This window comes from Coregonus lavaretus, assembly GCF_964263955.1.
Source record: "Coregonus lavaretus genome assembly, chromosome: 22".
Classification (NCBI taxonomy): domain Eukaryota; kingdom Metazoa; phylum Chordata; class Actinopteri; order Salmoniformes; family Salmonidae; genus Coregonus; species Coregonus lavaretus.
Genome location: NC_140009.1, coordinates 26,283,155 through 26,355,243, shown reverse-complemented (window position 1 = coordinate 26,355,243; position 72,089 = coordinate 26,283,155). Strand labels below are relative to the sequence as shown.

The 72,089-nt window shown below is 42.6% G+C and overlaps 3 protein-coding genes across 7 annotated transcripts in view; 1 reads left to right on the top strand and 2 right to left on the bottom strand.

Annotated features, from left to right (window-relative positions):
- Positions 1-9,873, top strand: part of LOC311150034 (synaptotagmin-1-like) — a 23,912-nt gene extending 14,039 nt beyond the window's left edge. The window contains exons 4-9 of the mRNA XM_084187278.1: positions 2,143-2,274; positions 2,955-3,122; positions 6,961-7,128; positions 7,336-7,453; positions 8,751-8,884; positions 9,502-9,873. Coding sequence (XP_084043404.1) covers positions 2,143-2,274; positions 2,955-3,122; positions 6,961-7,128; positions 7,336-7,453; positions 8,751-8,884; positions 9,502-9,717 — 936 coding nt within the window. The 3' untranslated portion in view covers positions 9,718-9,873. The remainder of the gene's footprint in view (positions 1-2,142; positions 2,275-2,954; positions 3,123-6,960; positions 7,129-7,335; positions 7,454-8,750; positions 8,885-9,501) is intronic.
- Positions 9,874-17,729: 7,856 nt separating this feature from the next.
- On the bottom strand, positions 17,730-39,240 carry LOC311149711 (protein phosphatase 1 regulatory subunit 12B-like). 2 transcript variants are annotated; one of them, XR_014615045.1, is made up of 8 exons: positions 38,582-39,023; positions 25,768-25,784; positions 23,873-23,984; positions 23,454-23,558; positions 23,073-23,123; positions 22,704-22,754; positions 22,159-22,254; positions 18,967-19,040 (listed from the first exon to the last, which is right to left on the bottom strand). XR_014615045.1 is itself a non-coding variant. In XM_084186920.1 (7 exons), the coding sequence occupies exons 1-7, from the start codon at positions 38,681-38,683 to the stop codon at positions 18,954-18,956; spliced, it is 525 nt and encodes a 174-aa protein (XP_084043046.1). In that variant the 5' UTR covers positions 38,684-39,240; the 3' UTR covers positions 17,730-18,953. The 2 variants fall into 2 exon arrangements, 1 of the variants encoding a protein (XP_084043046.1); XM_084186920.1 differs by lacking the exon at positions 22,159-22,254 and having other exon boundaries at positions 17,730-19,040; positions 38,582-39,240.
- Positions 39,241-50,580: 11,340 nt separating this feature from the next.
- On the bottom strand, positions 50,581-62,565 carry LOC311150033 (uncharacterized protein). 4 transcript variants are annotated; one of them, XR_014615067.1, is made up of 8 exons: positions 62,115-62,439; positions 58,173-58,660; positions 57,809-57,971; positions 57,604-57,624; positions 56,878-57,274; positions 56,209-56,317; positions 52,061-52,134; positions 50,581-50,597 (listed from the first exon to the last, which is right to left on the bottom strand). XR_014615067.1 is itself a non-coding variant. In XM_084187275.1 (6 exons), exons 1-6 carry the CDS (start codon positions 62,391-62,393, stop codon positions 56,313-56,315), a joined length of 1,353 nt encoding a protein of 450 aa, XP_084043401.1. In that variant the 5' UTR covers positions 62,394-62,439; the 3' UTR covers positions 55,444-56,312. The 4 variants fall into 4 exon arrangements, 3 of the variants coding, with proteins under 3 accessions (XP_084043401.1, XP_084043402.1, XP_084043403.1); XM_084187275.1 differs by lacking the exons at positions 50,581-50,597; positions 52,061-52,134 and having other exon boundaries at positions 55,444-56,317; XM_084187276.1 differs by lacking the exons at positions 50,581-50,597; positions 52,061-52,134 and having other exon boundaries at positions 55,444-56,317; positions 58,173-58,657.
- Positions 62,566-72,089: the final 9,524 nt, after the last annotated feature.

Genomic DNA, 72,089 nt, shown 5'->3' with positions numbered 1-72,089 from the left:
TCATTGAGATCTTTGAACATGTTTCCACAATCGTGTTAACTAATCAAGCACATTATTGTGCATAGTAATTATCACTACAAGTCACTTACAGTAACTATAATACAAGTATTTTCCATGCTCTGCTTTGAGTGTGAAATTCATGTCATTTCTACATCCTAAATTCAGCTGTGCAAACATGCTCAGAGATCAAGGTGAGATAAAGAGGTTTGTATCTCTTGACAAAGATCAACACAAGCCCTTTCAGTAGGTACCATTGAATGGCCACAACTTGACTTGAGAGTAACTATCCTGGATGACCCATGATGCTGCTGACCAATTAGGTTTTAGTCAACGTTTCCCTTCCTCCCTGGAGCAGTGGTGTTAGTGGAAAAGAATGGTGGGCCAGAAAGTTTGATCAATGGTTAAAATGTGAGCCACATTTGACTTCTCTTTAGACAGCATGATTAAAATGTAAACCCCAGAGGTAAGTACACCAATTGACCGCATAGATTTGGATTTCATAATTCCATGAATGAGCTCACAAACGAAAGTCCTGACAATGGGGGCATACTTTCGGACATACCATTCGGTAATCCTTGAATCCCACTGCATGTTTGGTATGATTTAGACTGGAACTCTCCAAAATAGCATGACTTCACATGGCTGTGAAATTTTCACGTACACAGTTTTTCAGGATTGCAAAGCATGCAATCTTGACTACCAAGATTATTACTGACATTGATACATTACTTACATGTATATCAGAAGACTATAAGAGACTGAAAACAACTGAGTCATTTCATCTACATTTTGCTCTCTATAAAGACTACTATATTCTCCTGCATTGTGTGGCCTGGCATGCTCGAATGCAAAGCATTTACCACAACAAATTTACAGAATGCCACTATAAGGAGATGGAGTGTGTGTGTGTGTGTGTGTGTGTGCGTGCGTGCGCGTGTGTTTGAATAGTAGGTGAGTTTTTATACGAGCGCTTTTGTGAGTGAGTGTGTGTGGGCTTGTGTGCTTACGTATGCTTGTTGCTGGTTAAAAGTATGCTCAGTTAATGTGAGGTATATACAGTATGTAAGGCTGTGTATGCAAGGGTGAATATAGTATGTAGAATACAGTGTCTGTGTGAATGTGTTAGTAATTGGGTGGGTGTTTGTGTCTGTGAATGTGTGTTGTGTATGGATGGGTGTCTGTGTTTTAGAATACAACGTAGAATGAGCTGCAGACTGCCCCGGTTCCTCTTCCAGGGTAAGCTCTGCGGTGAATAGCATGGCCCTACTAATTTACATATTGTGCAGTTTGTGTGTCATGGACAATATTTAAAAATGAATATTCAAACAAATCCCTTAAAAGAGTCAGTAATTCTACCATGGTGTCATGGTTAGCTATTTTATTAATTGTATGATCATATGAACTGACAATGGGATTTGTAAATGTTCCCAATAACTATAGATACTGTACAATACATCTGTAACAAGTATTGTGTATTAGCAGAAGTTATTAGCTCATATCTGCTGTAGATAAGTGTTGCTTTTTCAGTAATTACGATGATTATGTCAGTGGAGGTGTACTCACTGAAGGACATTTTGTGGTATATTTGACTCTTATCACTCTATTGTTAGAGTGTTGTAATGGGCTAGATTTTCAACGTTTCAGAAGCAAGAGTAGTTACAGGGATCACTATCTCAGATCTGATCCAATCTATAGTACATGTATGCCTAAAGGATGCTTTTATCTGATCTATAGGGTGCCCAGCATTTGTCCTGCCTGGGGCTACCCCTGTAGCAAACTGACTATATATTGACTGTTTTACTTCACATGTTCTTATTTTTACATTCAGTATATCCCTCTATTTCTCTCTCTGTCAATGACTATACAGTAAATAATGAATGATGAACATAGAGTGCAAAAGCAAATGGTGTCACCCAAGGAATAGTGAAATCAAGTCATGTTGCAACTAAGGTCATCGATAAAAAGATGTGCACACTGCACTGGTAACATCTGGGTAAGCAAGCAGGGGGTAAGTGGCAGGTAGATGGCTGCTGTGACTAACCAGACTACTGAAGAATAACCTATAGATGTTTTTTACTCTCTCTGTTCAAATGTCTGATGCCCCCTCTGCCCCCTCCTGCCCCCTTGTCATTTCAGAAACAGGACGATGATGATTATGATGAAGATGATGCTGAGACTGGTATGACTGGAGACGAGAAAGAGGAAGAGGTGAAGGAGAAAGAAAAGCTCGGGAAGCTTCAGTACTCCATAGATTACGACTTCCAGGACAACAAGGTGGGTGTTTTGACTTGAGCAGATGGCTTTCTTACGACCCAGGAGCTTAAATATACTATTTTACTGTGTTGGGAAAAAGTAAAAAAAATAAGCTTTAGTGTGCAAACTGCCTTTAGTCCAGTTAGTTTTCCACATCACTGCTTTCAAAGCAATGGATTTTTGCCATTTGCCGAGTGTTTTTTAGCCTCCAAAAAATGCAGCTTTGAGTGAATATGTCTTGGTTGGGCAAAAGCCAAGGACAGCTGTAAATGTGAACTTGCTGACACTAAAGGATTGATTCAACCCATCATTCTACAGTTATGCTTTCAAGATCAAATCAGTCAAACTTTTACCAAGACTCCATTCCTTGTTTGTGTTATATAAGCAACGTATGAATGGATTTCCTTGACCTGATACGCAGCATTTGCTCCATCCTCGTACTCTTCTGTGGAGAATCTTCTTTGTTCACTGAGACCTTGAGGACCTCACAACAGACCAAAGCATCGTTATCATGTTCATCGTAATGTGTTATACAAGCATAAAGCAAAGGCTTTCTTTGATCTGTTCAAATAAATATCTGTTCCGATAACAGTGGGTTAAACTGTGGGTTGTCTCTGGAACTGTGAAAGGACACTGTCTGGGTACATAGTGCATTGAGGCAGATTGACTGATCTCTTTGACCCTTGACCTCTGACCCCTAGCTCACAGTGGGCCTCCTCCAAGCAGCTGATCTCCTCTCCATGGACAGCGGTGGCACCTCTGACCCCTATGTCAAGGTCTACGTCCTCCCAGACAAGAAGAAGCATTTTACCACCAAGGTGCACAAGAAGACGCTGAACCCTACCTTCAATGAGACCTTCATCTTCAAGGTAGGCTACTGTACTTTGATCTCTCTCTCTCTCTCTCTCTCTCTCTCTCTCTCTCTCTCTCTCTCTCTCTCTCTCACTCTCGCTCTCTCTCTCTCTTTCTTCTATACCGTATATCAGAATTATAAAGATAAATCTAATAGACCTAAGCTGTGGTAGATGACCAGACCATAACTCCTGCCATATAGCCAGTTACCCAAAGTCTGATGCATCAGCTATGCTCTCTCTCTCATCCGATTAATCTGCTGGACTGATGTTTCAGATAACACCTCATAATGGATATTCCCCAATCCACTGCAGACTCCCGGCATCTGATACCAGCTAGCCTCCACAAGCAAATTGCCTTGGAGGATAATAGAGTCAGCGCCTTGCATTTATAGATGCTCAGATGCATTTACACACATATATCTATCCTTTATAAGATTAGTTCTCCTTTAAAACAATCTCCATTCATCCCTCGTATTTGTTTAATTAAATGTTAGACATGTACTGTTTATCATTAAGCTAGAAATAAATCCCTATCGTATAAAGCTATCGTATAAATTCCATATATCTGGTAATATCTGAAGTTCAAAGAAATTATTAGATGATTTATGAACTATGAATTACAAGCTATTCTTCAGGTATTGTGTAACTACTGTCTTATGTGTACGGTATATATACAGTGGGGGAAAAAAGTATTTAGTCAGCTACCAATTGTGCAAGTTCTCCCACTTAAAAAGATGAGAGAGGCCTGTAATTTTCATCATAGGTACACGTCAACTATGACAGACAAAATGAGAAACCAGAAAATCACATTGTAGGATTTTTAATGAATTTATTTGCAAATTATGGTGGAAAATAAGTATTTGGTCAATAACAAAAGTTTCTCAATAATTTGTTATATACCCTTTGTTGGCAATGACACAGGTCAAACGTTTTCTGTAAGTCTTCACAAGGTTTTCACACACTGTTGCTGGTATTTTGGCCCATTCCTCCATGCAGATCTCCTGTAGAGCAGTGATGTTTTGGGGCTGTCGCTGGGCAACACAGACTTTCAACTCCCTCCAAAGATTTTCTATGGGGTTGAGATCTGGAGACTGGCTAGGCCACTCCAGGACCTTGAAATGCTTCTTACGAAGCCACTCCTTCGTTGCCCGGGCGGTGTGTTTGGGATCATTGTCATGCTGAAAGACCCAGCCACGTTTCATCTTCAATGCCCTTGCTGATGAAAGGAGGTTTTCACTCAAAATCTCACGATACATGGCCCCATTCATTCTTTCCTTTACACGGATCAGTCGTCCTGGTCCCTTTGCAGAAAAACAGCCCCAAAGCATGATGTTTCCAACCCCATGCTTCACAGTAGGTATGGTGTTCTTTGGATGCAACTCAGCATTCTTTGTCCTCCAAACACGACGAGTTGAGTTTTTACCAAAAAAGTTATATTTTGGTTTCATCTGACCATATGACATTCTCCCAATCCTCTTCTGGATCATCCAAATGCACTCTAGCAAACTTCAGACGGGCCTGGACATGTACTGGCTTAAGCAGGGGGACACGTCTTGCACTGCAGGATTTGAGTCCCTGGCGGCGTAGTGTGTTACTGATGGTAGGCTTTGTTACTTTAGTCCCAGCTCTCTGCAGGTCATTCACTAGGTCCCCCCGTGTGGTTCTGGGATTTTTGCTCACCATTCTTGTGATCATTTTGACCCCACGGGGTGAGATCTTGCGTGGAGCCCCAGATCGAGGGAGATTATCAGTGGTCTTGTATGTCTTCCATTTCCTAATAATTGCTCCCACAGTTGATTTCTTCAAACCAAGCTGCTTACCTATTGCAGATTCAGTCTTCCCAGCCTGGTGCAGGTCTACAATTTTGTTTCTGGTGTCCTTTGACAGCTCTTTGGTCTTGGCCATAGTGAAGTTTGGAGTGTGACTGTTTGAGGTTGTGGACATGTGTCTTTTATACTGATAACAAGTTCAAACAGGTGCCATTAATACAGGTAACGAGTGGAGGACAGAGGAGCCTCTTAAAGAAGAAGTTACAGGTCTGTGAGAGCCAGAAATCTTGCTTGTTTGTAGGTGACCAAATACTTATTTTCCACCATAATTTGCAAATAAATTCATTAAAAATCCTACAATGTGATTTTCTGGAAAAAAATATTCTCAATTTGTCTGTCATAGTTGACATGTACCTATAATGAAAATTACAGGCCTCTCTCATCTTTTGAAGTGGGAGAACATGCACAATTGGTGGCTGACTAAATACTTTTTTCCCCCACTGTATGACTATAATTTCAGCAACCATGAATACCCTCAAGCGTCCCAATGTCAGAATCTAATTAAAGCTACAGTCTGTGTGTGTGTGTGTGTGTGCGCGCACATCTGTGCGCATATGAAGGAGATCAGATGTATAGACTATTCATTAAACTAGATTCTGGCTGGAGAATGTGATTGGAAATCAGAGCTTGGCCAGTGATAAAGCAGAACTTTTGAAGCCTATGAGCTGAGCTGATCTGAGCAGGGGATAGGATGGGATGGCAATCCAGTTAAAGGAGAACGCCACCTCCCTTCCTTCCGTCTGACTGCTGACAGGGCTGTACTGTTCGGTTCTGCTGAGTGTGCAGCGCACAACTTAGGCTGGCTCTGGCCCTCTGTTCCTGTTCTCCCACTAATCATCCCCACACGCCCATCATTTCTCTGGGGGCAGAGAGAGCATTAGCTCCCATTTGTATTTGTATTTATTATGGATCCCCATTAGCTGCTGCCAAGGCAGAAGCTACTCTTCCTGGGGTCCAGCAAAATTAAGTCAGTTATACATTTTAAAAAACATTACAATACATTCATAACAGATTTCACAACACACTAAGTGTGTGCCCTTAGGCCCCTACTCCACTACCACATATCTACAACACAAAATCCATGTGTACGTGTGTTTATAGAGCGTATGTTATCATGTGTGTGTATGCATGTGTCTGTGCCTATGTTTGTGTTGCTTCACAGTCCCCGCTGTTCCATAAAGTATATTTTTATCTTTTTTTTTTTTTATCTGATTCTACTGCTTGCATCAGTTACCTGATGTGGAATAGAGTTCCATGTAGTCATGGCTCTATGTAGTACTGTGCGCCTCCCATAGTCTGTTCTGGACTTGGGGACTGTAAAGAGACCTCTGGTGGCATGTCTTGTGGGGTATGCATGGGTGTCTGAGCTGTGTGCCAGTAGTTCAAACAGACAGCTCGGTGCTTTCAACATGTCAACACCTCTCACAAACACAAGCAGTGATGAAGTCAATCTCTCCTCCACTTTGAGCCAGGAGAGATTGACATGCATATTATGAATGTTTGCTCTCTGTGTACATCCAAGGGCCTCTTTGTGGCACCTGACCACACGACTGAACAGTAGTCCAGGTGCGATAAAACTAGAGCCTGTAGGACCTACCTTGTTGATAGTGCTGTTAAGGCAGAGCAGCGCTTTATTATGGACAGACTTCTCCCAATCTTAGCTACTGTTGTATCAATATGTTTTGACCATGACAGTTTACAATCCAGGGTTACTCCAAGCAGGGATATGTTGCCCAGAGATGACCAAAGAGGTCCAAGAAACTCTGCCCTCATTTATACACTTCCAAATTGTGAGATTCTTTGGATGCTACATACAGCTATTTGTGCATGTCTGGCTCTCATCATTCAAGGTCAAGGTATGTAGAAGAGGTTAAAAAAAATGCTATCTAAAATGGCATTAGCAAACCTGTTCTCAAAGACTTGTTAACACTCTCCTCATCTAAGCAAAGGTGTTATTGCTTCAGAGGGTAACATTTATAAAAGATGGTGCTATTAATATTGATGGTGTTGTTGATGTTTTTCAGATTCCATTCCAAGAGATGGGTGGCAAGACTTTGGTCATGCAGGTCTTTGACTTTGACCGCTTCTCTAAGCATGACGTCATCGGAGAGGTGAAACTACCCTTGCACAAACTGGACCTGGCCCAGCCGTTGGAGGAATGGAGGGACCTGGACAGTGCAGAGAAAGAAGAGGTAAATGTGGAGGACCATCTCCCCACTTTTATTCAGTCCTTTGAAATATCATGTTCTGAATGTCAGTTCAGAACGATGTTTATCCTCATTGTGTGAATGGTTCCCTATATGTAGGTGTTTCCTATGGGCAAGGACATGCATACATTGAGGATGAATGTTATTACATTGAACAAGTTTTGTTCTCCTCTTTACCCATCCCACACGCAGCAAGAGAAGCTGGGAGATATCTGCATATCTCTGCGCTATGTGCCCACTGCCGGGAAACTCACCATTTGCATCCTGGAGGCCAAGAACCTCAAGAAGATGGACGTGGGAGGACTGTCAGGTAAAATATGGAAAGATAATCACTGTGAACAAAACAATGGAAACAGATGCACTGTGGAGTTTAAGCCGTCCATATCTCCCATATCCTGGTTCAATGTGTTCCCCTTGGTCAAGGACAAGAAGATTGTACTGTAAGAACCAGTATTCTACCTCTATTCACACAGTACGAAACCCAAATCTGGATTCCCATTAGAGAGCTAATAAAAAAAGAATACAGCTATTTTCAGTGTTTATATGTGCATTATAATGTGATAAACGCTAAATACCAGTAAAACCTTGTGAATCAACCATGTGATTTGTATCTGTATGGAGAGCTGCTGTAGCCTACATTGCAAGCAGCCAATCTCCGGGGCGATTCAGTCTGTGCTCACGTGCTGACTCTGCAGTACCCACCACTGTCCTTTCAGTAGCTCCACTCCCTTCAGCTAAAATGCACTGCAACCATCTGCTGGCGGTTTACTGCATTGCAACCACTGCTGAGTTCCTTTGTATTGTTACTGGAGCCTTGATGGTAATGAAGTATTGTGTTTTTAAGATCGAACTCTGCTGAAACAGTGATACATGGGCAATAAGAATAAATCTATTAAGCTACAAAGAGCCATGTTCTTTTTTTTTTTTTGGTGGGGGTAGATCAGCTTTAATATTTCAGATAGATTGTAACTTCCATCAATGTAATTGTCTGCATCACTTCCAATCCACCATATGTTTTTTTCTCTCGCAAATATATATATATATATATATATATATATATATATATATATATATATATATATATATATATACATATATATATACATACATATATATATATATATATATATATATATATATATATATATACACATACATACATACATACATACATACATATACATATACACATACATATATATATAGACACATATATATATACATACATACATATATACATACATCCATACACACACACATATCCTTTTTTAAATTATATTTCCCTTCATTACTTTCCAACCCCACCACCACTTCCCCAATTGGAGTAAACTAGTGAACAACAACGCTTAGGCCTCTACTTCCAGCCCATACATACTATATACATTTTATGGACAAAGTCAAATTCTACAATAATTATATTTTGTTTGTTTTTACACCTGAACTTCCTCCGATCATTTTCATGATGTCCATCTGGTTTGCTTCTATATGCCATATTTTTCTAACTGTGCTCTTTCACAAAAGCCATGTTTGTTAATAATCCCAATAGCGAGTCTGTGACCAGGCTTGTTTTAATACATGGTTGTATGTATCACTCCCTCTGTGTGCAGATCCCTATGTGAAAATCAACTTGATGCAGAACGGCAAGCGTCTGAAGAAGAAGAAGACCACGGTGAAGAAGAACACTCTGAATCCATACTACAACGAGTCCTTCAGCTTTGAGATCCCTATTGAGCAGATGCAGGTAGAGTGTACAGCTGGGAACAAAGCACCCACAGACAGACAGAACGACAGACACACACACACACGGTTTAGGGAAACTCCCTCTGAACCCTTCAAAGATGCCCGTGGGCAAGGTGCTTAGCTAATTACCCTACCACAGTCAAGCAAGGTCATAGAACAAACCAAAACATACTGTATCACATAGCTACAGAGATCATACTTTACCGTCTGTGGATGATGACATACTTAAGACATACACCTGAGGAGGAAGTGGATGTGATTAACATACTACAGTACAGTACTGGCAGTGTGACAACATCATCCATGCTGAAGGGAGTTTCCTGCCTGGCCTGTTAGTAGCTCCATCTATATGCATCATAGCGTGTCTCTGTTTCTCAGAGGGCTGATTAGCACACCATGCTAAAACCAGAATTAAATCACACCCCCTTGTGTATCATTGCTTTAATACCCCGTGGAATTAGATGATACACCCTAAATGACAGTAATGCAAGAGTGTACAGCTGGGTGGGAACAAAGTGCCCAAAGACATACTACACCATGGAATTAGATGATGCAATTGTATTCTGTAAGTTCATTCTAAATGTCAATAATGTAACACTTTATTTTTCTAATTCCTAGAAAATCCAAGCTGTGGTCACAGTGCTGGATTATGACAAGATCGGTAAAAATGATGCCATCGGGAAGATCTGGGTGGGCAGCAAGGCGACGGGCACCCAGCTGAAGCACTGGTCTGACATGCTGGCCAACCCTCGCCGCCCCATCGCTCAGTGGCATCCACTGCAGCCCGAGGAGGAGATTGACGCTTCGCTGGCAGCCCTGAATGCCAAGAAGTAAACCTCCTCTACCCACAAACACCCACACCCAAACCTACCCATCCTCCTCACCCCTGGTCCTACACATCTCCCAATACTACATTCCAAACCAACACACCAACCAATTCTACACCCTTCACCACAAAATATATTTACTTATATCCTAATTGACATGATGAAAAAAGTATAGAAAAGAAAAACATTATATTCCCCCTCAGATGTGCCATTCCACAAGGAGACAGTGAGATGTTACAAGACAGATTACTCATTTGATTTAATTTTAAACATATATTTGTATTGGGGTTGCAGTTAGTAACATTTTATCATGAAGATAGGAGCCTAGCGTGTGAAAACAGGAGTCCAATGTGATGGAGGATTAGGAAAGTAAAACCATGTATTCACACATTCTGTACCTTTTCACCCCCTCCCCTTAGAGACTATGTTTGCTTCAATACTGCTTAATACTTAAAATGCTTTATACTGCCATGTAATAGAGGAAAAACACAAGCAGGTTCATTCCTTAGGTGTATTGTTGCACCATGCTCCACACCTGCCAGTTACTTACTTACTTACTACATACTAGATTATATTAGTTTGAACTACATTCCTAGAGTTGGGTAAAGAGTAGGGATAGACAATATCCAGTTACCCCACACTGTTAACACACTGCCTTTTTGATTATTAGCTCATCTGCTCACCCATATTCTCAGGTACACTGAGAGAAAACTGAAACTTCATGCCTTTCTTTCTAAACGGGTTGTTATTCAAAATGCTCCGCAACATGATTTGAAAACCTCTGTCTGGTGCTGGATTGGTTTCTTGTTCCATGATCTGAGACTAGTCTAAGTTAATCACTGAAATGAAACAGGAGATAGTCTCTCTAGAGTGTCTCTCAAAAACACAGTTTGTGGCTGTCAATCAACAGAGTTGAGATGTGAAACATGTTTAGGATAAAGGGACTATGAGCCACTGTAAGTGTCTAGCATGGCCTCTGCTGGGAAAGCATGCGAGAGAGAGAATATCTATGTGGAAACTCCAAGGACTGAATGGGACCCTGGTAGACACAATGTTGTTTGTCAGGTGTCTATTCTACTGCCTGCAATCTACCATCTTCCCCTCCAATGCCTCTACTATCTACGATCTATCTCCCTGTTCAGTGCTACTGCCATTAGTCATGGACTCACAACAAGGATTTCACTTCTTCAAAGGAATCCCTGTATCCGTCTTACAGTCATAAAGGAGACAAGCCTTCCAAGAAATGAAATAAGCAATTCTCAACTACCAGGGACGCCTTCCAAATAGCTGTGTTGTTTTTTACTTACCCTTTTCTTTTTAACTTCAAACACTTTTATTCCTCAAGCACTTTAAAATGTTCTGTTCTTATTATTCTACTCTGAAAACCAGAGTTTAACTATTTATTTTATGATGAATAATTCCTGGTTTAAAAAATAAGAGCAAGAGAGGGAATTTGAGTGAATCATTATTTTTGTTGTTTTGTTTGATCATTTGTAACTTTGCCTGTCTTGTGAATATACTTTGATTGTTCTGAGAACATTTTTCTTAAATTTGATTGAAAGGATAAGGTCTGGAAGGAGGTACTGTTATGTGTATGTTATACACAGATTACCAAACTGCTGAATCCACTTGCACTATACTGGATATCACTCTGTTACGTGGTTATAGACGTTGTTCTTCGATCTATGTCGTTTTTGTGATGAGATGTCGTGAGTTTGAGTTGGTTGTGGCATGTACAGCCACACAAGTCAGATCTCATATTAGAAAGTCTTCTGATTGGGAAAGAGACACATTTCAATCAAATGCTGCTCCTCAGATCCTTCACTGAATGAGTGATTTTTACATTTGGACTTTCTCTTGAGATACATTTGATTATAAAACTGGTCATATGACTGAATGAAATTTACAATTTGCTTACCCTCTTAAACATGTAAAAGTTAGCAAAATATAATTAGACAATAGAGCCACACTGGTAATTTGATGGAACATGAACTGTCCCTGTGCACCATCTTGTTCAAAACAACAAAATGGTACTAAGCAAAGCAATTATGTATTTTAATGATGATGAAAAACGACTTGATTGTGTTAAATAACAAGCAAAGGAATTTAATGTTTTAACAGTTTGAGAACATTTTATACTGTAAGTCTTTGGGAATTACAGTAGTGATTGTTGGTTCATTTATTACTTTTCTCTATTGGATGACCATATCTTTATTTATATGTCCAGTAGGGGTCAGATTAGTTATGTTTTACATTTAGTTTCTTCTGTATGTTCAAAAAGCAACACTAAAGAAAAGACAACATGCAAGCAATCAAACAACCCATCGGTGTGTAGTTTTGCTTATATACATAGTTCGTACATGTTGATTCTGCATGTTTCTACAAAATACTGTACATAAGAGCATGTTTTAGAGATAAAGCAATTATATCTTGTGTACGTATGTGGGTGTCATTTGTCATTTTAATACTGTAACACAATGGAGGAAAAAAGATGCACAGTATATTTTCTAAATGAAACAAATGTGTATTATTTTCCATGAATGGGTTATTGGAGAGAATGTCATAATATATTAGAAAGACGATCCTGTCCACGCCTGAACTTTTAAGCAAGTGTGTTGTCAAGTACTGTGTGTGAGTTCATGTAGGATGAAAACGTAGCAGCATGCTTGCTATCTAACTCCTTGTGATACTTTTAATTTGGATTAATCATAATTTATTTAAAATTGATTGATTTATGTATGTATTTATTTATTCATACAATGTTTTATTTTGTGATTATTTAAGCATATTCTTGTCTTGATGACAAATATCAAACATTTAGGGGGCTCACAGTTCAAGAATTACATCTATTCCAAAGTGGAACTCTCCAATTATAAGTGCCAATGCTGAAATGAGACAGAACTGAATCCACACACCTCCACACTGTGGACAAAAAGCCCCCTACTGTACATTCTTTTGCTTTTTTTTTTTATATTTCTTTCCTTTACATTGGTTTAATGACCTGACACCCTTTGCAATTATGGATATTTTACAGTGTTTATTAAACAAATATGTGTATGTGTATACAGATAGTTGAATTAGATAAAAACTAAAGCCATAAGACATAAGCACTAACTCTTTAGAGCTCTGCTGTGTAACTAGAGTTATTGATGTGTCAAAAAAACACTTCTCTATATTCCTAGGTCAGTGTTTCTCTTCTTCATTCTGTTCCGAACTCTGCACTCATCTAGATTCTAGAAGGCAAAACACTGAGCACTGAGAGCAGTTGTGAATTTAGTAGAGGGGATGTGATTTTGTTTTCTACTATGAAGTTGTTGAAGTTGTCTTTATTTTATAAATGTAGTAGCAGATTTTTTCCTGTGATGTAATTTGTATATGCCTTGTTTTGATAGTATGAATCATGGGTCATGGTCTTCTTATATCAAAAGATGTCATCAAAAATACTCAAAGAAGGCATGCAGAACATTTACATTATCGAACTGTGAGTGTCAGGCTGGCCTTTCGGTGATCCTTGGGCTGAGTGCAATTCATTTAGGACCCTGACTTCGGTGTATGGACCCCTCTATAGGAACTATGCTGTCACGAAATAGCTGTGTTTTCATCTGCAGTGGCTTTACAGACATGACTTATAAATATGAAATAATATTGTGATATGGCATACAATCTAGATCTAACTTGTAACAATGCCAAGCCTCAGCATTATTGTTTGATCAACATATGTTGCATTCATGGTAAACAGTAAAGTTAAGATAAATAATCTACAGCATAATCTTAGCCACTTTGATGGAAACTAGCTGTGTCATGTCGACATGTCCTCTAATGGCAACACTATTTAAATAATAATAGTGTTGTCTGATGTCACATTCAACATGTTTGCAACAATTTAATAGCGGGATCATTGATGTTGCTTCTTCACTCAATGTTACAATCAATCCTGTTGAACTGTGACCGAACCGATGCACATAGAACATGAATCCAGTTGAAGATTTCAGTGTCTTTCTAAAATACTGCCAGTATATCCATCTATATTTACAATTCCATGAAAATCATCATCAGTAATCTGTTTGAATCTATTTCAGAGACAAAATAATTCCACTGATGCGGATACAGATTAGATGATAAGATAACTTTCATTAAAGGTTAATATACAGCACATTTTTCTCAAAAAGATTGTTTAAACGCGTTTTACACTGCCACGGTCATTGCAATCAAGACCACCAGCTGGACAGTTACAGTGCCTTGCAAAAGTATTCACCCCCCTTGGCGTTTTTCCTATTTTGTTGGATTACAACCTGTAATTTAAATTGATTTTTATGTAATGGACATACACAAAATAGTCCAAATTGGTGAAGTGAAATGAAAAGCAAAAGTGGTGCGTGCATATGTATGAAGCCCCTAAACAAGATCTGGTGCAACCAATTACCTTCAGAAGTCACATAATTAGTTAAATAAGTCCACCTGTGTGCAATCTAAGTGTCACATGATCTGTCACATGATCTCAGTTTATATACACCTGTTCTGAAAGGCCCCAGAGTCTGCAACACCACTAATCAAGGAGCACCACCAAGCAAGCGGCACCATGAAGACCAAGGAGGTCTCCAAACAGGTCAGGGTTATAAGAAAATATCAGAAACTTTGAACATCCAATGGAGCACCATTAAATCCATTATAAAAATGGAAAGAATATGGCACCACAACAAACCTGCCAAGAGAGGGCCGCCCACCAAAACTTACGGACCAGGCAAGGAGGGCATTAATCAGAGAGGCAACAAAGAGACCAAAGATAACCCTAAAGGAGCTGCAAAGCTCCACAGCGGAGAATGGAGTATCTGTCCATAGGACCACTTTAAGCCATACACTCCACAGAGCTGAGCTTTATGGAAGAGTGGCCAGAAAAAATCCATTGCTTAAAGAAAAAAATAAGCAAACACATTTGGTGTTCGCCAAAAGGCATGTGGGAGACTCCCCAAACATATGGAAGAAGGTACTCTGGTCAGATGAGACTAAAATTGAGCTTTTTGGCCATCAAGGAAAACGCTATGTCTGGCGCAAACCCAACACCTCTCATCACCCCGAGAACACCATCCCCACAGTGAAGCCTGGTGGTGGCAGCATCATGCTGTGGGGATGTTTTTCATCGGCAGGGACTGGGAAACTGGTCAGAATTGAAGGAATGATGGATGCCGCTAAATACAGTGAAATTATTGAGGGAAACCTGTTTCAGCCGTCCAGAGATTTGAGACTGGGACGGAGGTTCACCTTCCAGCAGGACAATGACCCTAAGCATACTGCTAAAGCAACACTTGAGTGGTTTAAGGGGAAACATTTAAATGTCTTGGAATGGCCTAGTCAAAGCCCAGTCCTCAATCCAATTGAGAATCTATGGTATGACTTAAAGATTGCTGTACACCAGCGGAACCCATCCAACTTGAAGGAGCTGGAGCAGTTTTGCCTTGAAGAATGGGCAAAGATCCCAGTGGCTAGATGTGCCAAGCTTATAGAGACATACCCCAAGAGACTTGCAGCTGTAATTGCTGCAAAAGGTGGCTCTACAAAGTATTGACTTTTTTTTTTCTCAAGTTTTCTGTTTTTTTGTCTTCTTTCTTGTTTGTTTCACAATAAAAAAGATTTTGCATCTTCAAAGTGGTAGGCATGTAGTGTAAATCAAATGATACAAACCCCCAAAAAATCCATTTAAATTCCTGGTTGTAAGGCAACAAAATAGGAAAAATGCCAAGGGGGGTGAATACTTTCACAAGCCACTGTAGCTCTATGGGGAAAAGAGACTGAGAACTGTGTGTGTTATAGCAGGGGTTCTCAAACTGTTTGGGGCCGGGGACCCCTTTTGTGAGAGCAAATTCATCAGGGACCCCCTCATAACTTGAGTGAGATAAAGAAAATTGCATACAGGGAGTTTTACTATGACTTCAGCAGTGCATGGCCGGATGAACCAAGTCTCTGGTCAAGGAACATTTTAAAGGCCCACCTCTTGGCAATTTTGCAGGTTTCAAGCTAATATCCTGCAATTTTACACATTTTGCAATGAGGCAGAAAGAAAATGTTGCAGTTTTAAAGTTTGAAGCTAGTCCTTATAATTGAAACAATAACAAAGGCACACCCCGCATCACCCCACCTCTGTTTTGGTAAAAAGCTGAGAGATGGGCCTGGAGAAATGTATCAACTCTCAAATGCATAGACAGAGCTATGGATACAAGGACTGAAGAGCTATGGATACAAGGACTGACCATCCATGAAATCAAAATGATAGTTTTAACAATATTTTGAGGCTATACAGTGTTTGTTCACATTTACATTGTTTACAAACATTGGAGTAAAACAAGCTTATATTTTGGGTTCTGATGGGGTGCGGTACGACAGTTGAACTAATCTCATGAGGCATTTATAAGTTATATTCTTCAAGAATCAATGGGTATATTATGGTATTCCATAACAAAAATTGATGTAGCAACTAAGAATTCTAGCTTTATGAATTATTAAGTAGAAAAATGGATAATTGGTGGAGCATTTTGGATACCAATATCCTTGTGAGACTCCCAGGCCCATGTTGCCCAGGGTTAAGAACAAATTCTAGATTAATAATATTACATTGTATTATATTACACCCTCTAAACTTATGCCACAGATCCCTTTGCCAAAATGCATTTAATCTGAAATATTCATAAAACAAAATGAAATATGATTTGAGATCTGACCATGGACCCCACTTTGAGAACCCCTGTGTTACAGGAACAAAAAGCATAGGCCCTTTATAAAGTCAGCGGTTGCAGTGCAAAAACACAGTACTACTGCAACTTACTATACCTAGACATATATATCTGCATGCCCAGAATACATAAACCATTCTTAATTGTACATTTGTGGTGATGAAAATAATTAACAAACATGTTTTTATTTACAATGGTTAAAAGAGTTTAAAATGATTTCTATTATAGGAATACATATTTTTTGATAGCCTAAATTGATATACTACCTAAATATATATTCTACTTTATGCACAACTGCTTTAGAAACTAACTGTAGGCTATATCTCAGCAGGGGAAGAAACAATGGATTAAGAGCATGATGATTCACACACACTACATACTACACTTATTTTGTACTACTGGCTGCTTTGTTTCTATCAGGCATTTTAAATTAAGTATTCAAGTACATTATAAAAAGGGGTCAATGAGACTTAAAGGGAAACCCTCCAAACTAGAGTCCATCATATTATCCAACTTCCATGTCAGCAATGTGTTAGGGAGTGTCTCAGTGGGCCTAAGTCACTCACCACCTAACGATGTGTTCTCCTGTCTCTGTCTCTGTAGCTCGCTTTGTTTCCTCTTTGTACTGTAATAATCACTATGTTAGTGTTGTGTTTCTATTGTGTTATATTTAGAATGCGAAACTGCAGTAGGGCCAATGGAAGAGACAATTATTGAACTTTTCCACCATGAATTCACTGTTTTGTCTTACCATTAATGTGCTGTTGTTGTGGAACTGGGCTCGCTGAGGTCTTTGGATCCGGAATTATAATGACTGATTTCCAGAGGAACGTCGTCTTTCACGTTTACAACATGGATATATATACTGTACTGCCAAAACGCGCAGAATAGTACCAACCCTCTCGAACTTTTCCTTCACTCCTCATTCTCCATACTAGAATTGTATTCCAAAAGAATGTTTTCCTTTTTTCTCCTCGCTCTTCATCCTCTTTTTAAGCCTCAGAGGACCTTGTGTGTCCTCTGGCTGTATTTCTATGTGTCTTAGTGTTGTGGTGCGCGTGTTCATGTCAGTACTTGTGCCTACTGTGGATCGCATGCTTTAGCCCTTGACTGGACAAAAAAACGTTGCTCAAATACAAACTCCCTACAACCCGTCAGTGGATGAGCATCGGGGATCCTTGTAAAGTTATCGAGGGAACCAAATAACTCAATACAGATCTATCATAAGTGTTACCAGCTCTGTACAAAACAAACAGGAAATAAAGGCCTTTTAATTAGCTTGGATTCATGTGTTGTCTGTGCATCATGACTTTACTTTATTCTTTACAAGGGGATTTCAACTTCAGCATCAGAGGGTTGGATTAAGAGCTGCCCATTTCATTTCGCAAGATATCTGGAATTTAGGGCACATTGGTAGTGAGAACTCACTATGACTTATCATATATTTCACCTCTATAGTTTATTAAGCAAGTGATCAAACCACAGCCGTGTGTACAAGTAGCATGTCCGTATTCCGGTCTCGTACATCTCAATACATACATACATACATGGTAAAGTTGTTTCAACGTAAAATACTGTCTTTAAATATACGTACAGTACATGTGTAGACTGACAGCTGTATTGGTCTTTCAGGAAAGGCACGTAAAGAAGGCCCTTGTGTGTTGTTCCCTGTGCCATCTGCATTACAAATCATGTACAGGTTTCACTTGAAATAAAAAAGATGATGTCCATCTCATAACATGAAGCACTATGTGGACTCCAAACAGTATGGTTTCATAAAATGCTTTAAGAGGATACATATTAATAATATATTGGTAGAAATATAGTTGAGTATAAGTATAAAGATTCTAAACCAAAAACGCATAAATAAATTATTAAAATATTCAACAAATGTGACAAATATGACATCTCAGAGACTATGATAGACCACACTAATGAGCAGCTCAGAGAAAAGGGTCTGTGACGGAAATTGTGACTTCAATTGAACTACAAAGCATAAACATGAATCATAAACAAGTCACAACACCTGACATCAGAAACATTCATGGCAATGTGTAATGTTATTACTGTAATGAAAGATTATTGAAAGTAATTCCTATGAGTGCTTTTTCAGTAGTTTGAGAAAAAGAAAGAAGAATCTTTTGCAGTGCACAATGAAGCACAAAATAAATACATACATACAGTATGTTTGTGATGTACAGGTAAAATATGTGGATGTAATATTGTTTGGATTGCTGGTCTGGAGTTTCGGAGTTTACTATACCCCAGACCAACACTCTCTTTGTGCGGACGCTGTGTGCTCTTCTTCTCACCTTTGACCTCCTGGTATGAAGTGGGCCTAAGAGCATGGAGGTCAAGGGTCAGGGCAGGGGTCATCAGGAGTTGGAAGGTTCCTCACCATGCCTCTGAGAAGCACCATGGTTCAGTGTCAGGGTGGGAGGGTACCAAATGCCAATGATAGTGACACATTGCAAGCTTCAGGGAAGTGTCTGACTTTGGACAGGGGGCATCCACCCTCTTACTTGGACAACTTGCTGATGACACGGATCAGAGCACTGTTCTCGTCCTTCAGTCTCTGGTTGTCTGATTTGAGCTCTGTCAAGACCTACAGGAACAGAGAGAGCAGCATTAGATTGTCATGGTAGCTAGTTCACTACAAGGAACAGTGGTGACGCATACTGTGTACAGAAATACAATATGTGAAAGTGACACTGCCTTGTCTTTTGTCTATGTTCCTTCTGTTGAGGGACATTGACAGACATGATATAAACATTGTTTATCATTTTCAGGAAAATTAAGAATGATATTCAATATTTAATCACCAAGAACTCATTGCTAAATGATTGAACCTTACAATCTCTACAGTCATGACATGCAAAGGATGGACAAAAGACTGGCTTTCAGCCAAATATGATGTAAAGCAATGAGAGCATGCCAATACAGTATGATCGTGCAAAAAGTAGGGACATTATTTGGCGTATGGTTCTATTTGCAAACTGCGAACCGAAAGGGAGAGAGATGCAAGGCGGTCAACTTCCTCAATCTAGGTCATCTCCCACAGCATGAGTAATGATTAAAAATAACCACAATCTTTGTCAAAATCTCCCCCATCCCCCACAGACAGTGCACTGAACAATAACGTTTTTTGCTTGCATGAAAAAGCCAACACAGACGATGATGCACTCATCTCTTCTCTCCTGTCTAGTCCAGTTACCACAATTAAATAGCAGCATATTGTTATGCATTACATTTGACGGTGCATACTGCGAATGCCCCTGGAGAACAAGGACTGTTTGTCCTGTTCTGTCTCTGTCTCAGACATAGCTGTGTGTAGTACACACACACACTAATGTGCACATGTTTTTTGGGCCAGTGGAAAAGGGTTTAGTGAGTTAATGGATGCCAATGAGATTACACATTCCACTCCCACTACCACATGATTGAGACAAACGTAATAGTTTAAAATGTAAAATTCCCTGTCAGCCACTTTACATTGGACACTGGCAAAAAAAGAGGCAAACAATGAACATTTCAGATTTGTGAAATGGAAAATTGCAATCATGTTAATCCCTACAAGGTTCCATTGGTGACCTCGGCACTATGCCATGCAGCAGTCTCTCAAGCAGCGTTCAGACTGTTTCTGGGTTCGTTCAAGCTGATGATTAAGTGACTCGCTTGACTATACTGTAATAATAACCACTGGAGAAATGTCAGGCTGCAACCACTACTGTCCTGGTCTTTACGCCGCCTAGTAATTCACCTATGCAGCATGGATGTAGCTCAAAATAGATTTAAAGGCAGCGGTCACAATATCATTTAGGGGAAGGGGTTTTAGGGGGTTGCCCTTCATTGGTTTTATGGGAGAGTGAGTCAGAGAGAGGTATGCCACATGAGTGAGAGAGGCCAAAGGTGGAGGAGTGAGAGTGGGAGGTGGGCGGAACCTGCCTGAGAAGAGTACAGCAGCAGAGAGGGGAGGGGGAGCTGCAGCAGGAGGAGAACCAGAAGGAGGAAGGCAGTGGAGGAGGTGTGGCTGAGCGAGAGGAGGGATAGAGAGGTGGAGGCTTGGGGGACAGTGGGGTTAGAGGTCCTCTGTCTCAGGCAGGGAGGCCATCTCGGAGAGGCGGGCGAGGACACGCAGCATGGCCCTGTTCTCAGCCAGCAGACGCTCGTTGCCGCTCCGCAGTGCCAGAACAGAGAGGGCCTATACACACAGGAATTCAGAGAGAAGGAGAGATAGAAAGAGAGAGCAGGGGGGCAGGCCAGTGCAAGGGAGGAGGTAGAGATATAAACACACACACGCATTCACGCACAGAGGCAGACGTACACACTGAGGAGCTCCTCAATGACATTCACACACAAAGAGATACTGTAAAAGGAAACAAGAAATAAATCGTCAAAAGAGACATCTATGCAAAAGAAAAGCTAAGCACAGCAGGGAGCTATCATTAGGTTTGCTCTCCACAAACCTGGGCAGTTTTAAAAGGCAGTGGCTGGGGAGGTGCTATATGGATTACATAGCTTGTCAGTCATGCTGGGGTGAGAAGAGGGCAGGGGACTTTCAATATAACATTCAATTTGAGCCATAAGTAAGAGAGCCCAATAAGTTATAGGACAATGGAAATGATTAATTTCCCTGGGTTCCCTGGCAAGACTTTGAGGTAAACATCAGTGTGGATCAGTGGAGAGGTATGTGGTTTGATGCCGTTCCTAAGGAAAACCACAGGCAGGCAAGGAGGTAGCACACACAGAGACAGAGGAAAGTAGAGCCCCATGTGGCTCAGAGAGTGGCCTCAGAGGCTTCTCCCCAGAAACCCAGAGAGGAAAAGAAAGTCAGGTAGAAAGGGAAGAAGTTAAGATGAGCCTGAAGGGAGGAGAGAAGCTGGGGAGAAAGAGAAGAGAGAAGCCGAGTGAGGAGAAGAAGGCTAGGGAGAAAGAGAGAAGGCTAGGGAGAAAGAGATGGAGGAGATCCAGCTGCTAACACCCCAGGGCACTTTGGAGGAAACCATTTGAAGTCTGCCTTTACTCGGACTGAAAATTCCATGGATATGTCAGACTGTTTCTCTGTGCTGTCTCTGTAAGCCTTTCACAACACACTGTTCTGAAGGACCACTATTAAAAAGTGTATCTTGGAGTGGAGAGAGAGAGTAGAGAGAAGAGAGAGGAGGGAGCCAGAGGGGTGAGATTGAGAGAGAATGCATAATTATCCATCATGATGTTTTAATGCTCTTGAACTCTTTGATATCTACCAGAGCTGACTTCACTAAGCCCTGTAGATAAATTCACAAATTTTGCCAGTGCTGGAGTTTCAGAGGCTGACAGAAATAATCCTAGCCCTTCATCCAAAAGAAGAAAGAGCCATAGAGAGTAACCAGAATTTCCACACATTGGACAGACACTGTGGCACAGGGAAAAGTGTAGAAACACACCAGTATATGTGAATAGAGAAAAAGCATCTGTATAATGTTGTATGTGCATATCTCTATCCCAGTGAGCAAAACTTGTTGCAATGACGTCCAAACAACCTAGTTTCTGGTTGTAATGACATTACAGCCAGCCTGCGGGGATATGACTTTACATACGTATCTGGTGTATGTGCTCTAACGTATGCAATGTGTGTGTTTGTTTGTGTGCACAGACATGTGTTCATGCCCAGGTCTCTAAAGAGGTGAGGTGACAGGCAGGTGTCAATCACTCCTCCGTGGCGTACAGACCAGACCACTCACCGTCCCGTCCCCCCTCCCTGGCCCTGAGCCAGCCTGCCTCATGCTCGGGGCTCAGGGCTGGTACCCACAGCGGAAATTTCTCACTGGGGCAGCTTCCTGCTGAGGCAACATGGGGTCATAACATGGGGTCAAACATTCTGTTCCCGTCTTCCGTCTCACATCTCTGTGTCACATGCTGAGTTGTCATCCTAACCTTTGGATATTGCTAGAAGTGGTTCCGACTTACATCAGGTTCACATCTATTCAGTCCTGAATGATATTCTGCTGCTGTTTTGCTCTCCCCCTTGCTCTTTGAAATGCAGAATATGTGTAGCCTACGACAGACAGCAGGCTGTACTGCTGGGTGTGTCACTGTAGCAGCAGCTTGGAGTTTCTCACTCCTTTTCCTGAGCCCTGACCTTGGCAGGGGATACTCAGAATGATACTGGGTAATGAGCCTGAAGCTTTGACCTACTCCCTCAACCTCACCTTCACCTGTTTGCCTATGCTAACCAACCAGGGCCTTGTACTGACCTCCCCCCTTCCTGTTGCAGTGGAGACCTTACCTTTAGCTCCTCCTCCATGTCTGTTACCCTCTTCTCCAGAGCCTGTTTTTCCTGAGGAAGGGAAATGTTAGAACAGGTCGTTCAGGTCAGAATCATAATGGACGTTAAGATAAGAGTAATTTTTTGATTCCCACACATGATAATGAGCCCATAGTGGAATTAACATACAGAGACCAACACACTACAGTAAAATGACATGGACGACATCAGAAAAAAAGAGACTGAGATCAGAAAAAAAGAGGTGAGTGAAAGAAAATGTCGACATCAAGCTGTCAGGATTGAAAGAGAATTGGAGTGGTGAAATCAAGTAGATGAGGCAGATAAAAAAAGAAAAAGAAGCCCTCAAGATTTATAATAAGTGATAGATACCCTTTTTTCTGATTCAAGTACAGTGGACCTTTCAGATATTCTGTCCTGTTTCTGTAAGACAGAGTGGCACTGTTATCACAAAGTGAAAAAAAAGAATGCAGTGGGTTAAAACTGAATTTTAAATACAGTATGTTTGAAAACTTTGTAGGGGATACACTGGTTCGTTCTCTAATCAGCTTGCAGTTGCCTTGAACAATGTATTGCTAAAATGCAATATGCATGTTGTTGAGACGTGTGAACTAGACTGAACTTAATTAAGATGGTCTACAGATGGTTATACAGGACAGTCTCAGTGTTGTGCGCAGTATCGATTTTGGAGAGGGGCTCTATTGTATGACTGATAGTCATCAGCCAATCAGACCCACTCCTAGTATACTGTACCTGGGTGACTTTGTCCAGCTGGGTGCGTATCTTGGTCAGCTCCTGTTTGCTGTCATCCAGCCGGGACTTGAGCTTGTCATTCTCTGCCAAGGCGTCTTCATACATCTGAAAGAGGACAAACCAAAGGGTTAATGCTTATGCCACTTGGAGATACCTTATCATATGATAACATTTGTCCTATGATAGTCCAGCTCTGATAGCTCTACACCAGGTGAATCAACAAGAAGTGGGATTGTATTACATTACTCACTTCTTGCCCCATACACAACTTTCTCCTAAATAGGACATGAATGCCATTGTATGTGGGAGAAATAATATGTACATATGTTTTTTTTTATCAGTTAGTCTCATTGAGATAAAAAAATATATTTTTCAAGAGCAAACTTCTGCATCCCTTCTGGGTTCTACACTAGGCCTACCTTCTTGTAGTCCTCCTGCTTGTTCAGCGCTGCAAGTCTGGTCTCCCTCCGTGTGTAGGAGCTGGTTCTGCCCAGGGGTTCAGCCTTGCTGTCCCCACCACCAGAGTCCGACCTGGGAGGAAGACAGATGCACAGCTCCTTGAGTGGGTGGTTTACAACATCCAGCAACACAGCTGACATTGCAACAGTGACATACATTAAACAAACACTGTTGGAACATTGACATAGAACTATCAATTTGGAGTGCTGTATGTACAGTACCAGTCAAAAGTTTGGACACACCTACTCATTCAAGGGTTTCTCTTTCTTTTTACTATTTTCTACATTGTAGAATAATAGTGAAGACATCAAAACTTTGAAATAACACATATGGAATCATGTAGTAACCAAAAAAGTGTTAAACAAATCAAAATATATTTTATATTTGAGATTCTTCAAAGTAGCCACTCTTTGCCTTGATGACAGCTTTGCACACTCTTGGCATTCTCTCATCCAGCTTCATGAGGAATGCTTTCCAGCAGTCTTGAAGTAGTTCCCACATATGCTGAGCACTTGTTGGCTGCTTTTCCTTCACTCTGCAGTCCAACTCATCCCAAACCATCTCAATTGGGTAGAGGTCAGGTGATTGTGGAGACCAGGTCACATGATGCAGCACTCCATCACTCTTCTTGGTAAAATAGCCCTTACACAGCCTGGAGGTGTGTTTTGGGTCATTGTCCTGTTGAAAAACAAATGATAGTCCCACTAAGCGCAAACCAGATGGGATGGCGTATCGCTGCAGAATGCTGTGGTAGCCAAGCTTGTTAAGTGTGCCTTGAATTCTAAATAAATCACCAACAGTGTCACCAGCAAAGCACCCCCACACCATCACACCTCCTCCTCCATGCTTCACGGTGGGAACCACACATGCGGAGATCATCCGTTCACCTACCCTGCGTCTCACAAAGACACGGCGGTTGGAACCAAAAATATCAAATTTGGACTCATCAGACCAAAGGACAGATTTCCACCAGTCTAATGTCCATTGCTCGTGTTTCTTGGCCCAAGCAAGTCTCTTCTTCTTATTGGTGTCCTTTAGTAGTGGTTTCTTTGCAGCAATTCGACCATGAAAGCCTGATTCACATAGTCTCCTCTGAACAGTTGATGTTGAGATGTGTCTGTTACTTGAACTTTATTTGGGCTGCAATCTGAGGTGCAGTTAACTCTAATGAACGTATCCTCTGCAGCAGAGGTAACTCTGGGTCTTCCTTTCCTGTGGCGGTCCTCATGAGAGCCAGCTTCATCATAGCGCTAAATGGTTTTTGCGACTGCACTTGAAGACATTTTCCGGATTGACTGACCTTCATGCCTTAAAGTAATGATGGATTGTCATTTCTCTTTGCTTATTTGAGCTGTTCTTGCCATAATATGGACTTGGTCTTTTACCAAATAGGGCTATCTTCTGTATACCACCCCTACCTTGTCACAACACAACTGATTGGCGCAAACGCATTAAGAAGGAAAGAAATTCCACAAATTAACTTTTAACAAGGCACACCTGTTAATTGAAATGCATTCCAGGTGACTACCTCATGAAGCTGGTTGAGAGAATGCCAAGAGTGTGCAAAGCTGTCATCACGGTAAAGGGTGGCTACTTTGAAGAATCTCAAATATAAAATATATTTTGATTTGTTTAACACTTTTTTGGTTACTACATGATTCCATATGTGTTATTTCATGGTTTTGATGTCTTCACTATTATTCTACAATGTAGAAAATAGTAAACATAAAGAAAAACCCTTGAGTAGGTGTGTCCAAACTTTTGACTGGTACTGTATATCTCATGAGCTAAAAAACTAAAATAGCAATCAGGTTTAGAAGTACGCAAGAGAAGGAATATCTGAATCTGTACATACCTTGATGCCCTGTCATGCTGAAAATGAACAGAGAAAAAACATGTTAGTGAAGTCAGAAACGTAATAACAAACAGCTTTTACTTTGTGAAATCAATCTGAGACATTTCAATTGTATGACATATCAACCAGAGACTTCAGACAGAGTAAAATATTTTCCATTAGGACACCATGCAAAGAAAAAGAGAACCTTTGTAACATCCAAGCCACATTGTGTTCAGATGGCTTGTGTCCCAAAGGACAGGGCCTACACAAATGATCCAGTAAACCCCATTAATCTTTTCGTGAGTGTTTGCCGCGCAGATGCCTGCAGCGCAGAATTGACATCATGTCGCTAAAATACCCAGTTTACTGGGTGAGAGACTCCAAGTGATGACCTCAGGGTACAGCATGCTGCTGAAATCATACTGGATGTGCCTCAAATAGCACCCTATTCCCTATATAATGCACTGCTTCTGACCAGAGCCCTATCGGGATGTAGGGAATAGGATGCCATTTGAGACACATACTGGCTTGGTGTGATCTAGTCCTGACTATTTGACTGCATGGCTGCCCTGACCTGACCGGAGGTGTTTACTGCCTTTCAGTTGGGTAAATTGTGTATGGATATGAGCCATTTACTTGAATAAAGTGTAAAGTCTAGACTATGTTTGGTCCAACATGTGTATCTTCAGTTTCCATCTGTGCTCTCTGTTCTTAGTGAATCAGGCAGCAAATATGGTTGTCTGCACTCAATAATGACTAGACCTATCAACACTGTGTTTAAATCAAATCTGATTGGTCACGTACACAGTTAGCAGGTGTTATTGTGGGTTTAGTGAAATGCTTATGTTCCTAGTTCAATCAATCAATGCAGTAAATGTCAAACAAGCACACAATATTTTTTTTATACAGCAGTTGATATATAAATAGTATGTAAACATTATTAAACTGACCAGTGTTCATGACTATGTACATAGGGCAGCAGTCCCTAAGGTGCAGGGTAATGTACCCGGTGGTAGCCGGCTAGTGACAGTGACTAAGGGGCAGAGTAGGGTACTGGGTGGAGGGCAGGGTAGTGTTCTGAGAGTCGATAAACATGGTCATGGTGGCTGATCCTGGATCATTGCACATTATGACATGACACGATACAGAGAAAATTGTGTAATTGTGAAAAAGAGAGAGCGATAGAGAGAAAGAAAGAGGGATCAAGAGTGGGAGAGAGAGGAGAGAGATAGTGTGATATCCTTGTGATCTCTGCTCAGATCTCATGTTTTCTTTGCATTCTTTGAGATTTGGAGCTGTTCTCCTGCCTGGGAAAGAGAGCCTTTTAAACACTCACAAAGAGATCAGCTTATTCCCTGGCCACTGGATCTATCCTTTGTGGAAACACTCTGGATGAGACTCTGGTCTGTCAGTGTTGGGGTAGCTACTCTGAAAATATAGTTTACCAAGCTACCAATTAATTCACACTGGAAGAAGTTGAGCTACACTAAAGCTAAAGAGAAATATAGTTTAGAAAGTTAAAGCTACTTTGAAAAAGTAGTTGACTACATCAAAACTAACTGGTGAAAAAGTATCATATCTAAATCTGAAATGTAATTTTCCTGAAGTGCACATGGGATAAGTGCAAACCTTGTTAAATAAGTGCATTGCAGTTCACCATTCAAATACTGCAGATTACTTTTGCATGGATAGCTGCATGGGATGATGCACTGTTGTTTAGTTTATTAGGATCCCCATTGGCTATTGCACATGCAGCAGCTACTCTTCCTGGGGTCCACAGAAAAACAAAATACATTACAGAGTGCAGAACAGTTATAGACAAGAACAAAATAAGACAATACATAAAAAATATTATAGGAGTTATATACTGTCGAGACACCAAGAGACAACAAAAATACTATTTACACACTATTTATATATACATATTGATATTATTTTATACATTACAGTTGATGAGATCTCTAGAAAGATAATACAATATGTTTTTTTAAAGTAAAAGTTTGTTGTGAGTCTATGCAGGACACACCCAAGAGCAGAAGCAGACCTAACTGCCTGGTCTTTATTAGGAGGCTCATACACTAACATCCACATGGATTTTGGAGGGGGAGTAAATTCAAGGCGCACCACGAGAGAGAGTCCTCTCCTCTGTGAATGTTTATACAGCACTGCCAAAGCTGCCTGGCCTTATGTGGTCATGTGTTCGACTCCATCCAGCCTTGTCTCCATCCAGGGACAGAGAGACCCCAGTGACCTCTGATGAAGAAGGGCCAAGGATGAGAGGGCCAGGATGACCGCTCTGATGAACTGTACAGGATAAAACACTAACACTGGGTGGTCTCATGTCTTTGACAATCTATCCACAGTTTCACTGACAGGCAGCTCACTTGAGTCTCACTTGAGGCTACAATTAGTCTCCAAACAGGCATATTTTCTCACTTTTAGTGTGAAACCTTTCTCAGTTGCATACCTCTAAGACCATCAGTTGCATACCCCTGACTTATGAAACCTATCAGCTCATTGTGTAACTGCTGGAATAAGTTTAAAGGTACTTAAGAGTGCTAATTTGTACTGAACTAATAGTAAAGGAATTTGGCCTTTGAGCAACAAGTCCCCATAAATATTCTTACACTGTGAAAAATGGCACTAGTCATTTCCAGGTACCTCTTGGAGCAGGCTTGCAGATAGCGGGGATACCCAAACCAGTACCACAGTTTGGGAACCACTAATCTAGGTCATGCAGAAACATCCATTGTGACATTTCTAAATCTCCTTCCATTTTAGCTCCATTAGCCTTATAGTGAGCGGGCCAGAGGCTCGGGGATCAGACATGTGGGACCTATTTCACAGATTAATGAATTACCAAGATGAATTTCCTTAATGGTTTTTTTCAAAGCTAATCAAAAATTCTTGGCAAGTTAATTTATTTATAATTATTTTACAATGTCTATGGATCCTGAAACATTGTAAATGAACATAGTCAAACAGTGATGTGGGCTTTGATCTCACCTAAAAACATCTGGGTTCCTTAGCATTGGGCCAAAGAGCTGCAAGACTTCGTAGTGGGGCCAAGCAGCTATGGAAATGGACAGTAGGAGTGCCTCAGGAAGCAGTGAGTTTAGGGATGCAACCTACACTGTGTTCTGAGTTATCTAGCAGAACCTTATAGAGCAGCAAAGAGAGATATGATGGGCACATCATGGCACTGCGCCTGGACAAAGTTCTCTCTCTCTATTCATATAAAATAATCAGAATCTGCATGGGATTCCATAAGCCATGTAAGGCCTAACAGATGCCTGGGGAGACATTCCACAATGGTAGAAATAACAGCACAGCCTTAGATTGATGGAGCTGGCTGTGCTGAACGGGTGCGTGCCTGAACTGCACTGTGGGCTCTATGTAAACACACAGCCGATGGGTTTACAGCTCGTCACGACCAACCAGCACATAGCACACAGAGGGTCTGCTGCTGTACAGTACACATGCTGGGGGTTGACTGGGCTGCTGTGGAGGGTCACTCCTTAGTACACTCCCTACAGTGCCTTCAGAAAGTATTCACACCCCTTGACTTTTTCCACATTTTGTATTGTTACAGAGTGGGATTAAATAAACAATTATATATATATTTTTTAAACAATACAAAACATACACATACAAACACACACACAAACATCAATGACATCACCATACCCAGACCCACCTGCTCACACCCCCATCTCCAGCACCCGCATCACTCGCCACCACATGGCCTCAAACGGCACAATTTTGTTTCTCTCACTGCACCCTCATATGCCATGTCTTGAAATATGCAAACAGACTGATTAAAAGTACATTTACATTGTAATACTTCTACTTCTAACTCCGCCCATAACTTTTGGACTTCATAGCATTCCCTGAAGACAGATTATTGAGTCATGACTCTGCCCTTGTGCTGTAGAATTAGTGAATTTTGTCTCTTGTATAATACATTCTATACATTAGTTTATACTGGATTAAGCGTACATTTTAGTGAACTGTAATTTTGTTAGTTATGTTCCAAATTCCTTCCATCTTGTTCCAATATCAGTTATTTTTAAGTCTTGGTTCCAAAGAGATTGTCAGTTAGATAGGCTCTCTGCAAGATTTTGTATATTTTACCTTACAGATAATTGTATGTGTGGGGTACAGAGATGGGGTAGTCATTTAAAAATCATGTTAAACACTATTATTGCACACAAAGTGAGTCCATGCAACTTACTATGTTACTTGTTAAGCACATTTTTACTCCTGAACGTACGTAGGCTTGCCATAACAAAAGGGTTGAGTACTTATTGACCCAAGACATTTCAGCTTTTAATTTTTTATTAATTTGTAAACATTTCTAAAAACATAATTCGACTTTGACATTATGGGATATTGTGTTTAGATCAGTGACACAAAATCTAAATGTAATCAATTAAAAATTCAGGCTGTAACAAAATATGGAAAAAGTCAAGGGGTGTGAATACTTTCTGAAGGCACTGTACAGTATATAAACACTCCCCAGTTACCAGCACTCCATTCTATGCAGCCAGTAAAACAATCACCATCACTCCCTCCTACACACTATCTATGCTTTTTAATCAGCTCCCTCCCTGTCCCAGCCCTGATGCAAAGCCTATCAGAGTGAGGCTGTGCTTAATGTTATTGCTCTGCAAAGTGTTTAATTTCTTGAAGGACCCCTTTAATGGTCAGCTCCCTCCTCTCTCTTCTTTCTCACCCCCTTATCCCTTAGGCTGGCTGCCTGGACTCTTGCCCGTTCACCCTACTGGAAAATATGAGTGAGTTTCACCCTACCGTAATGACCATAGGCTACTGTACTGTACACATAACCATAAAAGCCTATGTTGCTTTTCCAGCTATTCACTGCAGATCTCTCCTGTTTCTGGCCATAATTTAGGAAATTACTGATAAGAGTAAACAACTAAAGTACCTCCCCATTTTGGCTTATTATTCTCACTTGGAAGACTTTTCCTCGTCCAAGGACTGAGAGGCGGCAGGACTTCTAGCCAAATCTCTGCTCTTGTCCAAAGTGTGACATGAAGCATTTCCTCTGAGGAGGCAGATGTGTTTGCTTGTTTACAGTCAAGGCCTGTAGCTTAATATCTGCTGCTTTACTGCACACAACAACACATCTCCCTTGGAGAGAGATATGCACCAGGTCTTCATAACAAAGAGGAGAGTTCTAAACATATCACACCATGACACTTCCAGTAGCTTTTTGTGGTGCACTTTTTTCTCCCAGGAAAATATTGCCAAAATCTCTTCTTGCTGTGCTGACATCATGGAAACGTCATGCCTGAGCTCTAGTGTGGATATAATAGGAATCCTAGAAAATGACAGTTAATGAAAAGAAAAGGATAAACAGAAAGTGTGACAGTATTCATTGGAATTCTCCTGACAGTATTGGGAGACCGTGATACTGTTAGAACTGTGGTAGCAGAGGGCCATGATACTCTACTGTCAGTCCTGTGGTAGTAGAGGGCCATGATACTCTACTGTCAGTACTGTGGTAGTGGAGGGCCATGATACTCTACTGTCAGTACTGTGGTAGTGGAGGGCCATGATACTCTACTGTTAGCACTGTAGTAGCGGAGGGCCATGATACTCTACTGTCAGTACTGTGGTAGTGGAGGGCCATGATACTCTACTGTCAGTACTGTGGTAGTGGAGGGCCATGATACTCTACTGTTAGTACTGTGGTAGTGGAGGGCCATGATACTCTACTGTCAGTACTGTAGTAGTGGAGGGCCATGATACTCTACTGTTAGCACTGTGGTAGTAGAGGGCCATGATACTCTACTGTCAGTACTGTGGTAGTAGAGGGCCATGATACTCTACTGTCAGTACTGTGGTAGTGGAGGGCCATGATACTCTACTGTCAGTACTGTGGTAGTGGAGGGCCATGATACTCTACTGTCAGTACTGTGGTAGTGGAGGGCCATGATACTCTACTGTCAGTACTGTGGTAGTGGAGGGCCATGATACTCTACTGTCAGTACTGTAGTAGTGGAGGGCCATGATACGGTACTGTTAGTACTGTGGTAGTGGAGGGCCATGATACGGTACTGTTAGTACTGTGGTAGTGGAGGGCCATGATACTCTACTGTCAGTACTGTGGTAGAGGAGGACCATGATACTCTACTGTTAGTACTGTGGTAGTGGAGGGCCATGATACTCTACTGTCAGTACTGTGGTAGTAGAGGGCCATGATACTCTACTGTCAGTACTGTGGTAGTGGAGGGCCATGATACTCTACTGTCAGTACTGTGGTAGTGGAGGGCCATGATACTCTACTGTTAGTACTGTGGTAGTGGAGGGCCATGATACTCTACTGTCAGTACTGTAGTAGTGGAGGGCCATGATACGGTACTGTTAGTACTGTGGTAGTGGAGGGCCATTATACGGTACTGTTAGTACTGTGGTAGTGGAGGGCCATGATACTCTACTGTCAGTACTGTGGTAGAGGAGGACCATGATACTCTACTGTTAGTACTGTGGTAGTGGAGGGCCATGATACTCTACTGTCAGTACTGTGGTAGTAGAGGCCCATGATACTCTACTGTCAGTACTGTGGTAGTGGAGGGCCATGATACTCTACTGTCAGTACTGTGGTAGTGGAGGGCCATGATACTCTACTGTCAGTACTGTGGTAGTGGAGGGCCATGATACTCTACTGTCAGTACTGTGGTAGTGGAGGGCCATGATACTCTACTGTCAGTACTGTAGTAGTGGAGGCCCATGATACTCTACTGTCAGTACTGTGGTAGTGGAGGGCCATGATACTCTACTGTCAGTACTGTGGTAGTGGAGGACCATGATACTCTACTGTTAGTACTGTGGTAGTGGAGGGCCATGATACGGTACTGTTAGTACTGTGGTAGTGGAGGTCCATGATACTCTACTGTCAGTACTGTGGTAGTGGAGGGCCATGATACTCTACTGTTAGTACTGTGGTAGTAGAGGGCCATGATACTCTACTGTCAGTACTGTGGTAGTAGAGGGCCATGATACTCTACTGTCAGTACTGTGGTAGTGGAGGGCCATGATACTCTACTGTTAGTACTGTGGTAGTGGAGGGCCATGATACTCTACTGTCAGTACTGTGGTAGTGGAGGGCCATGATACTCTACTGTCAGTACTGTGGTAGTGGAGGGCCATGATACTCTACTGTCAGTACTGTGGTAGTAGAGGGCCATGATACTCTACTGTCAGTACTGTGGTACTGGGGGCCATGATACTCTACTGTTAGCACTGTAGTAGTGGAGGTCCATGATACTCTACTGTCAGTACTGTGGTAGTGGAGGGCCATGATCCTCTACTGTCAGTACTGTGGTAGTGGAGGGCCATGATACTCTACTGTCAGTACTGTGGTAGTGGAGGGCCATGATACTCTACTGTCAGTACTGTAGTAGTGGAGGGCCATGATACGGTACTGTTAGTACTGTGGTAGTGGAGGACCATGATACTCTACTGTTAGTACTGTGGTAGTGGAGGGCCATGATACTCTACTGTCAGTACTGTGGTAGTGGAGGGCCATGATACTCTACTGTCAGTACTGTGGTAGTGGAGGGCCATGGTACTCTACTGTCAGTACTGTAGTAGTGGAGGGCCATGATACTCTACTGTCAGTACTGTGGTAGTAGAGGGCCATGATACTCTACTGTCAGTACTGTGGTAGTGGAGGGCAATGATACTCTACTGTTAGTACTGTGGTAGTGGAGGGCCATGATACTCTACTGTCAGTACTGTGGTAGTGGAGGGCCATGATACTCTACTGTCAGTACTGTGGTAGTGGAGGGCCATGATACTCTACTGTCAGTACTGTGGTAGTAGAGGGCCATGATACTCTACTGTCAGTACTGTGGTACTGGGGGCCATGATACTCTACTGTTAGCACTGTAGTAGTGGAGGTCCATGATACTCTACTGTTAGTACTGTGGTAGTGGAGGTCCATGATACTCTACTGTCAGTACTGTGGTAGTGGAGGGCCATGATACTCTACTGTTAGTACTGTGGTAGTAGAGGGCCATGATACTCTACTGTCAGTACTGTGGTAGTAGAGGGCCATGATACTCTACTGTCAGTACTGTGGTAGTGGAGGGCCATGATACTCTACTGTTAGTACTGTGGTAGTGGAGGGCCATGATACTCTACTGTCAGTACTGTGGTAGTGGAGGGCCATGATACTCTACTGTCAGTACTGTGGTAGTGGAGGGCCATGATACTCTACTGTCAGTACTGTAGTAGTGGAGGTCCATGATACTCTACTGTTAGTACTGTGGTAGTGGAGGGCCATGATACTCTACTGTCAGTACTGTGGTACTGGGGGCCATGATACTCTACTGTTAGCACTGTAGTAGTGGAGGTCCATGATACTCTACTGTTAGTACTGTGGTAGTGGAGGTCCATGATACTCTACTGTCAGTACTGTGGTAGTGGAGGGCCATGATACTCTACTGTTAGTACTGTGGTAGTAGAGGGCCATGATACTCTACTGTCAGTACTGTGGTAGTAGAGGGCCATGATACTCTACTGTCAGTACTGTGGTAGTGGAGGGCCATGATACTCTACTGTTAGTACTGTGGTAGTGGAGGGCCATGATACTCTACTGTCAGTACTGTGGTAGTGGAGGGCCATGATACTCTACTGTCAGTACTGTGGTAGTGGAGGGCCATGATACTCTACTGTCAGTACTGTGGTAGTAGAGGGCCATGATACTCTACTGTCAGTACTGTGGTACTGGGGGCCATGATACTCTACTGTTAGCACTGTAGTAGTGGAGGTCCATGATACTCTACTGTTAGTACTGTGGTAGTGGAGGGCCATGATACTCTACTGTCAGTACTGTGGTAGTGGAGGGCCATGATACTCTACTGTCAGTACTGTAGTAGTGGAGGGCCATGATACGGTACTGTTAGTACTGTGGTAGTGGAGGACCATGATACTCTACTGTTAGTACTGTGGTAGTGGAGGGCCATGATACTCTACTGTCAGTACTGTAGTAGTGGAGGGCCATGATACGGTACTGTTAGTACTGTGGTAGTGGAGGACCATGATACTCTACTGTTAGTACTGTGGTAGTGGAGGGCCATGATACTCTACTGTCAGTACTGTGGTAGTGGAGGGCCATGATACTCTACTGTCAGTACTGTGGTAGTGGAGGGCCATGGTACTCTACTGTCAGTACTGTAGTAGTGGAGGGCCATGATACTCTACTGTCAGTACTGTGGTAGTAGAGGGCCATGATACTCTACTGTCAGTACTGTGGTAGTGGAGGGCAATGATACTCTACTGTTAGTACTGTGGTAGTGGAGGGCCATGATACTCTACTGTCAGTACTGTGGTAGTGGAGGGCCATGATACTCTACTGTCAGTACTGTGGTAGTGGAGGGCCATGATACTCTACTGTCAGTACTGTGGTAGTAGAGGGCCATGATACTCTACTGTCAGTACTGTGGTACTGGGGGCCATGATACTCTACTGTTAGCACTGTAGTAGTGGAGGTCCATGATACTCTACTGTTAGTACTGTGGTAGTGGAGGTCCATGATACTCTACTGTCAGTACTGTGGTAGTGGAGGGCCATGATACTCTACTGTTAGTACTGTGGTAGTAGAGGGCCATGATACTCTACTGTCAGTACTGTGGTAGTAGAGGGCCATGATACTCTACTGTCAGTACTGTGGTAGTGGAGGGCCATGATACTCTACTGTTAGTACTGTGGTAGTGGAGGGCCATGATACTCTACTGTCAGTACTGTGGTAGTGGAGGGCCATGATACTCTACTGTCAGTACTGTGGTAGTGGAGGGCCATGATACTCTACTGTCAGTACTGTAGTAGTGGAGGTCCATGATACTCTACTGTTAGTACTGTGGTAGTGGAGGGCCATGATACTCTACTGTCAGTACTGTGGTACTGGGGGCCATGATACTCTACTGTTAGCACTGTAGTAGTGGAGGTCCATGATACTCTACTGTTAGTACTGTGGTAGTGGAGGTCCATGATACTCTACTGTCAGTACTGTGGTAGTGGAGGGCCATGATACTCTACTGTTAGTACTGTGGTAGTAGAGGGCCATGATACTCAACTGTCAGTACTGTGGTAGTAGAGGGCCATGATACTCTACTGTCAGTACTGTGGTAGTGGAGGGCCATGATACTCTACTGTTAGTACTGTGGTAGTGGAGGGCCATGATACTCTACTGTCAGTACTGTGGTAGTGGAGGGCCATGATACTCTACTGTCAGTACTGTGGTAGTGGAGGGCCATGATACTCTACTGTCAGTACTGTGGTAGTAGAGGGCCATGATACTCTACTGTCAGTACTGTGGTACTGGGGGCCATGATACTCTACTGTTAGCACTGTAGTAGTGGAGGTCCATGATACTCTACTGTTAGTACTGTGGTAGTGGAGGGCCATGATACTCTACTGTCAGTACTGTGGTAGTGGAGGGCCATGATACTCTACTGTCAGTACTGTAGTAGTGGAGGGCCATGATACGGTACTGTTAGTACTGTGGTAGTGGAGGACCATGATACTCTACTGTTAGTACTGTGGTAGTGGAGGGCCATGATACTCTACTGTCAGTACTGTGGTAGTGGAGGGCCATGGTACTCTACTGTCAGTACTGTAGTAGTGGAGGGCCATGATACTCTACTGTCAGTACTGTGGTAGTGGAGGGCCATGATACTCTACTGTCAGTACTGTGGTAGTGGAGGGCCACGATACTCTACTGTCAGTACTGTGGTAGTGGAGGGCCATCATACTCTACTGTCAGTACTGTGGTAGTGGAGGGCCATGATACTCTACTGTCAGTACTGTAGTAGTGGAGGGCCATGATACGGTACTGTTAGTACTGTGGTAGTGGAGGACCATGATACTCTACTGTTAGTACTGTGGTAGTGGAGGGCCATGATACTCTACTGTCAGTACTGTGGTAGTGGAGGGCCATGGTACTCTACTGTCAGTACTGTAGTAGTGGAGGGCCATGATACTCTACTGTCAGTACTGTGGTAGTGGAGGGCCATGATACTCTACTGTCAGTACTGTGGTAGTGGAGGGCCATGATACTCTACTGTCAGTACTGTGGTAGTGGAGGGCCATGATACTCTACTGTCAGTACTGTGGTAGTGGAGGGCCATGATACTCTACTGTCAGTACTGTGGTAGTAGAGGGCCATGATACTCTACTGTCAGTACGGTGGTAGTGGAGGGCCATGATACTCTACTGTCAGTACTGTGGTAGTAGAGGGCCATGATACTCTACTGTCAGTACTGTGTTAGTGGAGGGCCATGATACTCTACTGTTAGTACTGTGGTAGTGGAGGGCCATGATACTCTACTGTCAGTACTGTGGTAGTAGAGGGCCATGATACTCTACTGTCAGTACTGTGGTAGTGGGGGCCATGATACTCTACTGTTAGCACTGTAGTAGTGGAGGTCCATGATACTCTACTGTCAGTACTGTGGTAGTGGAGGGCCATGATACTCTACTGTTAGTACTGTGGTAGTGGAGGGCCATGATACTCTACTGTCAGTACTGTGGTAGTAGAGGGCCATGATACTCTACTGTCAGTACTGTGGTAGTGGGGGCCATGATACTCTACTGTCAGTACTGTGGTAGTGGAGGGCCATGATACTCTACTGTCAGTACTGTGGTAGTGGAGGGCCATGATACTCTACTGTCAGTACTGTGGTAGTGGAGGGCCATGATACTCTACTGTTAGTACTGTGGTAGTAGAGGGCCATGATACTCTACTGTCAGTACTGTGGTAGTAGAGGGCCATAATACTCTACTGTTAGTACTGTGGTAGTGGAGGTCCATGATACTCTACTGTCAGTACTGTGGTAGTGGAGGGCCATGATACTCTACTGTCAGTACTGTGGTAGTGGAGGGCCATGATATGGTACTGTCAGTACTGTGGTAGTGGAGGGCCATGATTTGGTACTGTCTGTACTGTGGTAGTGGAGGGCCATGATACGGTACTGTCAGTACTGCGATAGTGGGGGGCCATTATAGTTAAGCACCTGTCTCCATTACTTCCATCTGAAAACCTATTTTTATGGTTGACATCTTTTCTTCTTGTACTTTTTTATTATTTAAATGAGCATATTCCGCTGTGGCTCTGTACTACCAGGGCAGAGGCAATACCATGAAATAATCAGTTAATAAATAACATCAATAAACACCAATCATATCAGTTAATAAGACACTGTGAAAAACAACAGGAAATCCCAAATGGAATGTTTCAATCCCAAAATATTTTCCAGACTATGCTGCCAGGCGCACTGTGCTTCCGAGGCAGCGCATATTCTCCCCAGTCCCATCTCTCTCTTTCAAGGGTTGTGTAACACTCAAGTGGCTGGCACAGTGACACGTCCGGTCATGTGTTAAGGAGCCTCCAGAGCACAGACCTAAATACATCTAATCTACAGAGAAGGCTTTTTTCTCTCTATGAGGAACAGATCAAATGAGTCTGGATGATATATCAGCTACTAACACCCACATACTGTAAGGTGTTTTGTTTAGGTTTAACGTAGAGTGATATTGGATTAGCACACTAGAGGTGACAATTACAGTAAGAGCTGGGAGTAAACCGGCCACAACATAATCAACATTTAATATTGATAGCCAAGGCACGCGCACACACACAAACACACAATTAGGGACAATCAGTGATACCTAAATAGAATTTGCAGGAATTCAAACTAGCAGAGAGCACTCGTTTCTACAGTTCAAATAAGCTTGAAGTGGAAGCAGTGGCTACAGAAACTACTCTGAGGATCCGACAGAAAGGTAACAGTTGGTGTCTTACTCTGAAGTTCTTGGCCGTGGGAGAGGGTGAGGAGGGTGGTGAGTCTGACAGAGACTTCCTAGTCCTGGACAGCTCCTTGGTGCGCGGGTACAAAGATGACATCTCCACACTACCTAGGACACAGAGGCAGGTCCGGCCAAGCCTCTACAGTACTGGTCCACAGACAGAGGCTTCCAATCCAGAACAGAGAACAGCGGTACCGATTGTGACTGTGGTTGCTGCTGCGCTTAGCCTCACCGGGATCCTGACCAACAGGTGTGTGCGTGTATGAGGAGTCCCGTTCCACAGTCCAGAGGGCTGGAGAGAGAGACCACTGCTAACTTTGGAATGATTACTGCTGATATGAACCCTTTTCTTCCTCCCCAAAGTGTAGATAGCAAAACAATCATTAGACAAGAATGAAAACAACCAAAATAACTTTCTCCTCTTAACTCGTACAACACATGCACCTCTGTTTTACTCAAGAAGTAGACTAATCAACTTAGTTGAAGATTGTTAGACCACAGCTTCAGCACTCCCTATCGTACATCAAAGTCGACAGAACGCACTAAGTCCTCGCACCCAAAGATAAACCCAACCACAGTGAAAAGTTTGTTCCAGATGATCTCGCTTCCCATGTTTCTGTAAATATTCACTCTCTCCATCTCCCTCCCTCTCTCCTCCCCAACTCTCATCTCTCCAGTCCCAACCGACTCCCTCACCCTTCACTCCCTCCCCTCTCTCTCCCTGCTCACTCTAGCTCTGGCAGTACTCTCTGGCAGGCTGCCAGAGGCTCTGTTGTGTACAGGCTAAAGCTGTCCACTGATGTGAATGAGGATAAGGGGGGTGGTACACAGACAGAAGTAGGGGGCTGAAACTGAGGTCCCAGAGGGTCAGCTTTACCACTGGGGGGGGGGGGGGGGGGGGGGGGGGTCGAGATCAACAGTGACCGGTCAAGTAACCCGGTCCTCCCATGACGCTTCAGGGAGAAGTGATGTTAGTATGAGTGTTGACATTTGGATGTAGGGCCACTGTGTTCGAGCCCTCTCTGTTTTTCTAGGTACTTGCCATGCTGCTGTAAAAACCATGACAGTGAGCTGAGCTCACAGGCTAATTTTACACACAGAGGCTCGTCAACAATGACTCAATCTGTGGCAACTGCATGGGGTTCTAGAACACTGAAATATTAAGTTGCTGCTGCGTTTCTCTATCTTACACAACCCCCATCCCCTCCTCTCAAAGTCTGCACACACAGGCCAGAGGCTCACTGTTACCTTCCTTTTATAGAGGTTTGCAGCGCTGTGGCTGTTCCTGAACTCTTATCTTCCTCGCTCATCTACTGAAAAAGCCAGCGAGAGAGAGAGAGAATGAATGCTGGCCTGGCGGTCTTGTTTTGAGCCCTGGCCTGGCGCTCCCTTCCCAACATCTGAGTCATACTAAGGACATAGGTCTGTTTCTTTGCACAGGGCAAATGCAGCCATTCAACTGCAGCACAGCAATGGGACAAAATAAGAGAAAGTAAATCTGAGCACATTTTCAAAGTTTGATCTTTGACCAATCTTATGCACATTGGTTTTGCACATTAGACCTGTGTGATTTAAAACCTTGGTGTGATTTAAAACCTGGAGTTTTGACTTGTGCCATGTCATCTCAATGATACATTATCTGTGCTTTATGACCCATAGTTTAAGATAAGCACCATAGAAGTTTCACATATATCAAATATGAGATTCCAATCTATCTGTATGAATTGTTCCAGTTCATATTCTACCCAGCCTGCCTCAATCGCCTTCTGGGAATTGTGTGCTGGAGAGTGTCTGCATCCCAAATGGAACCCTATTCCCTACAACATGCACTACTTTTGGCCAGAGCATTATGGGCCTTGGTCAAAAGTAGTGCACTATATAGGGAATAGGGTGCTGGACAGTTTGCATTTCTACTAGCTCATCAGGAAGTCCAATAGCTTCCCTGTGGCAGTGAACTGCACTGGTTCTGGCTGTGGAGATAGGCCTACTGAGACCTATATAAAGAGTTGATTTCAGCTGGAGTTCCCCATACTGGATCTGGGGCTTAGGTTGAGTAGACGGACTCTTTCCTTCATGACTTTCCATATGGAACATTCTCAAACATCACTTGGCTATGGTCTCCTCCGCTCCTTTCCTCTCTCCCCCTCTGACTTAGAATAACTCTGGTCCTTAAACACTTACTTTGAAGTAAAATTCTTTGAAGTAATCAGGTTAATGTCATCAGTGTAGTCATATGTTACTCTGGCAGATGTAAAATAAATACTTTTCAAGGAGTGGATAGTGGCTACTTGACTAGTTTAAAGGGAAATTTCACAATTTTCCAACTTCATATTTATAATCTCCAGCACCACCCCAACATCAACATATGTGAAAGTGGCGCTTTTCTATGTTTTGTGGAAAAAAAGATAGCGGAAGATCAGTGTTTCCAATGACATCATCGGTATGCGTCATGTGATTTTAACCATTTATGAGTGGGCATTGCCTACTAACTGGTTGATGATGTCATTGGAAACACTTATCATCCTCTATATTCTTTCCTACAAAACATAGAAATGTGCCATTTTCACATTTGTTGATGTTGGGGTAGTGCTGGAGATTATGAATATGAAGTTGAACATTTTTTAAATGCCCCTTTAAGTGTTACTGGCAGAGACAGGTCCTTGGTGTGGGGTCATTCTACAAGTCACATAGAGGCCAAAACCCAAACAGTCACGGAGAGACAGACACACACATACAGATACATTCAGACAGTCAGACTCTCTCTCCATCTGTTTTCTTGCCTTCGCTGGTCTGTCAAGATCTTTAGCATCTTTACGGGGGATGAGCTGTCCCGTGGCCTAAGTCACAGCTGAGAGATGATGAGTTCTGAGAACCTCAGAATTTACAGATACTCTGGGGTTCTAATACTACCTTCAACCCTCCTAAGCAAACCTGCTCACTGCAGCAGCAGAACTGCTGTATCTCTGTAGCACACACAGCTAAGCTCCTTGCCGTGATGGGCTATCCAGAACTAGCTCTCCTTACATTGCGAGTGGGTCTATCAAACACTCCTGTGTTTATCTCTCAGAGCTGTCATGAATTTGGAATAAGGGAATAATCAAGTTGGGAAATGAGGAAGGGAGAGGGAACAGGAAGCTCTCTCTGATAACTTAATCTCAACATCAGGAGCCGGAGAAAGTAGAACTTATGCCTAGGAGCAAAGTATTTCTCTCTCTCTTTCCCTCAGCCTCCCCGTTAATTATCCCCTTTCAGAGCAGTGAAAGCCGTGAGAGGTCTCTAGCTGAGATCTACTGCACCTGTCTCTGCTCTGGGTTCTGCTAAGATCATTATAGAGGCAGGCAGAGGTAATTGTTGGTAATGGGGCCTGCGGTCACCTTTCCATCCTTTCCAGATGAAACCATGCTGTCTGGTTAGGGGGGCGATTATCACAGTCAGATTTAGGCCTGGGTTTAAACGTAGAGGAATGCTCATGTTACAGACTGTCCATGTCTGGGATTCCACTATGGGACAGCCGGACTGCGATAGAGACAGTGAGCTCAAAAAGCAATCACTACCCCTCTCACACTACAATCCAGTATACCATCCCCAAGTTAATCTACATTCTTCTCTGGGACTCCCCTCCACTGCACCGGCATCCCTCAAATTGCCTCAGCTCTCTTTTCCCCCTGTTAGTATCTATTTCTGGGCATCTCCATTTCACTGTAGGGGAGGGTGAGGTAAATTGAGAAATGTTTTACATTCAGCATTACTCCATCAAGGGAAATATAATATATTATTTCTAACAAAGATATCTACATATATTTCAGGATGTTGTATATCCCTGGAAATAATCAGAATTCATGTAAACATTACAGTTTTTAAAACATACTGTAGCTTGTCCAAAAAATTGGTCTCTTGGCACAGATGAGCCTCGGGACAGGGTAAGTTAAGCCACCTTCAAATTCCTGTACTGAATTAAATATTACCACTACCTTTTAAAACCATGCCTATCTTTATTTCCCAAACACTATTCAAAACAATGCAATAGCTTTTTTACCTTTTAATATATATATTTTATTTTAACACAGGCTTAACACCTAACAAACACATTGTACTTTTTGAACACTTTTAACATAGGCCCTGTTGTTACCTCACATCACAGAGATAATGCCTTGCATTACACCTGGGAAGAAAACACTTCAATTTACTCAACTGGCCATTGGCTCACCTTACCCCAAGGCAAACATTTTGACTATATTAGCCCACACAGCTACAAGGATGCACTTTCATGCTAAGATAAGGACCTCATATTGACGCTTATAGAGACCCCAACTGATGTATAGAACAATCTTGAAAGTACCTGCTTTGGTTTAGATACAAGCATCATAAAACCTCTTACACAGGGATGGGCAACTTCGATGTAGGTGGGGGCCACAAAAAATCAGAACTCATCATGAGGGGCCGCAGCGGCTTGCGGGTCTGCGTACCCACATACATACCCACATATGCCTTTAAATGGGGCCCTAAGTGAGATTTTATTGCAAGCAAAATATTTTAGCGGCCCCCCTCTTGACAGCAGAGAAAATGTTCACGTTTTAGAGTTAATTTGCTGCAATTCTACACATTTTGCAATTTGGCAGAGAGAAGATTTAGCAATTGTATAACTCATTTCATGCAATTCTACTCATTTTGCCATGAGGTGGAGAGAAATTAGCAAGTTTACAGCTAATTTCCTGCAATTCTACACATTTTGCCATAGGGTAGAGAGAAATGTTTGCAGTTTTTAATATGATATCTGAGTGAGAGTGACTAAGAAAATCAATGGGGGCCCCCCCGGTCAGTAATTCAACCATGATTACTACAAGTTTAGATAACTGGCTAGACTAACTTACCAATCAAAAAAAGAAAACTGATATACAGTGCATTCGGAAAGTATTCAGACCCGTTGACATTTTCCACATTTTGTTACATTACAGCCTTATTCTAAAACTGATACAATTATTATTTTCCCTCATCAATCTACACACACAATACCCCATAATGACAAAGCGAAAACAGGTTTTAATAAATTTTTGCTAATTTATTTAAAAAAAAACAGAAATACCCTATTTACATAAGTATTCAGACCCTTTGCAATGAGACTCAAAATTGAGCCATGAGGTGGAAGCAATTGTCCGTAGAGCTCTGAGACAGGATTGTGTCGAGGCACAGATCTGGGGAAGGGTACAAAACATTTCTGCAGCATTGAAGGTCCCTAAGAAGACAGTGGCCTCCATCATTCTTAAATGGAAGAAGTTTGGAACCACCAAGACTCTTCCTAGAGCTGGCCGCCCGGCCAAACTGAGCAATAGGGGGGAAAAGGACCTTGGTCAGTGAGGTGACCAAGAACCCGATGGTCACTCGGACCGAGCTCCAGAATTCCACTGTGGAGCTGGGAGAACCTTACAGAAGGACAACCATCTCTGCAGCACTCCACCAATCAGGCCCTTTATGGTAGAGTGGCCAGACGGAAGCCACTCCTCAGTAAAAGGCACATGACAGCCCACTTGGAGTTTGCCAAAAGGCACCTAAAGACTCTCAAGACCATGAGAAACAAGATTCTCTGGTCTGATGAAACGAAGATTTGGCCTGAATGCAAAGCGTCACGTCTGGAGGAAACCTGGCACCATCCCTACGGGGAAGCATGGTGGTGGCAGCATCATGCTGTGGGGATGTTTTTCAGCGGCAGGGACTGGGAGACTAGTCAGGATCGAGGGAAAGATGAACGGAGCAAAGTACAGAGAGATCCTTGATAAAAACCTGTTCCAGAGCTCTCAGGTCCTCATACTGGGGTGAAGGTTCACCTTCCAACAGAACAATGACCCTGAGCACAAGAAAGAAAATGCAGGAGTGGCTTCGGGACAAGTCTCTGAATGTCCTTGAGTGGCCCAGCCAGAGCCCGGACTTGAACCCGATCGAACATCTCTGGAGAGACCTGAAAATAGCTGTGCAGCGACGCTCCCCATCCAACCTGACAGAGCCTGAGAGGATCTGCAGAGAAGAATGGGAGAAACTCCCCAAATACAGGTGTGCCAAGCTTGTAGCGTCATACCCAAGAAGACTCGAGGCTGTAATCGCTGCCAAAGGTGCTTCAACAAAGTAACGAGTAAAATATCTGAATACTTATGTAAATGTATTATTTCAGTTGTAATTTTATTTCAACTTTTTCAAAAATGTCTAAAAACCTATTTTTGCTTTGTTATTATGGGGTATTGTGTGTAGATTGATGAGGGAAACATCGATTTAATCCATTGTAGAATAAGGCTTTAACGTAACAAAATGTGGAAAAAGTCAAGAGGTATGAATACTTTCCTAATGCACTGTAGGCTACTTGAATGACTGTCAGTGACTGACAGAATAGTAGAATACACGAGGTGCATACAAAAAGGGGGGCCGCCAGTTGCCCATCCCTGCTCTAACACAATAAATTCATTTGACTTGGTGAAAATCTGTTTTTTTGGACCTAACTTGCGTACCACTTTTTCCATGTGGTGTCTTCCTTCATAGACTCCATGAAATTATGACCTCTTCCTAAATATTTGGTCAAATTATTATTTACCCCACTCTCCCCTAAGCCCATTAAGGGAAAGGAACAAAATCTCCTCCTCACAGTAACTCTGTGAGCTTTTTCCTTAAGCTGAAACATTGTTTTGAAAGGGCTCTCCAGGCTGATAGGGCCACTCTGCCCTGGGAGGAATGTACACAGTGGGCTGCATGGAGACAGTCTGTGCAGATGTCTAACCTACAGGCAGAAGGAAAACACCATGAGAGAGAGAGAGAGAGAGAGAGAGAGAGAGAGAGAGAGAGAGAGAGAGAGAGAGAGAGAGAGAGAGAGAGAGAGAGAGAGAGAGAGAGAGAGAGAGAGAGAGAGAGAGAGAGAGAGAGAGAGAGAGAGAGAGAGAGAGAGAGAGAGAGAGAGAGAGAGAGAGAGAGAGAGAGAGAGAGAGAGAGAGAGAGAGAGAGAGAGAGAGAGAGAGAGAGAGAGAGAGAGAGAGAGAGAGAGAGAGAGAGAGAGAGAGAGAGAACAGTATAATTCTGGCTGTAGAATTCAAGGCTAAGACGCAGGAGAGGAGCTCCCCATTTTGCCCAATATGGTATGGAATGTCAAGATACCTGGAGCATGTGATGTGGTTGGAGAAGGAAAGGGAAGGAGAGGAGAGGGGGTATGTGGGTGCTGCTGCCTTCCCTGGACTCTCTCCCAGTGTGATAGCACAACAGCTCTATCACAAACACTCAAACTACACTAACATTGTAGTACAGCTCCTCTGGCAATACACAACACTTTCATGGCCTCTGTACGCAACACTACTGATCAGATGTTAATCAATATTTGTATAAAAGAAAAGTAAGCACATTTAAACACACACGCATTCACACACGCGCACACACACACGTATCAGTAATTGCAATAGAATATGATATAAAAGTATGTGGACACCCCTTCAAATTTGTGGATACGGCTATTTCAGAAACACCTGTTGCTGACAGGTGTATAAAATCGACCACACAGCCATGCAATCTTCATAGACAAACATTGGCAGAAGAATGGGCCGTACTGAAGAGTTCAGTGACTTTCAACGTGGCACCGTCATAGGATGCCACCTTTCCAATAAGTCAGTTCGTCAAATTTCTGCCCTGCTAGAGCTTCTCCGGTCAACTGTAAGTGCTGTTATTGTTAATTGGAAACATCTAGGAGCAACAACGGCTCAGCCGTGAAGTGGTAGGCCACACAAGCTCACAGAATGGGACCACCGAGTGCTGAAGCGCATAAAAATCGTTTGTCCTCGGTTGCAACACTCACTACAGAGTTCCAAACTGCCTCTGGAAGCAACGTCAGCACAAGAACTGTTCGTCAGGATTTTCATGAAATGGGTTTCTATTGCCAAGCAGCTGCACACAAGCCTAAGATCACCATGCGCAATGCCAAGCGTCGGCTGTAGTGGTGTAAAGCTCGCTGACATTGGACTGGAGCAGTGGAAATGCGTTCTCTGGAGTGATGAATTACGCTTCACAATCTGGCAGTCCAACGGACAAATCTGGGTTTGGCGGATGCCAGGAGCTACCTGCCCGAATGCATACTGCCAACTGTAAAGTTTGGTGGAGGAGGAATAATGGTTTGGGGCTGCTTTTCATGGTTCGGACTAGGCCCTTAAGTTCCAGTGAAGGGAAATCTTAATGCTACAGCATACAACGACATTCTAGACGATTCTGTGCTTCCAACTTTGTGGCAACAGTTTGGGGAATGCACTTTCCTGTTTCAGCATGAAAATGCCCCCGTGCACAAAGCGAGGTCCATACAGAAATGGCTTGTCAAGATCGGTGTGGAAGAACTTGACTGGCTTGCACAGAGCCCTGACCTCAACCCCATCGAACACCTTTGGGATGAATTGTAACGCTGACTGCGAGCCAGGCCTAATTGCCCAACATCAGTGCCCGACCAGCAGCAATGTTCCAACATCTATTGGAAAGCCTTCCCAGAAGAGTGGAGGCTGTTATAGCAGCAAAGGGGGGGGGGACCAACTCCATATTAATGCCCATGATTTTGGAATGAGATGTTCGACGAGCAGGTGTCCATATACTTTTGGTCCCTTGTGGCTCAGTTGGTAGAGCATGGCACTTGCAACGCCAGGGTTGTGGTTTTGATTCCCACAGGGGACCAATATGAACAAATTAGAAAATATATGCACTCACTACTGTAAGTCGCTCTGGATAAGAGCATCTGCTAAATGACTAGAATGAATGAATGAATGAATGTAGTGTATTTCAAGAATCATAGAAATCCCCTGCTATTACTCTGACAATATAATCAGTGAAGTGTGTAATAGAATATAATACAATTCCCCACTGCAAATGCAACTGTTGCTCAACAAACGCCCCATCATCTGGGAGGAGAATGATACTGTACTGAAATCATACTTTCTTTTGCCACCACCTAGTGGTAGCTGAAAATGGCACAGACATTTCTAGAAGGAGTTTGTTTCAACATTTAGATTTTGTTTTTGTTCACCTTCAATTCTGAAAAATGTCAAATCTATAAGATCATAGCTTTAACATTGGTAGCGAATTTGATCAAACCCACATACCTTAAAAGTCTGGTAGGTTTCATCTGCCTCTTGGTCGCAGAACCGAAGATGTTTCTCTCTTGTGGCGAGGACACGTTTGGAGGGATCCTCAACGGGGTTCTGGTTTTCATCTTTCCATTCAACAACTACAGTATTCACATGATAAGAGACAATCACTAAACAGTTACTGCGCCCAACCATGCCAAGGTCTTTATCCTATAGAGATCTTATAGTAAAAACAATCAAAAACAACAACAAAAAACTGGTGAACTGACTGCATAATCATAGTGCGAAGGGTGTCAGGTATATCATTTTCTTCCTATGGTACATACCGTACATCACATGACATGGATATACAGTGGGGGAAAAAAGTATTTAGTCAGCCACCAATTGTGCAAGTTCTCCCACTTAAAAAGATGAGAGAGGCCTGTCATTTTCATTATAGGTACACGTCAACTATGACAGACAAATTGAGAAAAGAAAATCCAGAAAATCACATTGTAGGATTTTTAATGAATTTATTTGCAAATTATGGTGGAAAATAAGTATTTGGTCACCTACAAACAAGCAAGATTTCTGGCTCTCACAGACCTGTAACTTCTTCTTTAAGAGGCTCCTCTGTCCTCTACTCGTTACCTGTATTAATGGCACCTGTTTGAACTTGTTATCAGTATAAAAGACACCTGTCCACAACCTCAAACAGTCACACTCCAAACTCCACTATGGCCAAGACCAAAGAGCTGTCAAAGGACACCAGAAACAAAATTGTAGACCTGCACCAGGCTGGGAAGACTGAATCTGCAATAGATAAGCAGCTTGGTTTGAAGAAATCAACTGTGGGAGCAATTATTAGGAAATGGAAGACATACAAGACCACTGATAATCTCCCTCGATCTGGGGCTCCACGCAAGATCTCACCCCGTGGGGTCAAAATGATCACAAGAACGGTGAGCAAAAATCCCAGAACCACACGGGGGGACCTAGTGAATGACCTGCAGAGAGCTGGGACCAAAGTAACAAAGCCTACCATCAGTAACACACTACGCCGCCAGGGACTCAAATCCTGCAGTGCCAGACGTGTCCCCCTGCTTAAGCCAGTACATGTCCAGGCCCGTCTGAAGTTTGCTAGAGTGCATTTGGATGATCCAGAAGAGGATTGGGAGAATGTCATATGGTCAGATGAAACCAAAATATAACTTTTTGGTAAAAACTCAACTCGTCGTGTTTGGAGGACAAAGAATGCTGAGTTGCATCCAAAGAACACCATACCTACTGTGAAGCATGGGGGTGGAAACATTATGCTTTGGGGCTGTTTTTCTACAAAGGGACCAGGATGACTGATCCGTGTAAAGGAAAGAATGAATGGGGCCATGTATCGTGAGATTTTGAGTGAAAACCTCCTTCCATCAGCAAGGGCATTGAAGATGAAACGTGGCTGGGTCTTTCAGCATGACAATGATCCCAAACACACCGCCCGGGCAACGAAGGAGTGGCTTCGTAAGAAGCATTTCAAGGTCCTGGAGTGGCCTAGCCAGTCTCCAGATCTCAACCCCATAGAAAATCTTTGGAGGGAGTTGAAAGTCTGTGTTGCCCAGCGACAGCCCCAACACATCACTGCTCTAGAGGAGATCTGCATGGAGGAATGGGCCAAAATACCAGCAACAGTGTGTGAAAACCTTGTGAAGACTTACAGAAAACGTTTGACCTGTGTCATTGCCAACAAAGGGTATATAACAAAGTATTGAGAAACTTTTGTTATTGACCAAATACTTATTTTCCACCATAATTTGCAAATAAATTCATTAAAAATCCTACAATGTGATTTTCTGGATTTTTCTTTCTCATTTTGTCTGTCATAGTTGACGTGTACCTATGATGAAAATTACAGGCCTCTCTCATCTTTTTAAGTGGGAGAACTTGCACAATTGGTGGCTGACTATATACTTTTTTCCCCCACTGTATCGATATAGTAACATTTCTGTAACAAAGCAACTTCATTAACATGCTTGAGCAATAAAATGTAAACATCTGGATTCAGTCGTTTCTGTATGACTGAGTACAATGTGTGGTTGCTGACCTCTGGAGGATGTGCGGTTGGCCAGGCTGGAGGAGAAAGGCAGGGTATAGGGTCCACTGGCAGAGGGAGATGTGAGGCATGGTCCTGCAGTGGAATACTCTGCCTCTATGGTCCCCAGCCTTGATCTATGATTTCCAAGCTTGAAATGGTAAAAACAGCGCTTCAATACTTGGCTCATTGGAACCTTAAACTACACAGCTACTATAGTACAAGATGACTTCTCACAAGATGACATATTCATAGATGATCTATAAACAATATCTAATGACAACAATAAGATCCTGAGGTGAAAGGTTAATGCTAAATGACTCAAGTTTTATCCCCACCTCGTCTATCTCCCTGCTCCATGTAGGAATATGATCCTCTGTCTCCTTATACTGTGCCAGGCTGGACCTGGCCTCTCCTCTGTCCGCTGTAGCCCCACGCAGACAGGACCTGTCAGTCGGTCTGCTACATCCATCCTCTGTCTGTCTGTCTCTGTCCAGAGGAGACAGGCTGTAGGTCCTCTGAGCCTCCTTCAGTTCAGCCAGGGTCACACCCTGAGGAAGATGCAGACAGTACATCCTAAGATTAACAAGATACTATAGATAAATAGTCCAATAAAATCACATGAATAGTAAAGAATATCTTGGGGTCAGGTTGCCTGACACAGACTAAGCCTAGTCTTGGATTCCTAATGGAGAATTTCCATTGACCATGCAGTTTCACTCCAGGACTAGACTTAATCTGTGTCTGGGAAATTGGCCCTTGGAGTGTGTTGTACCTGTGTGGATCTGCGGGTTTGCCTGGCCTGTCGAGACCTGGCCTTCCTCTGAGACTCTGCCTCCTCATCTCTCACCGGGGTTAGATACGACCTGCAGGGTTGGAAACAGGACAGCTGCACTTTGCAGGGCATAGCTGTCATGCCCTATAAATAGTTTCTATGAACTCTGGCCACACTGTCACCTAGTAACAACGTATCAGGGTAAGCTGACATTAGGCTCAAATAGTCATCACAACCTTTCAGGATAAGAGGGTAGCAGTGAAATCAAACACATCCAAAATCTTAATGGAAAGTGATCGCTCTGAAAGCTACTACCAAAACAGATATTCAGAGCAGGTTCCATGTAATTACGTCCTCATTATGTTGAAGTGGTTCTTCATTCCATCGCTCAACAACTTGATCAGTTATTCATATCATTCAGTACTTGATGAAATACCACATATTTATTATGCAAATCACAAAACAACAATGGACTGTACAAAGCACACAATAAGTTCACAATAGTAACCAGAGGACTGAATCACCCCCTCAATGCCTAGCGCTAATCAATGGTACAATTCTCTTAGGACATTGTGTGGTATTCCTTTCATGATCATGTTTCATGACTCTAGGCGTTGACAGTAGCCAATCAATGACCTCTGAGTGACAGCCACGTTAGCAGCCGTTGGGCTCCATAGACAGAGAGAGGAAGAGTCGAGTAAGCAGCATTCAGGGTAATGGCTCATGTTGTTCCCACTAGTACCGGCTGCAGGCTGCACTCCCTCCCTCCCTTTTACTGTACTGAGTATCACTCGATCAGCCTCTGCTCTGCCAGGAAGGCACCCTCCACACCCTCCATCCTGAGAGAAAGCCTAAGTGGACAGTCTGTCAGGACCTCAGTCTACTGCATTATTTAACACTGATTAAAGGGCTGTGGATGGCTACATTACTAGCAACTGAGCTTCTGTAGCAACATTACAGTCATATTTCTACACAGTGGCAGATTCACAATCATGAAAAATACTTAAGGCAAATGTGATATAGGACTTAAAGTACGTTTCAAAAACACTTGATTTAAGCATGTCTAATTTGATTTAAGCATGTCAAATTCGAGACCAAATATTCATATAGGATGCATTTGTTGGGGTTGTAATTTAAACATACTGGTGTGTGGTATTGTAGTGCCAATGCACCAGCATCTACTATTCCATTTATATTGCAAATGACCGTATTATTGAACTTGACCAACAAAATGTAATAACCCTAAATGGGGCATGTGAAGAAAAATGTATTTATTTCCATTAAGTGTACTAAATATGTACTTTAGCTAAACACACTCACACCCCAAACCATTCCACTAACACACGCAACCCAGGGGCACCAACTTCCCACGCAGTACAATACAAATTCCAGAGAAGTGTATACCTTCCAATACCAGGAAATACCAAACACTAGTGAGGGGGCCACACCCCCTCTCGGATCAAAGTAACAGAAGTGGCTAGCTTTTTCATTCTGCGTGTAAAAACACAGGGAAGTCATGCAGATAAGGGGATAGGATAGGGGTCAGTTCCATACCTGGGCAGGCAGGCTTGCATGGTCCCAGGCTAGTTGAAGGTCAGAGACTGCAGTGGGAGAGGCCGGATAGGATCCTGGGAGAGGGAGAGAGAGAGAGAGAGAGAGAAAGAGGGGAGCAATAATGTGGAGGGGGAGAGAAGGAAAAAGAGAGAGAGAGATGGTTTCCTCTCCATCAGCTAGGCAAGGCACAGTGCAGTCAATACACAGACTCATAGGCGGGCCGCAAGGCACTCTGAGCCAATTGTGTCTCCAAGAGCCTGATGCAAGCACTGCAGTTTACACACCACACAGCTGCTGCGCTGATTCGCTGAACTTAACCACATTACAAGGGTGCAAGATGCTTTGTAGATCAGTGATTCTGTGCAGATCTGCTGATCCTCTCAAACACACTGAAAACGTTCACATACAACAGAATAACACACACAATGGTTGTAGTCTTCACAAATTTAGAAATAATTGTACAACGATACTAATCCATTGTGACAAAGCAATGTCATGTTTGTGTTGTGCAGTAATTTAGTTTGTTTTACATTGCATTTGATTTTGACTCAATGTTGTCTTATAAATTGCACACTGATTGTACAAAACATTAGGAACACCTGCTCTTTCCATGACAGACTGACCAGGTGAAAGATATGATCCCTTATTAATGTCACGTGTTAAATCCACTTCAATCAGCGTAGATGACAGGTTAAAGAATCATTTTGAAGCTTTGAGACAATTGGACATGGATTGTGTATGTGTGTCATTCAGAGGTTGAATGGGCAAGACAAAATATTTAAGTGCCTTTGAACGGGGTATGGTATTATGTGCCAGGCGCACCAGTTTGAGTGTGTCAAGAACTGCAATGCTGCTGGGTTTTTCACGCTCAATAGTTTCCCGTGTGTATCAAGAATGGTCCACCACTCAAAGGACACCCAGCCAACTTGACACAACTGTGGGAAGCATTGGAGTCAACATGGGCCAGCATCCCTGTGGAACGCTTTTGACACCTTGTAGAGACCATGCCCCGATGAATTGAGACTCATGTTAGCGGGTGCAACTCATATTAGGAAGGTGTTCCTAATGTTTTATTACACTCAGTGTATTTGCAGGGCTCCCTTGTGAAAGAGACCCTGGTCTCAATGGTGACTTCCTGTTTAAATAAAGGTAAAATAAAATATAACTCCCTGGGGCCTTATCCTTTACCATGTATGAAAAATGTATGCACTCACTAACTGTAAGTCGCTCTGGATAAGAGCGTCTGCTAAAATGACTAAAATGTAATTTTTTTATGTAATAATACACTGAACAAAAATATAAACACAACATGTAAAGTGTTGGTCCCATGTTTCATGAGCTGAAAGAAAAGATCCCAGAAAATGTTCCACATGCACAAAAAGCTTATTTCTCTCAAATATTGTGCACAAATTTGTTTACACCCCTGTTAGTGAGCATTTCTCCTTGGCCAAGATAATCGATCCACCTGATAGGTTTTTGGCAAATCAAGAAGCGGATTAAACAGCATGATCATTACACAGGTGCACCTTGTGCTGGGGACAATAAAAGCCCACGCAGAATGTGCAGTTTTGTCACAGCACAATGCCACAGATGTCTCAAATTTTGAGGGAGCGTGCAATTGGCATGCTGACTGCAGGAATGGCCACCTAAGCTGTTGCCAGAAAATTGAATGTTCAGTTCTCTACCATAAGCCACCTCCAACGTCGTTTTAGAGAATTTAGTAGTTCGTCCAACCGGCCTCAAAACAGCAGACCACATGTAACCACACCAGCCCAGGACCTCCACATCTGGCTTCTTCACCTGCGGGATCGTCTGAGACCAGCCACCTGGACAGCTGATGAAACTGTGGGTTTGCTCAACCGAAGAATTTCTGCACAAACTGTCAGAAACCGTCTCAGGGAAACTCATCTGCGTGCTCGTCATCCTCACCAGGGTCTTGACCGGACTTTAGTTCGGCGTCGTAACAGACTTCAGTTGGCAAATGCTCACCTTTGATGGCCACTAGCACACTGGAGAAGTGTGCTTTTCGTGGATGAATCCTGGTTTCGAGCAGTTTGCTGACGTCAACGTTGTGAACAGAGTGTCCCATGGTGGCGGTGGGGTTATGGTATGGGCAGGTATAAGCTACAGACAAACACAATTGCATTTTAATTAATGGCAATTTGAATGCACAGAGATACCGTGACGAGATCCTGAGGTCCATTGTCGTGCCATTCATCCGTCACCATCACCTCATGTTTCAGTATGATAATGCACGGCCCGAGGATCTGTACACAATTCCTGGACGCTGAAAATGTTCCAAGTTCTTCCATGGCCTTCATACTCACCAGACATGTCACCCATTGAGCATGTTTGGGATGAACTGGATCGACCTGTACGACAGCTCGTTCCAACTCCCGCCAATATCCAGCAACTTCACACAGCCATTGAATAGGAGTGGGACAACATTCCACAGGCCACAATCAACAGCCTGTGCAACTTTATGCGAAGGAGAGGTGTCGCACTGCTTGAAGCAAATGGTTGGTCACACCAGATACTGACTGATTTTCTGATCCACACCCCTACTTTTTTTTTATCTAGCTGTGACCAACAGATGCATATCTGCATTCCCAGTCATGTGAAACCCATAGATTAGGGCCTAATTCATTAATTTCAATTGACTGATTTCCTTATATGAACTGTAACATCTTAGAAATTGTTGCATTTATATTTTTGTTCAGTGTACATCATATAAAATGGTTGGGTGTGAACACATTTGGCAATATTTCTAGTCAATTAAATTATTTCCAGGTATGCAGTAGTTTGTCAACTCAGCTTAACAGGTATAATAGTAAACCATAGTGGCAGTACCAAACCGGTAGTTCAAGTCATTATTCTTAACCAGAGTAAAGATTCCACACAAAAATGCACGCAGGCATGTGCAACCACACACGTCTGTGTTTTTCAGCATTTCATTATGAGTCGATCCTCACATGGCATGCACGGACATGTGGAATAAAATTATTACAGACACTCTTCCACAATATATCTATGCTGCGTTGTAGCACTAAAAATGGGACCACTTCACAGCAGTACATCATTAGAAATGTAAAAATGGGACCACTTCACAGCAGTACATCATCAGAAATGTAAAAATGGGAACACATTAGTTTGACCTTGGTGAAGGTGACAGACTACAGAGCTGATTGTACAGGGAGAATAAGTGTGTCACTGTCACCACATTTTTTACTCCCTGTAATAGGACAGACAACATATTAAGCCATGAAGAGAAATTAAGGCATTTTCTGCAACTGTAAAATGACGAGACTGTATCAAAGATGTTCACTTCAGTTCATATGAGATACTATAAAATCGTAGAAAAAAATTAACAAGGAGACTGAACTCAGTATAAAAAAAATTACGGAGGATAAACCAGGGTTTATTTTATAAAAGATACATCAGAGATCTGAGATGAGTGGTACGTTGTGAGAGACATAATTACCCAATGCCTGGGCAGTAACAGTGCACATTGTGTACAGACAAAAGTCAAAAGAAAACTGTCAGTAAAAAAACAACTAGACTAACAATCTTTAGTAAAACTGCATGAAAATGTTAGCATTTCATAGATATGGCCCTTGCTACCCCCATGCTATTCCTTTAGTAGGCTGTTTATTCCTGTGTAAACAAATAGGATACAGTAACTGTCGTTCACCAACTCTTGTTCCGTATCCCTTATTCCAGTGAAAATCCCAACAAGACATTTCAGACAATGACAAAAGGAAAGCCATGTTCATATCAACAAGATGGGTATGTTTTTATGGCTTTGTTTGATTGTGTGTGACTGTGAGAGTGAATTACTGTTTTTCTATTGGCTTTTTAGTTAGTTCTCCTTGTCACTTTGAACGCAGACGGTTTCAACTGAGCTTGCAGAAAAAGTGTGACATTGGTGTATGTAAAATAATCTATAGAAAGAGATGTGTTGTTAAAATAGATTAAGGCTTTGAGGTTGATATTGACAGGTGAGTCCTGAATATTATTAACCATCGCCTGACCAGTTAGCCCTCTCATACACACATTAATTGATGTAACAATACTGATTCTAGAGAGTTGTGTAAATCCTATCGACCTGATTTTTCCCCTTGGAAAGAAAAAGTAAATGTTTATTGCACCTCAACATCGGCAATGCCTTCCCATTTGTCATGATGCAGACTGAACGTGTTGATTATCCTCTGTGAGTTTGGTGGTTGTAGAAGATTTTCCTTGCTGCTTACATTCACACTGTAAAATAGAATAACATAACAGTTAACATTACAGTTAGGAGAGAGATCAATGGTCATGTTTTTCACTAAAGGCCCTGGAGCTGACCAGGCAAATCAGAAAAAAACATTTCATACACTATTGCCCACAATGCCCTTTAGTGAGGAACACTGCTCAACCAATGAGAGAAGATATTGAAACCCTAAATGGTCTGTTATATTTTGTAAGTGGCATCGGTAACACTTTACATTAAGTTGCTCTTATACCTGTGTAATAACACTAATTAGACTAGTAACATTGTATTAACACATTAGTGTTCCTCATTTGAAACAATTTCAGGCCAAAAGAGGTAGAGTAATTGTAAAACCCTTGAAATAAAGATGGATCCACTCACCACTGAGCATATTAAAATCGGGCTAACGAAGACATTTGAGTCGAAATGTTGCACAATAACGCTGCAGGAGCATTCGTCGGTGTGCGGGTATCCATCTTTACTTCGTTAGTTTACTTTTTGTACCCTGCACTTTGCAGTCACTGGAGGTTTGTACTCTAGTTTGAAATGCATTTTAAGACAGACTTACATTCCTCCTCAGGAGAGGCCCCATCTTCTTCTGGTTGTTCCCCTTCTTCCTCCACGGCCTGCTTCTCCTCCGCTTCAGAATCCTCCTCTTCGGCCTGCTCTTCTACATTCTCTTCTGCCCGCACCTCCTCCGGTGCTGCCTCTGCCAAGTCCTCCTGCTCTTCCACCATCTCCTCCTCCTCCTTCTCTGCAGGAGCAGTCTGTTCCTCTGGGACAGCAGAGTCCTCCTGTTCAACAGGCTCCCCATCTAAGTGAGCTGCCTCCTCCTCCTCCACCACCACCTCCTCAGCAGCCTGCTCCTCTTCTGTAGGAGCAGCCTCTTCCACCTCCTCAGCAGCAGCCGGAACAGTCTCCTCCACCTCCTCTGAGGGCTCATCTGCTTGAACCCCTCCTTCCAGCTGGAATAGACAGAATTATAGTGAGTTAGTACTTAGAGGAAGTACAGGGCCTATGGTGACTTTGTAATCACATTGGTGTAATGTATTTGGCCTACATTGCAATATATGAATGGCAATACAACATTTCCCCAGAATTCATCAGAGAATCCACAGCAGGCAATTAGCCTCTACATACTAATGGTTAAGCAGCAATCACATAAAAGTTCCCCATGGACACATGCAGGGCAAAAATAGTTACGAGAATGTGCATGCTCCTCTGTACAAAATACGCCAAAAAAATGATGATGAGAAAGATGAGAAAATATGAAAAAGTTTAGAAAAATAATAACCTGTGACTGGTCCTGATGTACCTGTACATCCGAATATTCATTAAAAGAAAATACTATTAGAAATATTTCAATATTCATAAAAGGAAGAAAGGCCTATTAGAAAAATGTAAAACAAACTATTTTGGCTATATTTGAGGGTGACCCAGTTCCCTACTAACACAACATTCTAAACCCTGGCATGTGTGAGAGTTCCTGTAGGCGTTACCTGGGCGACCTGTTTCTGCGCGGCCTCCAGCTGAGCGCGGACCTCAGAGTGCAGACTGTGGGCCGCTGAGTTCTGCTCCTGCAGACTCTGTTCTACAGTCACCAGCTTCTCCTCCACACTGGCCTGCTGGGCCCTCTGAAACTGCCCCGTCTCCATCAGCTCCCTGAAACACAGGTATGCACACACTGTGAGATGCACAGTGAAACCAACTAATACAGAAATAGAAACCAATATATTTAAGGTTTAAAAAAAAGTTTCCCCAAAGAACACAGGTTTCCTCCTGCTTCTGGGATAAAAATAAATACAAATAAAGTGAACTTTGGGAAAGTTTCAGGAATTTACCAACCCCAAATACACTACATACTTGACACTTGCAATCTCCGCTGTACTGGCCTCTAGTTGAGCCTGGTTGGCAGCGAGATGTTCCTTCAGCCCCAGGAGCTCTGATGCCTGGCCCTCCAATGTGGCGCTCAGTGTGCCCACCAGCCCTGCCCTCTCCTCCAGCTTGGACTCAGCCTCTGCCAGGCTCCCTGTCAGGCCCTCCACGTTCTGGGCCAGCTCTGTGCTCAACCCTTCCAGGCCCTCCACCTGCAGCCGGACAGCCTCAAACTCCTCGCTCTTCCCTTTCAGCATTGCCTGCAGCTGGGTCAGCTGATCAGCGGACACTGTGCCCAGCTGCATCTCTGCCAGCCGGGCCGTCATCTCTGTGTGTAGAGAGAGGACTTGGGTGGGCAGGTCTGAGGTCTTCAGTTGTTCAGCCATGGCCAGGGCCATGCCTACCTGCTTCTGGGCCAGTGCGTATGACTCTTCCAGGGTGTTGAGGCGATGCTCGAAGCCGTCGGTACTGAGCTGCTGCAAGGAAATAAACCTCATTTATTCAGAGTCAAAATAACATATTGAAAAACATCTGCCCAGACACTGGTCTCCAAACAAAGGGCAGCTTCTTTCATGATGAACAGACAATTATGGCAAGCCATCATACAATGCATTGTGCAGCCATAAGCAAGTAAGTGAGCAGTCAGAAACAGACAACATTTATCAAGTCTTTTACCACTCATGCTATTCATCCTTGAAGGGAACTATCTATTGGCGAAGACAGTTCCAGTAAGTGGGTGTAAAGAAATGAGAACAAGATATTGACCAGGTACTGCAATGGCTGTAGGATAACCCTATGATTTAAGTAGGACAATTTAATTATGTCAGCAGTTAAGTGAATCCACATTCTGACCCCATCAGTGATGAAGTCCCTCTGTGTGAAGGCTAACCTTATAAATTATGGTCAAAGGTTGGCCATCTTCTTGACCCTAACCAGTCAGGCTTCAAGATGGGTCACTCAACCGAGACTGCTCCTCTGTGTCACGGAGGCTCTCTGTCATATCCTCATATGGTCTCTCCTATCATTGCTATGAGGATGATACTCAACTACTTTTCTCTCCCTCCCTTCCCGTCTGGACTACTGCAACTCGCTGTTGGCTGAACTCCCCACTTGTGCCATCAAACCCCTGCAACTTATCCAGAACGCTGCAGCCTGCCTGGTTTTGAACCTTCCAAGTTCTCCCATGTAACCCCACACAGTCCACTGGCTTCCAGTCAAAGTTCACATCCACTACAAGACCATGGTGCTTGCCTACGGAGCAGCAAGAGGAACTGCCCCTCCCTACCTTCAGGCTATGCTCAAATCCTACACCCGAACCCGAGCACTCCGTTCTGCCAACTCTGGTTTCTTGGCCCTCCCAGCTCCCGCTCAGCCCAGTCCAAGCTCTTCTCTGTCCTGGCACCCCAATGGTGGAACCAGCTTCCCCCTGAAGCTAGAACAGCAGAGTCCCTGCCAATCTTCCGAAAGCACCTGAAGCCCTACCTCTTGAGAGTTTCTTCTTTTTTTATATATACAGTGCATTCGGAAAGTATTCAGACCCCTTCCCTTTTTCCACTTTGTTACGATACAGCCTTATTCTAAAATTGATTAAATAAACATTTTCCCTCATCAATCCACACACAATACCCCAAAATGGACAAAGCAAAAACATGTTTTTAGACAAACTGAGCAATCGGGGGGAAAAGGGCCTTGGTCAGGGAGGTGACCAAAAACCAATGGTCACTCTGACAGAGCTCCAGAGTTACTCTGTGGAGGAGATGGGAGAACCTTCCTGAAGGACAACCATCTCTGCAGCATTCCACCAATCAGGCCTTTATGGTAGAGTGGCAAGATGGAAGCCACTCCTCAGTAAATGGCACATGACAGCCCGCTTGGAGTTTGCCAAAAGGCACCTAAAGGACTCTCAGACCATGAGAAACAAGATTTTCTGGTCTGATGAAACCAAGATTGAACTCTTTGGCCTGAATGCCAAGCGTCACGTCTGGAGGAAACCTGACACCATCCCTACGGTGAAGCATGGTGGTGGCATAATCATGCTGTGGGGATGTTTTTCAGCAGCAGGGACTGGGCGACTAGTCACGATCGAGGGAAAGATGAACGGAGCAAAGTACAGAGAGATCCTGCTCCAGAGCGCTCAGGACCTCAGACTGGAGCAAAGGTTCACCTTCCAACAAGACAACGACCCTAAGCACACAGCCAAGACAACGCAGGGGTGGCTTCGGGACAAGTCTCTGAATGTCCTTGAGTGGCCCAGCCAGAGGCCGGACTTGAACCCGATCAAACATCTCTGGAGAGACCTGAAAATAGCTGTGCAGCGACACTCCCCATCCAACCTGACAGAGCTTGAGAGGATCTGCAGAGAAGAAATGGGAGAAACTCCCCAAATACAGGTGTGCCAAGCTTAGCGTCATACCCAAGAAGACTCGAGGCTGTAATCGCTGCCAAAGGTGCTTCAACAAAGTACTGAGTAAAGGGTCTGAACACTTATATAAATGTGATACTTCTGTTTTTTTTTGTGGAATAAATGTACTAACATTTTTAAAAACCTGTTTTTTGCATTGTCATTATGGGGTATTGTGTGTAGATTGATGAGGGGAAAAAAATATTTAATCCATATTAGAATAAGGCTGTAACGTAACAAAAAGGGAAGGGGTATGAATACTTTCCGAATGCACTGTATGTGGAGGTCAATGTTAAAACATGTTAAAACCATAGGATCTTTATGTGGAAAATCATATGCCTGTATTCAGCCCTGCAACCAGGTGTTGGCAGTCAACCTTTTGTCCTGTAAAAGAACTTCAACAAACTTCTGAATGGAGGTTTCTTATCTCGCGACTGTCTGTATGAATTAGATGTAATACCTGTAGGTGGGGCCATGTTTTGACAACAAAGTAACTTTTCATTGATGCAGGGTATCCTGGTATGCTTAACCCACTTGGAACATGCATTAAGAATGTGCAGATAGTGATTATACCTCCTCATCCTAATTGGGAAGTAAATTGAGCCCATAAAAGGGTTCAATTAGTCTATTAATTTTCCTTGGCTCTTATTTAATCAATGTTTTGGGCACACTCACCCGGGTGGCCACGTCTGAATCGGTTTAATCTATAGAACATGCTTATATGTATGATTAAAGACCAGCTGTGGAAACAGTGCAATGAAGCTGGCAACTTGCACTAGGATAACTTGTTACAGGGACTCACCACAACTAAGGTCAATATAGAGCATTGTAGCAGGCTATTTCTATTCCCATGTAGACAACTGGCTTCTTTTAGCAACTGCACAGTGCACACTGAAATCAGCACCATGACCGTGTCAAGAGCATGGTTACAAGCAGGGTCAACTGCTGTAAAATGTAGTTGAATTGGAAGTGGAATATTTGTCAAATGTGTTTATAAATCTCATTTTACTATGCCTATATTGTAGGGACATTCAGTGGCTTACCCTAACATAAACTATTGGTGCAGTGAATGTTCCCAAATTGTAGGTCAAACGCCATTACAAATGCCAACAGCTGCGTGAAGCCCACCTTGACCGGGGTTAGAAATAGGATAATTGCGACTCACTTCAGTTCAGTGTCTTTGCAGTATGACATTTGATATGACTTCACAACTATCATGACCTTTTACTGACTACTGTAGTGAAGACCTATAAATACCGACTGCTAGAGCTGTCCATATAAATAAAATGTGAAGCTCACATTTGGGGGCCTTTAGGGCTCTGGCTATCCATAGGAAAATAGTAAATATATGTCACCTAGTGCAGAATAAATGAGGAAGGTCGGAACAGTATTGCAACACAGGACTTCACCACAAATTACCTTGTACACAATGTTCCTTTGATATGTTTGCTGATGCATGGTAACAGCCTTTGACGTGCCTATTATTTTTGCCCATGTTGTTATTACGCATGGTTAACTAGGCTATTTACCTTTTCATTTGTCTGTAGAATTTCTTCCTGGAAGGACTGAAGCTTCACTATCTTCATCTGCATGCCCATGAGGTTGTCTGCTAAGTAGGTTATACTTTGGTGTTGCTGGAAACAGAACCATGTCGCCGTTGCACCTCCGACCACAATCAGAAGGAATAAAATGAACAAAAGTGCATACTGGTTTCCACCTCGCGCCTCCGGTTCCGAAGATTCATGATTAAAATTGTTAAAATCTTCGTGATTGTGTTTGTTCTTCTTCCCTCGGTGCTTTGCTGTCATTTTTACACAGTGGCGTAGTAGTTAATTTAAAGGCCAGAAGTGGTGTTGAAAGATGTTTGCTCGGGTGACTTTTCCAGACGCGTCTGTCTTTTATTCCTTAATTGATGTTACACAGTGCAATTTGGTCCTCATTCAACACCGCTCAACAAAGTAGCGAAAAAAGCAAGTTCTCGGTGAAGGGGTGGGTAGGGCTGCAGATGAGAAAAGGAAGAGGCGTGTATGTGGTACCCATAGATTTAGATAGACATCGCATTATTGTATCTGATCCACTATGGCGTCTGTGAGCGCATGGGCAGCGCAATTGAGTCCATCTCCATTGTAAAGTAGTACATTTTCTTCTTCAACTGCATATTTGAGTTGGCAAACGAACTCAAAGGGAGCACATGCTCAAGGGGTGGGTAGGGCTGCAGATGAGAAAAGGAAGAGGTCTGTATGTGGTACCCATAGATTTTAATAGACATCACATTATTGTATGTATCTTTGAGTTGGCAAACAAACTCAAAGGGTGCACACTTCCACCTAGAGTGTGTTGTTTGAACAGGTATAAAGCCAAGGTTGGTGATTTACTGCCACCTGCAGTTAAGGAATGTTTCCTCACAAGTATAATTTATTGGCTGATCCCTCCTGGTGACCTTGATGGAATTATGTTATCCTTCCTTAAACTATTGGAAGTCCCACCCAGTTGACTGCTTCAAAATGGTGAACGTCCTCAATGGCGCTGCCTATGCAAAAATGGGCTTTGGGGCACTAGAGTCCTCTACCTATCTCTATGATGGTACTTGTTCCAGGAAAATAAGCATGAGTGAGGGGTCTTTCGGTGCCGGTGAGTGGCTAGTCTCCCTGTACATGTGTGCAGCTCTAATTCCTCGTTCACGTCGTCGGAAACTCAGGACCTCCAAGTTAAAATGAATGTGTTATTTATAATAATAATAATAATTTTGGGGGTTATTTGATTTGTTCATGGAAATGTATTTCTTGCATATCCCAACTCCCCCTGAGACACCCGCAGGGAGTGGGGTCACGGCCAGCAATGGTGTAGTGGAGGGTATACGCAGGTATCCGCAATATACCCACTTATTTTTCAGTGGGCATTGGGTATACTCACTTCTTAATCACCACGATGCGCAGGGCGGTCGCCAGAACGAATCAGTTGGACGGGCATTTGATTTCTATAGGCGGGCCCGTTTTTTTCACTGGACCTGTTAATGGGTGTTATAATAAAGACCATAGGCAGCTCGTGAGTTTCAAGTTTGGGGAAGCTTACAATTATCCTACTATTTCTACCTATCTGTGTGCCAGCATTTTCATGGAACAGTTTCATTTCAATAATAAGGTTTTCGATTCTCAAAATTGTCACGCGGTTAATCGATAGCATTAATCTCTCTACTCCGCCTGTCTGCCTCCCTTTCTATCTGTCTTGACTTGAGCTACTGCTAGTGAATTGCAACGTTGTATCAACTCAGCAGGTTGGCATGTCCAGGCGTGCGTGCTCCCTCAATTTTACCAGGACAGAGAAACCACACACATACTCATTGCTCACATGGAGCACTCCAAACAAAAGACATTGAAAAACATTGACTAAACTCCTAAATAATGATTATGAAATAAAACAAAACTTGTTTCTTACAAGTGTAGCAGGCTGTGAACTCTGTAAACAACGTTTCTGCTCCGAGAATGAGAATGGTAAATTACTGTAATACATGCATTAACAGAAATTAATGTACTAAATGATGGGGATTAACGGTACATTTACTACGCCTACTGGTTACATATGTAATGGGGAATTGATAAATATAAACAATCAAGAATTCACACAATGAAACAATGAATTTGCAAGAATTGGCGGGAGACAACGGAGCACACTCTAGAGAGCTGAGTGCATGCATTCTGGAGAGAGAAGCCCATATCTTCGCCACACACCCTTCTTGTTTTCTCAACATTTTAAATTATACTCAAGACATTATTTTCACAAATTTTAGATGCTTTTCACTGACAGCCGCAACTCAATAATCAGCTAGGCCTATTGCCACGCGCGCTGCCCAAATAGCTGGCTTCCCAAATAGGCATAAGCCTATGCAGTTGTGATTTGAAACAATCCACAGCAAAACAATTTAAAATAAGCTAATGATCCTCTGTGGCTAAGTCATGCTCTCTGGTAAAGTATTTTGAATGATTCTACTTAGACAGGAGTAATTATGTAATTTTGGCAAAACATCAATTTACTTTAGGGGATGCCAGCATCCGAACAGTGCACTGTGCATCCGCCAACTTTCCTTTCTATTTCGCAAGTGGCTGAAACCAGAGATCTCTATATAATGACGAGATGCTTATGTCTCCGCCCTAACAATGCGAGTCGTTGTCCCAAAGCCGGGAATGCAGGCAACAAGTTTGGGAATGCAGGCAACAAGTTTAGGTCTGCATATCATGCCCTTAGAAACGCTTTGGGCTTATTGAGGACAGATTTTGGCGAGAGTGAGCCCTCTCGCTTTACCTCTTCCTCTCTGCTAAAACTAGCAGTCTGCTATATGTAGCCCATGTATCTGATGCTGTCTGGCCAGAAAAAGTATGACATTTTTACATTTAGCAGACGCTCTTATCCAGAGCGACTTACAGTTAGTTAGTGCATACATTATTTTTTGTTCATACCCCCTGTGGGAATTGAACCCACAACCCTGGCGTTGCAAACGCCATGCTCTATCAACTGAGCTACATCCCTGCCGGCCATTCCCTCCCCTACCCTGGACGACGCTGGGTCAATTGCGCACCGCCGCATGGGTCTCCTGGTCACGGCCGACAGAGCCTGGATTCAAACCAGGATCTCTAGTGGCACAGCTAGCACTGCGATGCAGTGCCTTAGACCACTGCGCCACTCGGGAGACTGACATATTCCTCCAGATACATGGTGTACACATTCGGAGACAGGGGGCCGCTGTTTCGCTCACTCGGATACTTTATCTGAGATCGATACATCTTTCTGTCGACGCAAATCTCGGTCAAATAAAGTATAAATCTTTCAATATTTTTTGGGGGGTCGGGCAAGGAGGTACGGTAGGGTGGGCCAGGCCCCCTATGGCCCGCCCATAACGCTGGGCCTGACGATGTACACTACCAGTCAAAAGGTTGGACACACCTACTCATTCAAGGCTTTTTCTTTATTTTTACAATTTTTTACAATTGTAGAATAATAGTGAAGACATCAAAACTATGAAATAACACATATGAAATCATGCAGTAACCAAAAAAGTGTTAAACAAATCAAAATATATTTTATATTTGAGATCTTTCAAATAGCCACCCTTTGCCTTGATGACAGCTTTGCACACACTTGGCATTCTCTCAACCAGCTTCATGAAGTAGTCACCTTGAATGCATTTCAATTAACAGGTGTGCCTTGTTAAAAGTTAATTTGTGGAATTTCTTTCCTTCTTAATGCGTTTGAGCCGATCAGTTGTGTTGTGACAAGGTAGGGGGGTATACAGAAGATAGCCCTATTTAGTAAAAGACCAAGTCCATATTATGGCAATAACAGCTAAAATAAGCAAAGAGAAATGACAGTCCATCATTACTTTAAGACATGAAGGTCAGTCAATCCGGAAAATGTCAAGAACTTTGAGTTTGTTCAAGTGCAGTCGCAAAAACCATCAAGCGCTATGATGAAACTGTCTCTTATGAGGACCGCCACAGGAATGGAAGACCCAGAGTTACCTCTGCTGCAGAGGATAAGTTCATTAGAGTTACCAGCCTCATAAATTGCAGCCCAAATAAATGCTTCACAGTGTTCAAGTCACAGACACATCTCAACATCAACTGTTCAGAGGGGACTGTGTGAATCAGGCCTTCATGGTCGAATTGCTGCAAAGAAACCACTACTAAAGGACAATAATAAGAAGAGACCTGCTTGGCCTAAGAAACACGAGCAATGGACATTAGACCAGTGGAAATGTATCCTTTAGTCTTGAGTCCAAATTTGAGATTTTTGGTTCTAACCGCCGTGTCTTTGTGAGACGCAGTGTGGGTGAACGGATGATCTCCGCATGTGTAGTTCCCACTGTGAAGCATGGAGGAGGAGGTGTTATGGTGTCGGGGTGCTTTGCTGGTGGCACTGTCTGTGATTTATTTAGAATTCAAGGCACACTTAACCAGCATGGCTACCACAGCATTCTGCAGCGATACGCCATCCCATCTGGTTTGGGCTTAGTGGGACTGTCATTTGTTTTGACCCAACACACCTCCAGGCTGTGTAAGGGCTATTTTACCAAGAAGGAGAGTGATGGAGTGCTGCATCAGATGACCTGGCCTCCACATTCCCCCGACCTCAACCCAATTGAGATTGTTTGGGATGAGTCGGACGGCAGAATGAAGGAAAAGCAGCCAACAAGTGCTCAGCATATGTGGGAACTCCTTCAAGACTGTTGGAAAAGCATTCCAGGTGAAGCTGGTTGAGATAATGCCAGGAGTGTGCAAAGCTGTCATCAAGGCAAAGGGTGGCTATTTGAAGAATCTCAAATATAAAATACAATTTGATTTGTTTAACACTTTTTTGCTTACTATATGATTCCATATGTATTATTTCATATTTTGATGTCTTCACTATTATTTTACAATGTAGAAAATAGTAAAAATAAGAAAAATCCTTGAATGAGTAGGCGTGTCCAAACTTTTGACTGGTACGGTATGTCAGCCCCTTATGAGCAACACGTTTCCAATAAGGACCTATAAACTCTATCTATTAGATTTTCTGCAAAATATACTTTTTGTTCCCCACCAAACTTTGAACAAGCATATCTCCTGCCCCTTTTGAGCTACAGTCATGTAATTGTGTACATATATGCATCTCCTCATCAGAAACAAGTTTCCCATAAGGACCTTGATTGTTTTTTTTATTCATGGGGGGCGACAGTTTTACTGTTGCCTTGTTTCCATCAAGGCCTCACACCTCGGAATATACCACTAAGCAACAAATCAACAAATAATGGAATGAAATAAATGCATGAAATGCACAAAAACGAATTCAGGTAATACAAGCATACAATTACCATAAATACACACTTCAATTATTAGTGTAGAACCATGCCTAAGAATTAAATTAAACTGGGTACACATTGCTCTCCCCCTGGGGTTTAGCCAATTTGGCATTACCCAACACAAAGGATGGACGAACACAAGGACGAATGCAGTTCTTGTTGACACGCCCACTTCCTGAGCACGAAAAAAGGAACAAACATTTCACCTCTTAAAATATGTAGGGGCTCGGGCTTAAAATTCATGCCTATGCAGACAGCAAGGCAGGGATCCCCATATGTGATACATCAAAACAAGTATTTGAAAGAGAACATGAGGTTACTTTCGTAACCCCGGTTATTTGATAATGAGTGAGATGTATGACCGCATTTCCCTGCCAGCAAGAGCGCGAGGAAGAGAGCATGCTTGAGAATAACCAGAGGGCGGGAGAGTGGCTCCTTATAAGGAGGTGTGGGGCGTACCTCATTGGTCCTTCCGAGAGTATTGGTGATCCGACAAATCACTATACAGTACCAGTCAAAAGTTTGGACACACCTACTCATTCCAGGGTTTTTCTTTATTTGTACTATTTTCTACATTGTAGAATAATAGTGAAGATATCAACACTATGAAATAACTAATATGGAATCATGAAGTATCCAAAAAAGTGTTAAACAAATCGAAATATATTTGAGATTTGAGATTTTTCAAAGTAGCCACCCTTTGCCTTGATGACAGCTTTGAACACTGTCATGGAAATTCAACACCAGGGACACTCTAAGTCAGTCTTAAATGAATCATCGTTTATTGTCAGCGCGCTGGAGAGGTTCCAACCAACTCAATGCACCATAGTACACGTCAATCAGGAGCTCTGCTGGGGCAGTCCCAGCAGTTGTCTTATATACGGCTATACACAGACAAGTTATATTTGCATGATTTAGCATAATTAATTCATCATTACCATTTTGTTCTATTCATGTAAACGACCGATACTGGTTCATAACATGTGACAGACCAATACCTCACAAGGCTTCTTCTAAGCTGAGACCTTGAAACTGAGATATCTTTCGTTGTCAAAACACGTCCTTTCCACATGCACACAAACATACACAACTTTCACATCCACATTCACTTAGTACTATTCCCAAACACACTCTGTAATCTCCCTCATTACCCCATGTGCATCGTCAACTATTCTCTTGTCGTCACTTGCTATGCACCATATGTATCTTCACTATACATATAAAATAGCACAGAGTGCACCTTATGCTATTCTCTACCAGTGGCTGCAGACCACGTAGATCTTTCTCTTATAAATGCCTACAGACAGCTGTCAGCGGGGCATGGTACCGTTACTTGCCCTCGCTCTAGTCTTCTCTCTAAGACTAGCTCTAGCCTTCTTCCACATCATATGTATCTTCTGCAGTTCCTCTATAGTCTCTACAGTCGCCATAGTCTCTACAGTATCTATAGTCCCTGATCATCTGTAGTCCCTAAGCATTTGTAGTCCCAATAGCATCCATAGTCCCTATAGTTATAGCATCTATGGTCCCTACAGCATCTATAGTCCCTCAGCATCTGCAGTCCCTCAGCATCCATAGTATCAATAGTTTATATAGTCATAAATGCTAGGTTCTCTATAGACTCTATAGTCTTTCCGCTTCCCATACATATAGAATAGCACCTCGTGCTATTACCTATGGCTTGTGGTACCCTCTTCTACATCTTTATGTTGAGTTTCATTGGTTTTATATATATTTTTTATTTTTTAATACAAATTCATATAAATTGACTTACTGAAATCAGTTGCCGTCCCTCAATTGTTCACAGATGATGTGTCTCCTCCTGGGCAGCTCACAGTAAGGGTCTGGTCTGGGCGGTCCTCGTCCTCTTTTAGTCAGACAGGAATTTCCCTCACGCTTCATAAAATGTGCCACCGGTTTTCCTTGCAAACCGCTACTGGAAAGCTCTGCAGGCAAAATCAATCATGTCCGTGATGCCACATTGTCGTGGAAATTCAGCAGCAGGGACACTCGAAGTCAATCTTAAATGAATCATAGTTTATTGTCAATCCAACCAACTCAATGCACCATAGCACACATGTCATTCAGGAGCTCTGCTGGGGCAGTCCCAGCAGTTGTCTTATACACGGCTATACACAGACAAGTTATATTTGCATGATTTAGCATAATGAATTCATCATTATCGTTTTGTTCTATTCATGTGACCAACCAATACTGGTTCATAACCTGTGACAGACCAATACCTCACGAGGCTTTTACTCTCAAAGCTGAGACCTTGAAACTGAGATATCTTTCGTTCTCAAAACAAGGTCTGGGCGTACTGCCAAAGTGAGGATTCGTCCGATCAGTCACTTGCATGAAGAAAGAAATTGGTTTATAGAAAAGCACAAACATAGAAATGTATAGAATAGAAAAGTACAAACATAAACATTTCCATCACAACAATCTTGGCATTCTCTCAACCAGCTTCATGAGGAATGCTTTTCCAACAGTCTTGAAGGAGTTCCCACATATGCTGAGCACTTGTTGGCTGCTTTTCCTTCACTCTGCGGTTCTTGCCATAATATGGACTTTGTCTTTTACCAAATAGGGCTATCTTCTGTATACCCCCCCCCCCCCCCCCCCCCCCCCCCCCCCCACCTTGTCACACACAACTGATTGGCGCAAACGTATTAAGAAGGAAAGAAATTCCGCAAATTAACTTTTAACAAGGCATACCTGTTAATTAATTTTAATGCATTCCAGGTGACTACCTCATGAAGCTGGTTGAGAGAATGCCAAGAGTGTGCAAAACTGTCATCAAGGCAAAGGATGGCTACTTTGACGAATCTCAAATATAACATATATTTTGATTTGTTTAACACTTTTTTGGTTACTACATAATTCCTTATGTGTTATTTCAAAGTTTTGATGTCTTCTACGATGTAGAAAATAGTAAAAATAAAGAAAAACCCTGGAATGAGTAGGTGTGTCCAAACTTTTGACTGGTACTGTATGTGATATACTCATATTATCAGAGAACTGAGGTTCACGATTATACATGTAATGATCAACGTTACCAGATGACATCGTAAGCAAACACATACGCTGAGTGTACAAAACATTAAGGACCCCTGCTCTTTCCGTGATAAAGACTGGCCAGGTGAATCCAGGTGAACGCTATGATCCCTTATTGATGTCACTTGTTAAATCCACGTCAATCAGTGTATATAAAGGGGTGGAGACAGGTTAAAGAAAGATTTCTAAGCCCCGAGACAATTGAGACATGGATTGTGTGTGTGTGTGCACCATTCACAGGGTGAATAGGCAAGACAAAAGATTTAAGATTTGTACAACTCAATGTTAGGAAGGTGTTCTTAATGTTTTGTACACTCAGTGTAAACACAATTATTAAATGTGCTTTTCACAATCAATCAATGGTTTCCATAAGTAATGCTGGTTTTTATTAAGCAGCTGAAAATATTGGGCCACAGACTGACAACTCCATGACTCCAAATACTCCTCCTTTGTTGTTGTTGTAGGTTTCTTACGCTTGTGCTGCGTTAATAACCAAGTGGGAAGGTGGTAATTACCAGTTGTGAAGTCGTAAATACCAGTTGGATGCATTCACGTCCTTTGAACTTGTTGAGAAACACTGATTGGCTAATGGCCATCAAGCTGCATCAACTAAAAGTACATATATCTTGCTTGTAAACAAATTATGTTCAAAAACCATATTAATAGATTTTGTTTATTTTTATAAAAAATGTTTTGCTGTTACTTTTAACTGCCGACAATGTTGTTATCGAGGTAATTTCCTTAGTAGGTCACGTCAGAGATCAGCATGTGGGAGAAGTCGGAGCTCAGGTAATAGCACAAGGTGCTATTCTATATGTATGGGAAGCGGCAAGACTATAGAGTCTATGGAGACCCTAGCATTTATGACTATATAAACTATTGATACTATGGATGCTGAGGGACTGCAGATGCTGAGGGACTATAGATGCTGTTTCCCACTAGTACAAGTTGGAGGGGCGTTCAAGTGGATTCTTCCTAGTCGTATGTGGTAAATACCACCTTCCCACTTGGTTATGAATTTAGCATTATCATGGATAGATGAATGAAAAGACCCACCTACGTCTTCCAGCTGCTCCATGGCCTTCTTCTTCTTGAATCCAACTAATGAGAGATGTTAAAGATTAGCACCAACATACAAAGACCCAACTCATCATACAAAGTTATATGAAGTGTAAGAAAACATATAATATGTATACCAGGCATTCCCACCCTCAATCACATTCAATGCTGCAGTGCAAATAGCATTGCCATATTCATTTGTAGCATAGCATTTGTAAGTGTCTGTCTCCTCTCCAGACACTCTGGGAATCTGGTGAAATAAATCAACTATATAACTGACTGGATTAATGGGTTATATGCATGCCATTGCACAAGGTTAGACTCACCTCTAAAGTGTATTCACCAGTAGCTTCTTCATATTTGTTTTGAAATTTCTCTGTGTCTGACAAATTTCTCTGTGAAATGTTTGTCCCTTTGCTCTTCCCCAAGTCACATCCAGTTTTGGATCCCCACACACATGGGCTTTGAAAATGGCTAATTTACCTGTACGATGTGCAAAAACATTGATTCATTATAAAATACCTCAATCCCAATGTGAATTACACTCCAAAAGCTA

Bases quoted from the DNA above. Each gene is read 5' to 3' on its own strand.
- LOC311149711 (XM_084186920.1), bottom strand. From the start codon at position 38,683: ATGTCATCTTTGTACCCGCGCACCAAGGAGCTGTCCAGGACTAGGAAG. The intron at 23,559-23,872 runs GTAGGCCTAGTG...GTCCTCTTTCAG, and splicing joins AGCAGGAGGACTACAAGAAG to ATGTATGAAGACGCCTTGGC. The intron at 22,755-23,072 runs GTATCTATCACT...TCCCTTCCTCAG, and splicing joins TACTTGAATCAGAAAAAAGG to GAAAAACAGGCTCTGGAGAA.
- LOC311150033 (XM_084187275.1), bottom strand. From the start codon at position 62,393: ATGACAGCAAAGCACCGAGGGAAGAAGAACAAACACAATCACGAAGAT. The intron at 58,661-62,114 runs GTAAATAGCCTA...ATTTCCTTGCAG, and splicing joins TTCTACAGACAAATGAAAAG to CAGCTCAGTACCGACGGCTT. The intron at 57,275-57,603 runs GTTATTATTTTT...TGTCTATTCCAG, and splicing joins TACATCAGGACCAGTCACAG to CTGGAAGGAGGGGTTCAAGC.